The sequence below is a fragment of the Phyllostomus discolor genome, chromosome 4 (assembly GCF_004126475.2).
Source record: "Phyllostomus discolor isolate MPI-MPIP mPhyDis1 chromosome 4, mPhyDis1.pri.v3, whole genome shotgun sequence".
Lineage (NCBI taxonomy): Eukaryota > Metazoa > Chordata > Mammalia > Chiroptera > Phyllostomidae > Phyllostomus > Phyllostomus discolor.
Genome location: NC_040906.2, coordinates 121,448,121 through 121,520,209, shown reverse-complemented (window position 1 = coordinate 121,520,209; position 72,089 = coordinate 121,448,121). Strand labels below are relative to the sequence as shown.

At 38.5% G+C, this 72,089-nt stretch overlaps 1 protein-coding gene and 1 long non-coding RNA gene across 2 annotated transcripts; both read left to right on the top strand.

Moving 5' to 3' along the window:
- The first annotated feature begins 12,456 nt into the window (after positions 1–12,456).
- Positions 12,457–36,204, top strand: RHAG (Rh associated glycoprotein). The gene is made up of 10 exons (XM_028510325.2): positions 12,457–12,613; positions 22,611–22,794; positions 23,391–23,541; positions 26,011–26,158; positions 27,484–27,650; positions 29,584–29,721; positions 30,279–30,400; positions 33,620–33,693; positions 33,937–34,010; positions 34,721–36,204. Exons 1-10 carry the CDS (start codon positions 12,457–12,459, stop codon positions 34,793–34,795), a joined length of 1,290 nt encoding a protein of 429 aa, XP_028366126.1. The 3' UTR covers positions 34,796–36,204.
- Positions 36,205–50,602: 14,398 nt separating this feature from the next.
- Positions 50,603–52,800, top strand: LOC118499895. The gene is made up of 3 exons (XR_004902438.1): positions 50,603–50,683; positions 51,021–51,115; positions 52,708–52,800. It is a non-coding gene; the product is annotated as an uncharacterized LOC118499895 (long non-coding RNA).
- The last annotated feature ends 19,289 nt before the right edge of the window (positions 52,801–72,089 follow it).

The following is a 72,089-nucleotide window of genomic DNA, read 5'->3' as shown; positions in this document are numbered from 1 at the left end:
AGAGGACTACAGGGAGAAATAACAGTGGGATCAAAGTGGAGATGTCTCTTCCCAGAGACGGAGTGTGGAAATAGGGGAGGGGGGCCAGGAAATGCCGTGACCTCTACTCCCTCTCACCTTCCGTTGTATCAGTACCTCTCTGTGGCTCATTCCACCCAGAAAGCACAAGAAAGGGAGCCCAGGTGGACAGGCCAGAGGGTCAGCTTCAGGCCAGAGGCTGGGTGGAAAAGGGTGGACAGAGAAGGGTCAGTGGTGTAGCCAAAAGAGAAGAACCAGAAGAGCATTTACTAAATGATTTCTGGGGTTCCTTTCAGCATAATCTTTTCATGAATAATTTTTCCACTCCAAAATATACTACTTTCTAATTATTTTCTTATTAAGACAGAAAAGGATAATTTTTGAGGTTGGCTTAAACATAAGTATGCACATAACTTATAATCTTTATATGATACTGAATGTACTTGGCAGACACACTGCATATTTTTTCATCTCAATAATATCTAGATATACTGCAGTATATATATATACACACACATATATACACACACATATATTCACATAAAATTTTCTATACTTAGAGTAACTATTTTTGCTGAATATCATATACCTCAAAATCTATTTTTGCAGAATTCTGGATACTATTTTTTGTTCTACTGGAACTTTCTGGTACTAATTAGGCTGCTGATGAGAGTTTAAATTTTTTTCATACAATCATATAATCATGTGTCAGCAGGTCTTATGGATCAAATTAATCTATTGTTAAAGGCAAAAAATGGTCTCATTCAGAAGGGCATGCCCAAGTTCCCCACAACAATTCTGTGACTTAGGCTTGGATTCTCAAAGCATGATCTCTGAGAACTTGTCGGAAATGCAGATTCTCCAGCCCCACCTAATCTTCCTGAATCAAAAACTCTGAGGGGTAGAGCCCAGCTATCTGCATGTTGGCAAGCCCTATGGGGGAGTTTGATGCTACAGTTGAAGAACAGAACTAAGCATTTTTATTAACCACCATATTGAAATAAATCAGTTGTTTTGCTACTTTGATTTTCAATATTGTAACATTGTCCTTCCTTTTACCTCATTTTAAAGTCAAATACCTCAGTTTTCTCTTTATTGACCCAACATCCATGAATCTAAATGGAGATTATTAATAAGCACAATGACCTCAGAAGGATGGCAAATCCCAGTACCAACAGCAGGCTTAAAATGGTAAGTCATGTCTTATTGATAGATCATTATCAATTAGTATCTAACCATTTAACAATAGACATTAAAGTAGGACCTGTGTGTGTAAAATGCTCTATTTATTTCACTGGAAAAGTTGTCATATTGGCTGGTAGTTAAATGTAATAAGAACTGCATTTGAACTGGAAAACATACTGACTTTCTCAATATAGGATGAAGCTATAATTAATAGACAGTGGAACAAACCTTGAAATTAGACTATTGGAATAATTAAATGCTAAACAGACTTAAACTGCATAATAAAATATGGCATCTAGATCCAAACACTTAAGAGTCCCACTGTTCGGCTATGGTCAGATCGTATGTTGTAGAATGTGTATGGATTTGGACAATGCGTTAGTAAAGGAGCATATGCAGAAGATGTGGATTCACATGGTGGGGAAACCATATGACGATGCAGTAGGAGATATTTAGGCTAGAGAGTATCCCATGAAAACATGGTCCTTTAGTCCAGACTAATTACTTAATCTGGAAGAACCTCAGTTTTACTGGCTATTTGGGGGGAAAGATGATCAAACTTGGCTACATCTTTGTGAGGATTAATAGAGAAATACTAATGTAAATAAAATGCCAGGAACATATGGGTTGTTCAATAAAAACTAGTAACTGTTTCTTTTCCTAATTCAAGTATTTAAAGTGTTATCATATGACAAGTGGATTAAATTTGCTCTGAATTATCTGAAAAAGCTGAGTTAAAATCAACAAATCATATGTACTTGGAAGTTATACCATTCCTTAAAAGATTAAAAAGAAAAAAAGTATTTAGCAATTAGTACTAACATTAGTGTCTTAGGAAGTCCTGAATATATACTTCAACTGCAAGCAAAAACTTTATTTTTGGATGAATTCCCTATAATAAAAGAGAAATAGAATCTTTCTGGTTCATTCCATTTCTGAAGCTCTGTCAAAGTTGTTCTTTAATCTAGGCTATAGGAAGGAATTTTTCTAGTGACCTTTATGTTTAGCTTCATTTTTGAGGAAGTCTGTCAGGCCAGATGTACAGGACAACTACCTCATTACCATAACAAGTAATTGACATTGCTCTCTCAAAGACACAATGTGTCTGTTTTATACTGAGCATCTCTTCTCATCTTAGGTTGAAACTTATTTTTTTCTTTGTAGAAAGTAGAGTCTAGGAATATTGGTTTAATTTGTCTGAATTATGATAATACTAAATTCTAATATTTGCATTGATTTGCCTGTATCTTTCCTATTTTTTGCATGTGAAATAAGGGTAGGCATGTATCTTTCCATTGTTATATTTCATTTAGTACAACACAAACTAGCTAATGCTTGCTATAGCATCTGGCAGTATATTGATATATACGAAGACTGCTGAAAATTCAATAGACATTTGGGGAAAAACAGAACAGACTAGCTCTCATTTCTAGTTAAATAGCCACAGCCCCAAGCTGTGATTAAAAGAGCATGGCTTGTTTTTGTAATGTTTGTTTTGCTGCTGAGAAGCCAAATGGCTATTTTTCCCCCGAAAACATTTCATCTGTGACCCTGCATAGGAAGACACTTCTTATATTTCAGTCATTTAGGAAAATGAAAATAATAGCTTTTGGTAGAACAATGGAAAGTGAGACATTCTAGAAATCAAGTCGTCAAATAGGCATTTGTTTTCAATGAAATTGTGCATATCATGATTATCTCATGAAAACATTACATTTATTTGCAAATGTTTGTCAATTATTTTAAGATATGGATGATGAAGATGGGGAGAATTCTGAAAAGTAGGCAAACAAGTATACCTTGTTTCACAGTCCTTCAAGTGAGCAACAAATTAGCTGTAAGGCAGACTTTTCCCATGAATATTGTGTCATTTAATAAAAACCAAAAATTAAATAAAAAATCGCTGCAGTGGTTAAGACATGGCAGCTTGGGAATGAGTATCCGGGTTTTGCTGGTTGGTTTTCTGACCTGTCCCCACACGCTCACTTTGCTTCCTTTCGTGTCTTTTAAACTCTCGCCCTACAATGTCATTCATTACTCCTGCTACTCCAAGTGAAAAATATAAAATGGGTCTTAGTGGTCCAAAGCAAAAACTATAAGGGAGGAAAACTGCAACAAAAATGATTTTAAATATTTTTTTGAACTTTAGTTCATTTGGATACTCATCATCCTTATTTAGCCACAAGCCAAGTTTATTCTTGAAATCTAAAAAAACCTCCCACTTAATACATTGTAGTCAAAGTTATCAGACCATGAATTCCTGGTGAAAATAATTAATCTTTTAATATAAGTCCCCAGGACACATAAGTATAAACTATGTTAATGAAGAAGGTACTCTGTATCTCACCTTCAGGGTTTTCAGTTGCTCCACTCTGCAAGCCCACTGCACTCCAACCTGTCTTACTCATTTTTTGCTAAAATGTGGTCGCCCTCCTTGGCACAACTCTGGCAACCATGGCTTTGATTTCATTTTCCCACTGGATATATCATCTTAGGTCTCATCATCTGCTGTCTCCTTTACACGTGGCTCTTCTTATTTTGCTGGCTGAGGAGCCAAAAGTGAAAAACATGTCTGTAACTTTAATACCCTCTATATGTATACTCTGAAGGCATGACAGATGATAAATACTTGCTGATTGTTAATCAGTTTACCAGTATTGCCAAACTGATGAGTGTGACTGTGTTGCTACAAAATCAGTTTGAAAAGGAATCATTATTCACATTTTAAAAAGAGCCATCTAGCCCTGACTGGTGGAGCTCAGTAGGTTGGGTGCCATCCTGCAACCCTAAAGGTCACAATGCCTGGGTTGTGGGCCAGGTCCCCAGTTGGGGGGCACGTGAGAGGCAACCAGTCACGTTTCTCTCAAATATCAGTGTTTCTCACCCCTTTTTCCCCCTCTCTTCCACTCTCTCTAAATATAAATAAATAAAATCTTTAAAAAACAAAAAGCTATTCATATGTAGGGGCAGGGAGTGATTCCAATTCACAGAGCAGAACTTTGGAAATTGAAAGTAGATTCCTCCAGTAGATTAGTCAGTGAAACATTTGGGAGGTAATACTGATCTCAAAAACTAAAACATAGTATTCTAATAGCTTTTTATGAGAACTCTTTGCAACTACTGGCTTGACCATTCATTATCTTTTCTACTTTTCAGTCACTAGCTATGGAGACAATTTGTTCATTTCCGATAGTCCCAAAACATGGTCAGACACAATCCATTCTCTTTGTGATGAAGTTAAAGATTTCAAATATTGATTTGGAAGTACTTAAGCAAATGCTCAAATTTTCCATTACACCCAGATAAAAATGAAATTACAAAAATTTAATGATTTTTGTCCACTACCATCCCAGAATTACTTTTCTCCTCAGTTTATTCTGGAGATGCTAACCACACATTTTGGCTATGCGATCTACATGCATGTATGAAAGCTGCCCTACTTTATAAAAGTATAAAGTTACTGTTAATATAATAAGCATCAACCCTTTATCTCTTGGATACCCACAAACACTCAACTGGTTATTATGATCTTGATTTACTGTAACAGACTTTTTAAATGACAACTCTGGGAACAAAGTGATAGAATGACCTTAATTATATTTAAACAACACTAAATGACCTTTGAACAAGTCTTGAGGTACTTTTACTAGGCTAGTCACAGGATGAAATGTTTAAAAGAAAATTTGTCAAAAATATTAACTCATATATCCAAATTATTTTAAATTGTTGAATAAGTATTTTTGTATTTCATAGAATCCAAAGAAAAGTTGCATTAGAGATCCTAAGATTATCTGTGCGTGCATACACACACACGTAAGCAAAAACACAACACGATAAGATCAACAATGTTTTTTCTTTTTCCCTGCAAAAATCAAATTGCTCCTAAGTCATTATCCTCTTATTGCCCAGCACACAATTGTCTACATATTTATGAATCTGGAGATGATTCATTGTTATAACAGTCTAGAATTCAAGTCTGAGGCACTAAGCTCCAACCTATGCTACATGCCCCAAAATGCTTCTAAACACCTCCTTTTCCTGCTTGTCATAATGTCCAAAGTTTCAGAGTTGAGTTATCTGTTAGGTTGTAATGAGAATCTTTAGTGCTTCTCTATTAAATTATCAAAACTTGTCCTGGCCAGGGGAGTCAGGTGGAGTCAGGTGGAGTCAGGTGGGGTCAGGTGGAGTCAGGGGGATAGAGTATCATCCCATGCACCAAAAGGTTGTGGGTTCAATTCCCAGTCAGGGCATATACCTTAGTTGCAGGTTGAATCTCCAGTTAAGGTGCATAGGGGAGACGACTGATCAATGTTGCAGTCTCACATCGATGTTTTGCTCTCTCTTTCCCTTGTCCTCTCTAAAATCAACACACATATCCTCAAGTGAGGATTAAAAAAGAAAAAGGTGGTAAAATGATTCATACTATAGATGAACCATAGATTTTGATTTTTTAAAAAATCATCACCTGTGAAAAACACCAATCAGTTGCCTCTCCTACCCTCCCTGACTGGGAATAGAACCCACAACCTAGGTACGTGAATCAAACCTGAAACCTTTTAGTGTACAATGCTCCAACTAACTGAGCAAACTGGCCAGGACATAACATTTTACCATCTTTAATAATCAAGAGGCAAACTGATATTTCAGGACATATGGTTAAACTGTAATTGAAAAATAAAAAAAAATATTTAAAGACAAATAAATAGATAAGATATATGGCTACATTTTAAATAAAAGGGTATTATACTATGATGTTATTGATATTAAAAATAAGCCCTGGCAGCTGTGGCTCAGTGGATTGAGCACCAGCCTGCAAACCAAAGGGTCACCAGTTCAATTCCCAGTCAGGGCACATGTCTGAGTTGCAGGCCAGGTCCCCGCTAGGGGGCGCACCAGAGGCAACCACACATTGATGCTTCTCTCCCTCTCTTTCTCTTTCCCTTCACCTCTCTCTAACAATAAATAAATAAAACCTTTAAAAAGTAAGATACATGTATTTATAAGAACATATTTATATGTCAATGTATAGAGAGGGACTGGAAAGATGAATACCAAATTATTGATATGGGAGTGGGAATGAATGGATAGAAAGTCCCCTATAGGTATGAATCATTTAAAAATGACAGATTTGTTTATAGTTTTCATAATTTAAAAACAAACTAAATATAAATACGCATACCCATATATATATATACATACACAATTGTTGTCATTCCTATGAATGGGAGCACTTTTCCTACGCTGTACCATATTTTTCAGACTATAAGACACACCCCCCAAATTTGAGAGGAAAATGAGGGTGTATCTTGTAGTCTGAATGTAGCTTACCTGGCTCTCTGTGAGGAGTGGGTGTTAGCCTATGCTATTTATGTTATTAAATATTTTACCACTTTTTTTGCTTTAAATTTTTTTTTCCTATTTTCCTCCTCAAAAACCTAGGTGTGTCTTATAGTCTTAAAAATATAATAATACCTGAACAACTTAGTAGAAGAGCTCCAAAAACCAATTAGTCACATAAAAAGAACAAGAGTCTCAGGGTCAGATAGAGTTGCATTTTACTTTGGGTCCTGAAATTTCCTAAATGGTATTAGCCTTTGGAAGTCATTCAGTTTCTTCCTTTTTTCATTTGTAATGTGACAATAAGAAAGAAACCCCGCTTGCTGGGCTTTTTCAGGATCTAATGAGCACAAGTGAAGAGCCTGGCAGATACCAGGTGCCAGGGGATGGTAAAAAGGCCACCAAACTTTCTCTAAAGACACATCGTTGCCTAAGGCTCAGCAAGCTGAGGCACGGTGATAAAATGCAGTGGAGAAAGAGAGCAAGTTCTGGAAAGAAAAAAAATAATAAAGATCTGTCATATTTTCTGGGAGGCCCACAGTTCCTACCTTATCTTTGAAAAGCAGCTTGCCTGGCTTATGTGACTTCCCTTTCATTTAAGCCATATACTCCCTTGGGTGCAACTGCCACTCCACTAATCGGGCGGGATCTCTCTGGAACTGACGTGCGAGTTTCTGTCCTTTGCCCTCCTGCTCTACCATCTCCTCTTTCTCTTTTGTTCTTTATTTAATTATATACAGTGGGATCGCAGCTACTGCATATATTTTTATTAGTAGTACAGCAAGGGAAACATGTTTGGAACATCCTTTCTTTGAAAAACTGGGGAGAGTGAATTTTTTTTCAGTTACAGTTGACATCCAATATTGTATTATTTTCAGGTATAGAGCATAGTGGTTAGACAATTATACTTTTTTATAATTATATATAATTATGAATTATATGTGTGTAAATATCTATAATTATATATGTGTATATGTGTACATTTACATATATGTAAATTATATATAATTGTCTATATATGTAAATTATACATAATTTACAAAGTGATATACCCGCTAAGTCTAATACCCACTTGGCACCATACATAGTTATTACAATATTATTAATTATATACCCTATGCTGTACTTTGCACCCCCATGATTATTTTGTAACCACCAATTTGTACTGCTTAGTCCCTTCACCTTTCTCCTCCAGCCCCCAAACCCCGCTCCTGGCAACCCTCAGTTTGTTCTTTGTATCTGTGAGTCTGTTTTTCATTTTGTTTGTTCATTTATTTGTTTATTTTATTCTTTAGATTGCACATATAATTGCAATCATATGGTAAATTTCTTTCTCTATCTGACATATTTTACTTAGCATAATGCCCTCTAGGTTCACCCATGTTGTTGTGACGAATGGTAAGATTTCATTCATTTTTGTGGCCAAGTAATGTTCCATTGTACCACTTCTTCTTTATTCAGTCATCTACTGATGGGCACTTAGGTTACTTCCACATCTTGACTATTGTAAATAACACTTCAGGGAACATAGGGGTGCATATATTTCTTCAAATTAGTGCTCTGAATTTCTTTGGCTGTATTCCCAGGAGTGGAATTACTAGGTCATGAGGCAGTTTCACTTTTAATTTTTTGAGGAAACTCCATTGTGTTTTCTTTAGTGGCTACTCCAATCTGCATTCTCAGCATCAGTGCACAAGAAAATTGAGAAAGAGAGAATTTAAAATGAGTAGTGGTTCATATTTCAATCAGCCATTGCTAACAAAAATAAGCAACTCCAATAGAAGTTTCTGATAATGACCATTAGCCAATGTTACATGTATTCAGAAACTGAGATAAAGAAATTAATATCACTCTCCTAAAACGACACAGCAAGTTAAGGATCAGTGTAGGATGAGTAAATGGCTTTGTCATTCACGATAATTTCATATTTACCTCACCTAGTAGAAGTCCATGAAGGCATTCAGAACTCCCCTGCTTTCCAGCCTGTTCCTCTTGTGGCTGAGAACTGTCAGGACAGAGGCCTCTTTAAAGGCTCTTAGAACTGTCAAGATCACACTACCCTTTCCTGTACACCGGATCTTTGGTTCCAAGTTTCATAATTTGAGCTTGATTTCCAGCTTGCTCAAGCCAAAGAGATCCTGATGATAAGACTCACTGACTGAAGTAATGAGAGAGTAAACTGCCATATTAAAGTTATTGGGATCCCACATATTTATAATGTAAGTTCAACTTGCCACAGTGAGGCTGTCCCTATTTCGCTTCATGACAGGATTTGGACTGCTTTCTGAGTTTTTTTCTCTCTTCAACACTGCCATTAATTTAATGTACTCAAATAATATTTACCAATTGTGTGCTAGGCATGGTATTGACTCTAGAAAACAAATGATATATGAATGAAAATGGTGAAGGGATTAAGAAGCACAAATTGGCAGTTACAGAACAGTCATGGGGGTGTAAAGTGCAGTCTAGGGAACATAGTCAATAATATTGTAATAACTATGTATGGTGTCAGGTCAGTGCCAGATTTATCAGGGGCTCCCTTCATAAGTTATATAAAAGTCTAACCATTGTACTGTACACCTGAAATTAATATAATATTGAATATGTCAACTGTAATTAAAATATTTTTAAAAATAATGTGCAAAAGAGACACAGTTTTGTTCTCAGGGAACAACAGGCCAGTGAGGAAAATAGCCATTTTTAAAGTGTCATGTAAATTGTAAACACCAGATAAACACACACAGGAAACCAACTATGGGAAGTGGTATGAAAGAAAAGGTTACTATTCCATGAAAGATGATGGGAAGAAGCTGGGTTAAAATGGGGGTTCAAGCAAAGCTTTGCTGAGGAAGTAACCTTTTATCCAAGAGCTGATGGATGATGTGGGGTGGGGGTCTGGGGAGGGAATGTGTGGAAAGAATGCTCTATTTAGAGAGAACAGCTTGAGTGAAGAGCTGAAAGAGAGAAATCATTATTTCCCAGATTATGCACGACTCAGCTTATTTCAATAGGAGAGAGTATGCTCAAAAGAAGGGCAAGCAATCTGAACTATTCAACAAGTCTAATACTCCTTATATTCAACGGTGTAAACCACATTTATGTATGATATTGTTTAGAACTTCTCTCAATGTATAATTTGTTACTCATTGTTTTATAAGCTTAGTGTATAGTGATTAACATGCTTTGTGTTTCTGATTTGTTGGCAGTCTTGGGAGTGCTAAGACCAGGTATCAAAGTGTGGACTATGCACACGTATTCCCATAATTAGCATGGAGACCCACTTCTGTGGGGCCCTCCTGTAAGGAACACTGAAAATAGCCATTCTCAAAATATTTGAGTTGTAGATGTATAAAACATCAGAGATCATTTAGCCCTAATGTCTTATGTTCTCCTGTGGAAAAATATACCAGAAGACAAAATAAGGCAAAACAAACTTGCTTCTTTCTTTTATAAACATTGGTTTTGATGTAGAATTTGGCCCGGCAGCCATTTTTGCTTTCTCCCTCCTTTATATTCTGAATAAAATCTTTTGAAAAATGGAGTTTAGGGATAATGTTATTTTGTTGCTAGCTATGATTTCTCAAACATAGGTCTGCCCTGCTACAGGGCAACTCCAGGCTGGAGGCAAATCATCATAGTGGTTTTGAATCATTTTGCATAGTCACTCGTGACTATTTGTGAAGAGAGAGGATTGGCCATGTCCACATGTAAATTCACGCTCCTGGCTTTTTAAAACTAAAAAATATATTTGTGTAAACCTATATTTACATTTGTGTAAAACAGAATAAGTATTCAAGAAAAAACCCCACATTATCCTAAACAAGCAAAACCGCTTTTTATAGTGCTTTAAATTCCCCACTGCTCATTGGCTAATAATCCGGCATCTGTCATATTGAATGCAAGGCCTTTTACAAACCATCCCAACTATGGTCAAAGCTATCCTCCTCATCTCTCCTGTAATCCAACTTTATGTAACTAATTGCTATTCCTCAAACATGCCATGTCCTACTAGGCCTCATGCTGTTTTCTCTATGTGTTTTAGTGGTAAAGCCTATTTTTTAAAAAATTTTATTTCTTAATTTGAGGGAGGGAGGAACAGAGAGAGAGAGAGAGAGAAAGAGAGAGAGAGAGAGTTGTCTTTCCACTTATTTATGCCTCTCTACGTGCCCTGACGAAATCAAACCCACAGTCTTGGCATATAGGGACACCATTCTGACCAGCTGAGCTACCTGGTCAGGGAAAGCCAATTTTATTTTTGTGTATTTATTTTTTATTGTTGACATTATTACATATATCCCCCATATTCTTCCCATTTGCCCACCTCCTCCCAGCCTCCACCCATCCCTCCCCTGGCCTTTACACAAAGAACATATATGTTCTTTGGCTAATCCATTCACATTGGTTTATCTAGGCCACCCCTCTGCGATCTGTCAGTCTGTTCCACATATTAATGCCCCATCCATATCATTTCATATGCTGGTGTCTTTGGCCCAAGACAAAGTAAATTGCTGCTTTATTTTTGTTCCCTAACACTTCTAGAACCACTATTCTATTACCCTGTTTTATAAAATCATTTGCTTATATTATTGTTTTCCTAACTAGGTTAACTTTTTTAAGAAAGTTAATTATAGACAGATTCTATATTTTGTTTTGTGTTGCCTATAGAGCCTAGCAGTGCCTGTCATATAAGCACTCAAGAAGTGTCTGTAGATGACCAACAGATATATAAAAAGATGCTCAACATCACTAATTGCCAGAAAAATAAAAATTAAAGCCACAATGAAGTATAACCTCACCCCTCTCAGAATGGCTATCATCAAGAAATCCCCAAGTGTCAAGTGTTGGCACGAATGTGGAAAAAGGGAAGGCTCCTGCACTGTTGGTGGGAATGTGGGAATGCAGACTTGTGCAGCAACTTTGGAAAACAGTATGGAGTTTCCTCCAAAAATTAAAAATGGAACTGCCTTATCACCCAGTGATTCCACTTCTGGGAATATATCCAAAGGAACCCACAACACTAATTTGAAAGAATATATGCACCCCTATGTTCATTGCAGCAGTATTTAAAATACCAAACTAAGTGCCCATCAATAGATGATTGAATAAAGAAGTGGTACAATAGAATATTACTTGGCTATAAAAATGAGTGGAATCTTACTATTTGTGACAGTATAGGTGGACCTAGGGGGCACTGTGCTCAGTGAAATAAGTCAGTCAGAGAAAAATGAATCCCAACTGATTTCACTTATATGTGGAATCTAAAGAACAGAATAAATGAACAAACTTTAAACACACTCATAGATACAGAGAGTGGACTGGTGGTTGCTAGAGAAGAGAGGCATTGTGGGGTCTGGATAGAAGAAGTGAAGGGATTAAGAGTGCAAATTGATGGTTACAAAATAGTCAAGGGACATAAAGTATAGCCTAGGGAATATAGTCAATAATGTTGTAATAAATATGTGTGACGCCAGGTAGGTACTGGAAATATTGGGGGGAACACTTTAGAAAGTATATGATTATGTAACTTCTATACTATAAAACTGAAACCAATACAAAATAATATTGAAAGTAAACTATAATTGAAAATTAAAAATTAAAATTAAAAAAGAAATGTCTATTAAATTAACTTCAATAGAATCCAAGGCACTTTTATACAATAGATGATTTCCATTCCCTGGCCTCTTCCCATCTAACCTGAATACACTTCAAACCAGCATTTAGGGCAATTTGATTACAGAGCATAATTCTCCACAATGGGTGGGACATTTTAACTAGACTTGCCCATTTTTTTCTTGCAGTATCATTGGAGCGTCTTTAACATGCAGTCTAATTCCACACACAGAGCAATCCCTCTGTGTTTATCAACCTCCCACAGCCTGTGAAGCACTCAGTGTGCCTCTGGCCTTTGCCACAAACATGAGGTTCAAATTCCCTCTCCTGGCCATTGGCCTGGAGGTTGGCATGATTGTTTTATTTGCATCATTTGTTCAGTATGAAATGCATCAGGACACTCACCAGCGATCCAACAGCACCACGGCACCAGATGTGGACAGATTCATTGAGTTATACCCCCGTGAGTAGGCAATCTATTTCTTATATATTTTAACTTCTTCAGGTTCTTAGAATGTAAAGTTTCTAGTAGTATAACTACTAGAGCTCTGCATTAGAGCTTTTTATAGAGTTATGTGATAGTTACGAGTACTAAGGATATTATAAGTTTATGCTGTGGCATCTGGTGTCTAAAATTAATGTGTTTGGATAGAATATGTGTTTATTAAAATATAAGAACAAGAAGCCAAAAATTAAAATAATTGATCAATTTTTTGTGTTGCCTACCTGCTGCTAAATGACCTTATTTTTTCCTTGAATTATTCATTAGCTTTTCAAGGTATAAAAATATAATTTCCTACAATAAAAAAAAATGTACAAACATAACTTTGGAGGAGAGAGAGAGAGTAGAATCAAAATGGAATATTTAGAAGAGGTCCCAGGATTTCATGTGGGGTGCTAAGGTATAAGGAGTATTTAGGGTGATCAAAGATATAAATAGAATTTTCATCAGAAAGTGTGCTCATGGTTTTGTAATATTCTGAAAGGAACATAATCTGTTCCTTAGAGATGAGAAGTGTAAGCACTGAACATTTTAAAAGTAAAATACTTCCCTGGGAATGGTGACAGAGGAAAGAAGGGATTTGATTTCCAGTTGGGAAGAGTGAGCTATGACATAGTTAACGTAGCAGGAATTACTACTGTGCTTGCACCAGTTGCCTATGATGGAGCAGGCATGTTTGTTACCTCATTAACTGTGGATGGAGATGGTAATATATTTCTATTATATAGATCGTTTATTTTTGAATGAGGCTGAAATAGTTTTAAGCAGTTAAAATTACCTAAAATGGTAGCAATATCTACCATGGTTTTATAACAAATGTGTAAACTGTTAAAAAACAATTTGACATTTGTTTCTCATTCCTGTACAGTGTGAGGGTGTTTATGAAGTGGACAGTATTCACATGTAGATATGACCTAGAGGTAAATGACTCAGCAGAAATGCTCAATTGCAAGCTAAGAGTTATAACCATAAGTTGGAGAGTCAAGGCTCCAGGCCCTTATGAAGTTCTCCGTATACTACTTAGATGTCCAAGAAGGTTCTTAATCAGTAACTAATGTTATAATTTTCAAGCTAGAGAAAACCAAAACAGAATTCTGTTTAACTCTATATGCTTTTGTATATTCCATTTATTCATATAATGAATATTTTCATTCTATACAAAGCTTATGCTGCAGCAAACTTATTCAAAGAAAACAAATATGATCTCTTAATTCTAAGACTCTATTGTCTAGTCCACATGTAAACAAAGTGCTATGACACAATATAAGAAACAAAATTCCAAAATACAATGTAAGATGAGTGCTATTGAAATAAAATTATCTTAAGAGCTTCATAATTTGCATAATTCAAGCTAAATTCTCTAAGTTCTAGTTTCAAATTTCCTAGGTAAAACTTCAATTCAGAATTTGATGTCGGGGGGCTAGAGAAAAGAATTTCTAAATATTGCTATTTTTTCAATTGCCTAGCAATCATATTACCCTTAAACTCTGCTTGCAAGAAACATGAAAATTTATTCATATCATGATTCATTAAGAGAATATTTATTAAGCTTGAAATTCTTATAAAGCAATCTTCTAGGTCCTAGGCTCTAGATAGTGAATAAAACAAAACAGAATAAGGTAGGCAAAATCCATGTCCTTATAAAATTTGCATTCCAATGAGGAAGACAGACTATAAATATACAAACATATATGTATATATATTTAATATTTTTATTTATAAAAATAATTATATTTAAGTTATATATGCATACACACATACACTGACACGTGGCAATCAAATGCTAAAGCAATAAATGAAGTGATATTAAGGAAACAGGTATATCTGTACAAGGGAGAATGTCTTTTCAACCTGTTGCAACCAGGGCAATGTGAAAGCATTAAGTCTTAATAGCCCAAGGTATCCATTGCATGCAATTAATTAATTTCTATCATATGCTAGAAGGCAACAAAAGCTGTATTGTCTTTGAGAGAAATGTAAAATAGTTACTTAATTTGTTTTATTGTTCTGTGCTTTAAATGAGAAATCTGGTTGAGACTGGCAGTATGGTCTAGATCAGTGACTTTCAACCAGTGTGCTGCAAGAACTTCTAAAACATGCATTATCTGACTACTTAGTCAGGAGCACTGACCTCTTTCCTTAGAGTGTCAAATAAAAAAGGACAACATACAATACAATGATAACCATGTAGTGTGAGTACCCTAACTTCAACCATAAATATATAGGTCATATAACACAGTTTCAGCTTATTGTTTATGTAGCATAATAAGTTTGCACCTAACTGGGCAATTCTCCCTACCAGAAATCTTTATTGTGTTACATAAGTATAGACACCTGTTGTTTTTAAAAAGTCACTTTGGAACAAAAAGGGTAAGTCATTATTATTTTTTGTAACTAATCAAAATCATACCTATTTTTGTCATATTGGCAAAATTATAATTTTTGGTGTGCCACTGAATTTTAGTAATTAGTTTATGTGTGTCATGAGATTAAAAATGTTGAAAATTGTTGGTCTAGATTGTTCTTTCTGTTATGAAATCACAGAAAATAGCACTAAAAGAAGCAAGAATAAACCATATGGATATTGGGATAAAGAACATTTTATGTGGAAGAAATAGCAAGTGCAAAGGCACTGGGGTATTTAATGTGTGTAGTGTACAAGTAGAGAGAACAAAGTTGGACAGGTGAGAGCCTACATGCTGCAGAGCCTTGTCGAACATTGTAAGTACGTTGTTTTTATACTGAGTGAGTTGGGAGGCCATTGGAGGACTTTGAGAGGAGGAACTGATGTAACTTAGGTTTTAAAAGCATCCTTCTGTCTGTGAAGTAGAGAATAGGCTGTAGAAGGTGAAGGGGATGAGTAGAAAGAAACATTAGAAAGACAATGCATTCATCCAGTAGAGAAGTGATAGCAGGCTGCACTGAGGCAGTTTCAGAGGAAGTACTGGGAGACAGTCAAATGCTGGCTGTAATCAGAAGTGTCGCCCTGGCTGGCGTAGCTCAGTGGATTGAGCACAGGCTGCGAACCCAAGTGTCGCAGGTTCGATTCCCAGTCAGGGTACATTCCTGGGTTGCAGGTCATGACCCCCCAGCAACTGCACATTGATGTCTCTCTCTCTCTCTCTCTCTTTCTCCCTCCCTTCCCTCTCTAAAAATAAATAAATAAAATCTTAAAAAAGAAAAAGAAAGTGTAGCTGACAGGATTTCCTGATATATAGTTATGTCAAACATCAGAAAGATAAAAAAAAAGAGTGGAGTCGTGTAAACAACAAGTGTTGGAGAGGATGTGGAGAAAGGGGGTCCCTAGTGCACTGCTGGTGGGACTGCAGACTGGTACAACCATTATGGAAAGCAGTTTGGAACTTCCTCAGAAAACTAAAAATGGATCTGCCTTTTGACCCAGCAATTCCATTGCTGGGACTCTATCCTAAGAACACTAAAACACCAATACAAAAGAACCTTTGCACCCCGATGTTCATAGCAGCACAATTTACAATAGCTAGGTGCTGGAAGCAACCTAGATGCCCATCAGTAAATGAATGGATCAAAAAACTATGGTACATTTACACAATGGAATTCTATGCAGCAGAAAGAAAGAAGGAGCTCATACCCTTTGCAACAGCATGGATGGAGCTGGAAAGCATTATGCTAAGTGAAACAAGCCAGGCAGTGAAAGACAAATACCACATGATATCACCTTTAACAGGAATCTAAACAACAAAGCAAAACAAAACAAAAAACTAGCAAAATATAACCAAAGATACTGAAATAGGGGATAGTCTGACAGTGGCCAGAGGGGAGAGAAGAGGGAATTTCAGGGGGGAATGGGTAGGGATTACAGGAACAAATTTGGAGGACACATGGACAAAAACTAGGGGTGGGGGGTAATGGGGGGAAGGGGGGAGGGTTGGGTGGAGGGGCTGGAATGGGAGTAGGGGGGAGAAAACTGTACTTGAACAATGATTGAAATAAAAAAAAAACAAATGATAATATATATAAAAAAAGAAAGATAAAAAAAAGAGGAATCAAACAGAATATCAAAGGCAGGACTCTTTTTTTCTAAAGAAAAATATCAAATTATAGTTGCCAGTAATCATGATGACTAGCTAACAATGTGTGTTGCACATGAAACCAACAAAAGTTCCTTATAAACAGCCAAACTACACATCCCACTGTGACCGCTTCTCCACCTGTAAGAGCGGTTAGGCCAGGACTTGAGCAGGGGGTAGGGGAAGGGAGGGGGACTTCAATCAATAGAGGCCCCTGGGGACCCAGAAGGGCATTAACTGGAACACGTAGAGAAATTTCACAGGCAAGGCAGTCTTCATTCATTCAAAATGCTGTCCATACCCCAGTCTATATACAATTAAAAATTCTCTGTTCCAGGAGGTGGCTCTCAAGACCCAGAATTACAGCTAATATTAATCTTCCAGGTCAGCTATATTATCTCTAGTAATTTTACAGAATGACCCTGGAAATTACATGATTGTGATTATACATGTACATTTTTCCTACATTTTAGACAACTGATTCACACAAAACTTATAAACAGCAGAAGTCATTGGAGGGAAAATGATTCAATATTAGGTTATTAAAAAGTAATATTCAAGTCCACAGACATTTTGGGGTGCCTTCCTAGTGCCATACACTGTGCCAAGGGAAGGCACTGAGCCTTCTAGAGAAGGCTCAGTACCTGCCTAAGAAGCTCAGAGTGTGTTATAAGAATTCTCAATTGTAGTGTCATAGAAGTTATGAGTTTTTCATAAATAAGTAGGATATTAATTTGTATTTTAAATAAATTTAATCAGATATACATTTAGCCATCCCTCTAATTTCCTTGCATGCTGCTATGCTTTTTTGAACAGAGAATGATGCTACTTATACAGCCCTGGGATTACTACCCACCCCAGGGCATAACTGTGTAAGTGTGTGGCACCCCTGAATGTCATAGTTCCTGTGGCATCTAGCAAACGGTTGGTCAGTCTGTTGAGGCAAATAATTGGACAAGGAATAAAGCTTGACCATGACCGTCAGCTAATCTTTGCTAACATGTAAGACAGACTGGAGAAAAGTAAAGTTTAAGAGGAAAGCCCTCTGAGGGCTGTTAACATTTTATTAGAGATTCTACAAACACAAGGTCTTTAGTATATAAGAGAATTTAAAACTGCATTAATGATCTCTTTGTACTCTATTACATTAAAACCCACTAGTCGATCTTGCACTTGGAGGGATCTGTTACCCATATGTGATCTTATAATATTGTACATTGTTCATATGCAAAACATTAATTCAAAGCTATGCAGATATCCCAAACATTGACATATTTCATCATATAATCATTTTTAAAAGATACATGGTAATACCACCAACAATATCACTAGGAAACCCTTGAGATGTGTTAGCGAGCTGATAAGCTTATAATGGCAGACATGAAATTTCCAAACTTCTAAGTTTTTCAAAACTCTAAGTGCACCCTGAGTGACAAATACTGTCAGTTCTTTTAAATGCAATAATGACCTTACTTTATTCATTTCTTCAGGAGACATTAATATCTATCTGAAAAACTGTATGTATGTCAGTTGTTGTTCCAAGTAAAAATGGAGTCCCATGAGAAAAGTTGCTCATGTGGTTTGCAACCCCAATAGTAACCAAAGGGCCTTTTTCCTGAGAAAACCAGTTTGTGTGAAACTGCATCTCAGCAAACTGATTCAGAGATGACATTAAAAAGACATGTATAAGAGAGTCAATAATTAAAATGAACAATTTTACTGCTTTACTGAAGAATTGTTAAGAAAAATTGGATTTGTTTTTGCAAGGGTGTGGTGATGTAAAACCATGACTAGTTGCCCAGTTTGGTGCCAATTCTTTCATTCATGCTAAAATGCTACTAGTTTTACATGCCATTATTTTTCACCATCTGTAGAAATACCAAGACACTAAAAAATGCAAATAACATCTTAGAGAATTACCATGAAATAATTTTGAATTCTCAGACTTCCTAAAAGTGTTTCTAAGACCCCCAAATATCTGTAAATTACATTTTTGGAACCATTTTAAATATAGTTAAACTGACAAAAGATATACATAGCAATAGAAATTATTTTATGAATTTTACTATTAACAATGGATTAAGTCCAATGATTTATTTTTAAATTTATATTTAAGAATTTGTTCCCATATTTATTCAGATAATATTCAATTCATTTATTACCAAAAAAACTTAGCAATGAAGATATAAGCAAAGGGTAACTCCTTTGTGCAGTACTAACAATTCCTAAGAAATTGCTTGCTGCTGTTCTAAGTGTTACCTAGAATCGTTACAATGCCTGAATTAACATGCTGTGTGTGGTTTATGACCTTACAATAAGATGCCAGCCTCCAGTGGAACCCTATGCATGGCCTTTGAATTGAATAGTTTTGTCTCCTTAAAAAAAGTTGGAAGCAATAGGCACAAATAGAACCCAAATCTTGGTTCCTGAATCCCATTCCCCACTTTGGGGCTCATTGGAGAAATTGTTGGTTCCAAGTCAGGGCAAGGAAAGCACAAGGTAAGCCAAGTAAATAAAAGCTGGTGGGATGAGGAGATGGCAAAAGAACACAAGATCCTGCTTGAATGAGCACCAGCTAAACAAATTCAGAAAAGAAAACAGAGCATTAAAAATAATAATGATGTGATGGTAACATATTATGACACATTAAAATAAACAACAAAAGAAATAAGTGAGCTCATAGAAATGTTCCTCAAAGGGAAGCAATGGGAATAGCAGGAAGTTCTTCTTTACAGAAGAATGCCAACTAATTAACATAAAACAAGTACTAGATAGAGAAAATTATCGTTTTAAATTAAAAATGTAATAATTGATTCCAGCACAGTTTATTAATGGATGCTAAAAATATTAGTTGGAAAGTTATTGGAGAACACACAGTCTGAAAGAAATGTAATGGAGTACAGAGCAGGGGTACCCTGAAAGTAGGGGGACCACCCCCACAATCTTGCCTTCAGGCAAGGATGGATGCCGGGGAGGGGGCCACAGAGTGGGAGTATAGCAGTGAAGACGCATTGCACAACAATGGCAAGTTAGCAGTCATGTCTTCCTGTAAGGAAGAAGGCGGCTGCCCCAGGCCTGTTGTATAGTGACTGTGAGAATGGGCATTGACTCATGATGAGTAGGGGGTGGGGTCAGATGCCCTCCCTGGATGCTCATGCATCATCACTGGGTACTTTTGCCCTGACTAAAGATGGCAGATAAAACAAAAATGGTCAAAGGGACTATGGAGTTGATAAAATGGTGGACACTAATACACCATAGGAAGAGCCAGGTATAAGGTCACATAGGAAGTTCCAAGCTGAGCATTTAAATTAGGGCAAGCTGAAGGTCAGTGAGGGAGACACAAGGTCAGAGGAGGTCTGCCAGGAGGTCTGCCTATGGGTCTGCCATGAGGAAGGGAGCAATGAGGAGAGGAGGTGTGCCTGGAGAAGATGGCAGCAGAGCTGATGGAGCTGCGGGGACCCACCAGACCAAGCACCCAGGCCTGTGAGACATGCTTGGAGCCAAGCCGTGACTGGGAATGCTGAGCTGTAGACTTCTGATTCTCTGAAGGGTGTTTGGAGAAGTTACTCACTTGGTATGGGACTTTTGGTACAGGACACTAGAGCTTGGTGTAAGCTCTCTCTCCACTCTGGGCTTTTGGCATTTGGATATTCTGGGCTTCTGGCCCTGTTCCCTGCATGGACAGGAACACTTGTAGAGCCAGGAAATGCAGAGCCCACCAGGAGCTTAGACCCCACAGAGGATGGGAACCCACTCTGGAGGCAGGGTCCCATGCAGGGATGGTGCCTCACTGGGCTCCACCCTCTGAAACAATGTAAAATAGCACATGGTTTCCTGAATCACTGCATGGAGGCTGAGAATAGCACACCCCAGATACTGAAGAAGGGAGCAGCTGTGAGAGGATGGCAACTCTGAAACCTACAGGGCACATTCCAGAGAGGATGGAGACTTGTTTGCATGACCGGCTGTTGGACAGATAATGATATGGGGAACTTGTGGTTATGGTTTTGGCTTGTAGTCTTTTAGGGAGCAAGGGATGTTCTGGGTCTTGTGAGAGAGGAGGGCTCTCAGCAGGGTTGCTCTCAGACCCCCAAGGTTGAAACCTTGTTAACAAAAACCTGTTTCTTTCAACACTAATTGTTGGATCATGTGTAAAGGCACCAAGTGGCCAAGCTCCAGTTTGCACGGTTACAGAATCACTCTAGAGATTACTTATTTCTTACAGGGAAGAAAGTACATTTATAAGGAAAGATCTGGCAGAGCAATCTTTCTTTTAAAATTTTTTTCACATTTTTTTATTGCTGTTCAAATACAGTTGTCTCCATTTTCCTGCCACCACTACCCCCCTACTTCCCACCCTTGATCCTACCACCCTTTGGTTTTGTCCATGTGTCCTTTATACATGCAATCTTAACCAAGTAATCAAACTTACCATCACCAGTAACAGGACAAAAGAAGTATGTGTCACCTGGTATGAATAAGTTGGAAGTACACAACACCACTTGTATAACATTCTTGCTAAAATATTCTGTCAAATCCTAATTACAGTAAAAACAATTAAACAAATGCAACTTGTGGGACATTCTACATAAAAAAAATACCATGACCCCTAAAAAACATGTGGGAGAACTTGCTCTGTATTAAAAGTCTAAAAATACTTTGCAAAGGAAATGTATGAAATGTGGATAATGGGTCAAAAATCCTATAAAAGGAAAATTTGGGAACAGCTAGAGAAATTTAAATATAGATCCTATAGTAGATAATATAATTGTATCAATGTTGGTCTCAACTTCCTTTGTGTATCTATTAGGTTGAACTATAAGAAATTGCCAATATTTGAGCCATTTCCATTGGCAATTCCAATGCAAAAATAGTTTCATATGGTTCTGTCAGATATATGTCTCACCAAATAAGCTGTAAATTTCTTGAGGGAAAGGCCTCTGTTTTCACAATCTCCAATTTGGTAGTGTAGTTTATTTATACAATGCATTGCTGATACTCCTTCCCTCAGAGGGTTATCCCACTCAGAATCACTCTGTGAAATAGGGTCTTTTCAGTATTGCAGATGAGAACACTGAAGCACACAAAAGATAAGTGACTTGCCCAAGGTCACACAATCTGTGGTACGATCAGGGGAACTGAGCCTAGGCCTCCAGACGTCAAGTCAAGTATTTGCTCCCTGAAATAATGCAGTCTTCTTTACATTGGTTTAGAACAAAGACATTATCCCATTTGACTTGAGTTATATTTTGGTAAGATCTAGGACTGGTACTATTATACACATTTGATAAATGGAGACTGTAGCTCATTCATTTAGCCATTATTGCCTCTTTTATCATATGCAGGATTTATGCCTAATTCTGCTTAGCAATGCATGAATGTGTCCTAATCTCTTCAACATGGAAACTCACTACCTAGTGCAGAGAAGGACACCTCATGGACTATTACAATGTGATAGTATGCTAAACCAATGCCAGTACAATGTGGCAGCTGTGAACGCTGAGGTATATGCAGAAAGCTCTGTGAAAGACAAGAGGAAATATTACTTTTCCCTGAAATACTGGGAAAGTCTACAAGAAGATGTGAAGCTTGCACTATGATTTGTAAAGACTTCCTCAAGTGTAAAGTAAAGGGCGACTCACAGGGAGAGGATGACAGACACACTGGTATAGATAGCACATTGTGTTCCAAGAAAAGGTTCACATATTGAATAACTTGTCCACAATCTCATAGCATGTCTATAGCCAGGCTGGCATTGGAACCCAGCCTTTGGATGTCCAGTTAATGTTATGCCTTTGCAGTGTCCTATGCAAAGGCCATAGCAGTTAATAAATGGGATATAGCCTGATACAATGCTCTCTTAGCACTCCCTAAATGAAAATATTTCACCTTTTGCTCTTTTGCAGTCTTCCAAGATGTGCATGTTATGATATTTGTTGGGTTTGGCTTCCTCATGACCTTCCTGAAGAAATATGGCTTCAGTAGTGTGGGCATCAACCTGTTGATTGCTGCTCTGGGCCTCCAGTGGGGCACTCTGGTACAAGGGATCCTGCACAGCCTTGGACAGAAAATTCACATTGGGATCAAAAAGTAAGTGTCCCTTACTTTCCAAGCATTGTGTTTTCAGAGCAACTGTTTCTCTGCTTAATCTTTTGTCAGTCAGGTTCTGAACTAGCTGGTAAATTGTCTTCCTTAAGCAATAGAAGATTGCTGGGCTCCAAGGATGCAAATCTATGCCTTGCTCTGCTGAGCTGGATCATACCTGAATGTCTGTGTCATCTCTGGTCTGACTTTAGGGTATAAGAAATCCTCTTGCATAAAATTATTCTTTTCATCTCAGGTACAAATATATCATTAGCCATTTTTCTAAGATTATTTTTGAAATGTGAACACTCTAGAAAATGTCATTTATCAGATCAACAAAAATAAATTAAAACCCTAAGTGAGATAGATAACAAACAGGTAGGTTAAAGTAAAGAAAATGTTAGAGCAACTAAAGAGCATATAATGAATGGAGGGGTAAGGAAGTGGGAGAAGACAAAAACAGGTCTGGGACAGGTGACTGATGGGGACTGTCAGGGGTAAGGGTCTCGTATTCTGGGTAAGGAGATGCTATGGTTTATTACAAGTCTCAGTTTTGTTTTGGTTTTGCATTTTCCTTAATGCATTCTTTATTGTACTCTCAGCATGATAAATGCAGACTTCAGTACAGCCACAGTTCTGATTTCTTTTGGAGCTGTCCTGGGAAAAATAAGTCCAGTCCAAATGCTGATCATGACGATCATAGAAATTACTATCTTTGCTGGCAATGAGCATCTGGTTGCTGAGGTGTTTAAGGTAAGTGTCAGAAGATTTATGCGTACCTAACTATGGACATCAGTTGTGGACACAACACGTAATGGAAGCCCTCTAGGCAGGGACAAATGTGACAGGAGGGATACCACAGCAAACAACAATAATAGTCCCCATTTAACTGAGTGCCTAATGTAAACCAGAAGGTTTATAAACATTATTTCATTTCATTATCACAATAGTGTTCTAAGGTAGGTGTTATTGTTGTTACTATTTATACCAAAAACAAACAAATAAACAAACAAACAAACCCCTGATGACCACAGATGCTAAATGATTTGCTGGAATCTAGATTCAGACCCAGTTTCTAACTTCAGAACACTTTTTATTACACTTTATTTCCTATCAATGATCAATTCCTATTTCAACTTCAACTACTAGGTGAATAGTCTTTCCTAAGGCTTTTGTCAAAGCCTTAGTCAAATTTCTTCTTTTCTGTGGAAATCTCATTGAGTACCCCAAGAATTATAAATAGAATATTTTAGGCACTCTTCAATATGTTGTATGTGCTTCTATTGAACGTTTAATCCAACAGCAATTATTTTGAAAACTTTCTAGGTGTCATGTGTTGGTGATTCTATAACAAACAAAATAATTAAGGTCCCTGCCATTATCAAATTGACAATCTAGTGCAGGAGACAGACATCAAACAAATAATCACATATCCTGCCCAAAGGCATGTGCACGTGTGTATGTGAGCACACACACACACAAATATTACTATAAATTATAATACATACTGTGAAAAATAAGCAGAGGGGGCTGTGAGAGAATGTAAGTAGAAGATCTAATTTAGGTTGTGTAAACCAGGAAAGTCTTTCTGAGGAGATAACATGACTCAGATACCGGCCAGCAGTATCTGCGGCGCTGTGGATGAATGAGACATGAGACAAATTCACATGGACTACCGAGTCCTGTGGAGGACTCGGCTCCTGTGGAGGGACGGCACAGCTACCCTCCAAGGGGAGGATTCCTTGGAGAGGCCTGGCCACTCTCTCCAGAGGAGAGCGCCCCAAGCCCCTGCCTGAACATGCTTTTATTAGGTTTTTTAGATAGGAATATAGATACAGCTTATTAACCATTGTCAGGCAGTTAGGATCAAATGATAGATAATGTTCAAAGAACTATTAGGGTTCACACTGAGTCAGGGTCTATCACCTAAAAAGCTACAAAACCTGAGACTAAACTCATTTCCTTCATGGGCCTTTTAAGAGCATTCTCAGCACAGCAGGTTTCACAGGATTTTACATATCCTTTCTCAGGCCTGATCACCCTGGGGAGCCACTGTTTCTAGCTCAGGGCTGTACCACCCTTTGTATTGTTTCAGGCTTAAATCAGGCAGAAGATTCAAGGCAGCCAAGAGATTAGGAGACTTCTCACAGGCAGAATGAGGACTCAGGCTTTGTCAAAGCTGAGGAGTGAGGGTCCATCACCCCCTCAAGTCCTTCCCTGAGGGCCTTTCCACATGATCATGCCTGTCTTAGGTGGCCCCTCCCATGAGGGATCTTACCCGTCATTGGCTAACTGACCAAGCAATGGGGGCCAGGAAAGGAGCAGAAGAGGCACACCTGCCAGGGAGATAAACTTTGTCTCCTTAGTGGATTCTGGTCCGAAGGTCTCTCACTCAGCCTTAGCCATGGGGTGGGGGGGGGGGGGTTGCAGCTCCTGAAACCAGGCAGGATGGTTCCCAACAATAACAGTTAAGCTGGGCCTGAAAGGTCCATAGGAGTTTATTCAGTATGGAAATCTTAAATAAATTAACAAAGTTGTGTAATTTTCCTACCTTAATACAAACAGAGCAATGCCTTGGGTTTGGTACTCTGAACTTTCCCTCTAAAGTCAGGAAGTATAGATAATAGGGTCAAATCCATACGGTATGCTAAAGAGGGACCTAAAATATATTTCTTCAAATGGATCTGGGACCTCAGGCTGGTTTTCATGCTATCATATAGCAGAGTGAAAAAATACAGGAAAGATAAAGGCTTTTTGAAGCTTCATATCTTTGAGCTGTAATTAAATGAACCTCACCTGCAATGTCAAGTAAATACAAAAATCATCTTTCTTTTGTATCAAGTGCAAGAACAGCATTTCACAGAGAATCTCCCTAACCTGGAGATGTAACCCACAATGTACTGAGTGCCCACGAAGGACCTGGCACTTTACAAACATGGTTTCATTTATGCTAGCTAGATAATATTTTCCCATTTTACAGAACCTGAGATTCAGAGAAGTATAGTAATTTGTCTAAAGTCACATCAGAAGGAAGTACCTGACCTAGGATTAAAAGTCCATTCTGTGTGCCTATCTTGTTTTATCACCCTTTGTCTGACATATTCTTTCTCTCTTGATCTACTTTTTTAAGTTGCTAAACCAATAAAGCATTCCTTTTATTGACTTTCCTCCTGCAATGAGATTCAGTTTCACCTCTTTTACATGAATGTTTTGCCCCATCAGGCCTCTGACATTGGAGCATCGATGACAATTCATGCCTTCGGGGCCTACTTTGGCTTGGCTGTAGCAGGTGTGCTGTATCGGCCAGGCCTGAGAAGGGGGCATGACAATGAGGAGTCTGTGTACCACTCAGACTTGTTTGCAATGATTGGTGAGTAGGGATGCAACTGGTCCACTCCTTGTCTATTTGGTTAGGCACAAGGGAAGGTTAACTCCAACATAGCAGTCAAAATCTTCAGTCTTCCAGGGAATTGAGATTTTTTCCATTAAGAGAATTTTGTAAAGACTGAAATAAATGGAAATCTGAAAGTACAATGTCTGATGAACACAGTGGATGAATCAGAACTTCCCAGCCAAACTATGAGAGTTTTTGCCTGGTCATCAAAGAAACATGTGGTCTTGCATTTTCCTGATGGAAAATGTGTTTTCTGTTGACTAGTTTTGGATGCTTTTTGTTGAGTGCTGCTTTCATTTGGTCTAATTGGGAGCAGTAGTTGTTGGAATTAATCATTTGGTTTTCTGGAAGGAGCTCAGAATAGAGAACTCCCCTCCAGTCCCACCATATACACAACATCACCTTCTTTGGATGAAACCCAACCTTTGGTGTGGTTGGTGGTGGTTCATTTCACTTGCCCCAGGATCTCTTCCATTCTACATTATTCTGAAGTATCCACTTTTCATCACCCATCACTATTTGTTTTGAAAATGGGACATTTTTGTTACATTTAAGTAAAGAATTGCATGTGGAAATATGGTGAAGAAGGTTTTTTTAGCTTAACTTATGTGGAACCCAAACATCAAAGTGATTAACACAACCAAACTGGTGCAAGTGATTTGCAATGAATGATTTGGGTATTTTGCATATGTCAGCTATCTCCCACATGGTATAATGTTGATTGTTTTCAATTAATGTCCTAATTTGATCACTATCAATGTCTACTGGTTGACCTCTACTAGCAGACCATGGAACATCATCCAATGAGAAATCTCCAGCATGAAACCTTGCAAACTGCTTTTGACACATTACATCAATCACAGAACCTTCTCTATACACTGCACAAATTGTTTTTTCATTTTAGGTGCATTTTTACCTTTCTTGAAATAATAAAGCATAATATGCTGAAAGTATTGTATATTTTCATCCATCTTCAACATTAAAATGGCTACACAAAAGTTCACCAATTTTGATAATTTTTTAATACATGCTGATGTGACAGTTGCCCCAATACAATCTAAAAAAATTGTTTTGAATGAAGTTAAAGACAACTAAGTACTACTATAACCATGTTATGGAAAAAGCCAAATGAGTTTTTTGGCCAGTCTAATACTTTTGTTTCTTTTGTTTATGCTGGCCTTCCCCCTCTCAGATAATTGAACCTACAAGCAGAGACACTGTCAGTGTCCAAGGCAAACTGTTTCTCCTGTGTCTTTCATATTAAGAACTAATATCCATTTTTTGTGTGTGATTTACTGCAGGGACTCTTTTCCTATGGATATTTTGGCCCAGCTTTAATTCAGCCATTGCTGATGCTGGAGAAAAACAGTACAAGGCTGTCGTCAACACATATTTCTCCCTCGCTGCCTGTGTACTCACAGCCTATGCCTTCTCCAGCCTCATGGGGCACCGAGGCAAGCTGGACATGGTAAGAGCATAGTAACCCTTGGGGGAGGGGAAACTTTTTCTTCTTTCCCTCTTAATTCTTCTGGCTGACCTAATAACTAAATTGACATAAGACACAATAAGAGGGGGACATAACTAAATTTTATTGTGCATGCACACACAGGGATCCATAAAAATATGGGACCTGAGGATGAATGGGAGAGTTGAGGCTTACATAGCATCTTGAACTAAAGGAGAAGGGGGTGGTGGTTTGGACTTCAAAGGGGGAGAAGCAATGGACATGGAGCTGGAGAAGCAAATGCTTGGTAAACAAATGTCTGTTGGGTCATCTTTAACAATAGGACACAGAAAGGACTTTGATCAAAAGGGACTTGCTAGGTTTCTCTCTGTCCATAACAGCTCATTCATACTAAAATGTAGTTATCTATGGTCATGGTTTTCTCCCTGGAGCAGATTTTCTATCTAAATTCTTTAGGTAGTTGGAAGGAAGGTTAAAGGTTCTTCCTGAGCCTTTTGTTTCTAAAAAAGTAAGCCAACTTAAAATAATCAATATCCCAAAATAAGACATATTTTGGAGTGGCACAGTGCTCTTTCTTATTACCCCCATTGAAGTCTCACTGAGCAATATGGATGGCTGCTGAGGCACGTAGTTCATTTCTGCAGCCCTGCTGAGCTGCCAGAACAGATCACGGCACTGCAGGCCTTGAAGGACACTTTGAAGAAATCACTACTATTCTTTCCTTTCTTCTTCTTCCAGTTTGCACCCTGGAAAATCACAAAGTGTTATCCAGAAACTGTCTAGTAAGGAATATAATCATGCAAAAATCAAGGGTATGAGACAGTTTTCTTTAATAATAAAGCTGTCTCCAAGTTCTTAGAAAATCTGAAGTAGGACATGTCAAGAGTAGAAAAAGAGAGTAGAGAATGAAAGTTGAATCTATTTTCTAAGTATAACTATTCCTTTCAAAGAAATAAAAATTAAATGTAATGTGAAATCCTGAATAAAATGCCAAAAAAGAAAAAGAACATTAGTGGGAAAACCAGTGAAATTCTAATAAGGCCCTTAAGAGTGTTAAATCAGTGCAAATTTACTGGTGCTCTGATTATGTAAGATGTTAACATTGGGGAAATTGGTGAGAGATATATGGAAACCGTCTGCAATATTTTTGCAATTTTTATATAGTCTAAAGTTATTTCAAAATAAAACAACTTTTTCAAATCCCCCAAGTTGGTCCTTTTCATTCCTTGCCTCTGAGCTAGAGCAATGGCAGCGAAAGAGGTGTCCTCGGAGCAGCCACTCTCTTCTTCCAACCTGAGCAAGGAGAAGATGCTGTCATTTGATCAGACATAGCTAGAGACATGCATTTCAATTCTTGGCAAACTGATTCATGCAGGAAAACTGAAAAAAAATGAAAAGGAAAAAACCATGTGGACAACTCTGTGGTTCTCTCTTAAAAGTTTTGGTGACCTTTCCTCCTCAGCCAAGCAGCCAGAATATGATTTTTCTGAGGAATTCTGGTAAACACAAATGGATAACTTTCTTCCAACCTCCAGTGTTCTCAGTATAGTGACATTTGTGCAAGCTGTCATCTTCCTGCGTGCATTTCAATGTCTCCACATTCCTACACAGCATCAACAGGCAAAACACTGCCAGAAAGATTGATCTGCACACTCCCACCCTTCCACTACAACTTCTATTTCTGCACATCCCTCCCCTCACTGGCCTCACTACCTGATTGCTCATATAGCACCAAGAAACCCTGGCAAGAAAGATAACATATCTCAACTGCTTGGAAGAAAGGCTTTCTCTAATTACAAAGGACACCTTTTTGAAAAGAATTAGTAGTCCTTTGAAATGAAGAATGTGCTGTGGGGTCCACGAATCCTGAATTCTTTCAGTCCTTCTGGACTCTGCCCGTTCAGTGCACTTCCCTCTGTTCCTGTGCTCCACACAGGTACATATTCAGAATGCAACCCTTGCTGGAGGAGTTGCTGTGGGCACTTGTGCGGACATGGAGATCCACCCATGCATCGCTATGATCATTGGGAGCGTGGCAGGAATGGTCTCTGTGATTGGATTTAAGTTTCTGACGGTAAGTATGACAGATGCTGAGTCACTCTTAGAAGTGCACCATCATCTTCTAACATCCCACCAGAAGACAAAAGCTATGAAAATGCCTTTCATAAACATTTCTCTTTGTTTGGGGATCATTTACCTTCAAAAGTATGATCACATTTCAGTGTGCAATGTTTCTGCTCTTTCCTGACTTCTTCTGGGTGGCAGGAAAGCATCCGATATCAGCTGTTTGTTACCTGGTATGATTGAATACTAAGTACTGTGTTCCTTTCCTCGAGGCAGTTCCATTAAAGTTTTTGGTGATATTTGTTTGCTTTGTATAGTCAGAAACTCTGTGCCCTTTTAAGGGGATGTAGGATTTCTTTAGTAGATAAGGACTGGGACTTGAAATAACTTGTTTGCAAGAGCATTTACTAAAGACTAAAAAGAACAAGTTTGCCACCAATATATTCAGGTTCTTTGACTTTAAGTGGTCTTAGATGTGGATAGAAAAGTGGACCGTAGATAAAATGTTTCTTTAGAGTCCTGTATACCTAACAAGATAATGAACCTTCCTCTTTTGTACAATTTTAGCCAATTTTTGCTACTAAACTGAGGATCCAAGACACATGTGGGGTCCATAACCTTCATGGTTTACCTGGTGTGATAGGAGGCCTCACGGGCATTGTGGCAGTGGCCTTGGGGGCATCTGACAGGTGAGTGAAAGAATGGGTTCTCCTGCCTCCCCCGCCCCATCTGATAATGTTTTCTCTCACTCTGTGAATCCAGTGATGAGAGATCTTTTTCCATAGCAGCCAGGCCAAAGTTTGTAAGTATTGTCCTTAATGAAGAGAATAGAATTGATTGGAAGATGCGTCTTAACTAATATTATCAGGGTTTTGTGTGTGTGTGTGTGTGTGTGTGTGTAAAGTAACAGTGTTAAATTTCTCTACCATAAGCACCTGTCTTCTAGCAAATAGGATAATTTGATAATCACAATCAGATTACAGTAGGCTTACTCTCTTACTTGATCCCCACAAAGTGGGGCATATAAAGCATATGTGATGAGCTGAGCAGGCATTTTCATCTGATCCACACACAAAAAGAAGGAGTTACTGTATCACAGAAAGCACTTGGATCTGGAGAATCAGAAAGACTGGCATTTGGGTCCAACTTTACTACTAACTAGTTATGTGGTCCCTGACAAGTCACTCAATCTCTCTGGCTCTGTTTCCTCTTCTGTAAAATGGGAGAATGGTACTATGTATTCTTTAAAATCCCTAGCAAACTTAGATTCTTCCCGAAGGGGTCGTAAATATTATTTAAATAGCCAGAGGAAGAATGGCTGTTAATCAAATCCAGGAAAATGAAAGTGATGTTATAAGCCATCAGTTGTCACTTTTAGGCAATGAGACTGAAGCAATTTTATAGGGGTATCATCCATGCAAAACAGCTTGGAAGATCATAGTAAGTGAAACAAAAGCAAAATGGTCAATTTCTAAAACTGATTGAAAGCATGAAGAAATGATGAATGTGTGTTTGAAAATGCCTCTAGCTAGGGTTGCATAATTTGAAAGAAAAATCTTTTCAATTTTAGCCAATTAAATTTTAACCCTATTAAAACCAGTAATGATACATACTTGAAAAACTTGCTTAATCACATTTTTACTGAATAGAAAGTTTGCTTCTTTCATGTATATAGTTGACCTTTTTTTTTTCTCTCTGTGTTTTATTTTTGTACTCCTTTTGCTAATTTGGCAGACAACTCCAGAAATAGTACATTTTCTTTCAGTTCCTTCCACCACTTAACAGGATGTTAAGACCAAACACTAGTGTTTTAAGGCAAATCATGTGTGATAAAAGCATGTGTCAATGAGCTCAGCTCCTAAGTGTTGATACAATGTATAAACACTGCAAACACTCTGAAGAGGTGCCCACTGATTCGGAATATAGGAATTCTTGCCCATCAGTCCTGGACCAGTTCCACAGATGCGATAAAACAAGTCTATCTGGCTTGCAGGCTTGGTTTGACTGGGCAGCCACATTTGGGGTAGGTTTCATGGTTGGGAGTCTAGTCCTTGGGCATGTGTTTAGTAAAAACTTCTTAATTTACTAAGGGGGAGTTAGAGTGGGGGGAGAGTCTTAGAAGGTCCATTCAACTGGGTGAGGTTCACACATTCCATGCACCATGTAATATACTCCAAGAGCAAAAACTATTAACTCAGACATGTCTATTTAGAATTCTTAAATGTAAACCAGGTTTCTCAGTAAGCATAGGATAATGAGAAGTTAATATTCTTAAGGGACATTTTTTTTCAAATAATGCAGCCTAACTTTAAAAATGTCATTGATTTTGTTTAAACAAGTGCTTTTCAAGCCTATGTCATCATGGATCACTTTTAATAAAAAAATGTGTTTTAATACCTTGTAAAAAATCTTGGTAAATTCTGGTGAAATTAACAGTAATTTTATATCAGAAGAAAATCTAGCAAATATGGGTATATTAAATATTAAATCTCACTAGTAATCAAAGAAATACAAATAAAAATAAGTTATCAGTTTTCAGTTATTAAACTGATAAAGATTAAATGAATAATAATATCAAATGGTAGGTAAAATAGAGAAATGGGGATATAGATTGTATATTTTCAATTTGGAATAACCCTTAGTGGTTTATCACCTTCAACCAATAATCTCATTTCTAGATAGGTTTCATTATTGGGGAAGTTTACAGTGTTCATAAGAAGATATATTCTCACAATCATTTTTTAAAAATATACAGCATTGGGAGCAACCTAAATATCCAACGTGTAGTGGGATAATTATAGTACATTTATATAATACAATATTCTGTAGCAACTAATATTATAATGCAAATCTACATTTATTGACAAAAAATACATTACAAATTAATGGGAGCATTAGTATTATAACATGATTTCATTGTTATAAAAGTACATGTTTTATATTTTACATTTTATATTAATAGGATTTGAGGGAAATTAAATTATTTCCTTTCTTTTTTATATTAGCAGTTTCTAAAATTTTCACAATGATTATGTGTTACTTCTATAATTGTTTATATAGTAGAAAAGTTTTAAACCTTTTAAATAAAGGGGGAAAAAGAAATCTGAATTTAGTGCATTTTTTTCCTTGAATGATGAGGATGAAACACCAATACACTCATGTTTCCAATTGTTTCTTTTTCTGTAATCACTCCTTCAGTCTTTCAACAGCTGGTTATTAATTGTCTGCTAAGAGAGAGGCATGCTAAGGAGACTCCTGCATTCCTAGTGCATTTGCCACTCATGTAATACCCTTATGCATTTCAATAACTTATTATTACGTTCTTCCATTCCAAAAATTTAAGTATTTCTTATTCATTTCATTTTAAGGTGACTACTTCTAAGAAGACATATAGCAATATACTTTAGTATCTTCAATGAGCTCTCCCTACAATAAATGCTAAAATGAGCTTTTCTGACCTTACTGACTTTTGAATTTCATTATAGTTCCTTTTAGGATGGGGTAAAGACAGATAGAAACTCATGGTTGTTTTGTATATTACTGTATCCTCAGTGCCTAGAAGAGAAACTGCATGGACAAATGCTCAATAAATATTTGTTGAATGAACCAGGTCATGGATCAAACCTGGCACAACATTTTTAGAAAATACCAAACCCTTTCTAAGGAAAACCTTTCCATCATTCTGAAGAAAAGGGTTGTTCTAGTTCAAGTGCTTATGAGAAATTTTTTATGTTAAGAATTTCAAAGAAAATAAATATGTGATTTAAAAAATGTGAGGCATGTTTGTGCGCTGATCTGTAATGCCATGTTCTGGCCTGAAGATGGCAGGCATGCACGCCCTCAAGAGATGAGTTTTGCTTGCTGATGTCTTGCTGCAAAAACAAGATTCTTTCCTTTTGGCTTCTTAGGTCTACCCCTGCCATGCAAGCAGCCGCTCTAGGTTCTTCCATCGGAACAGCAGCTGTTGGAGGGCTGGTCACAGGTCAGCATAAAAGTAAACACTCCCCTGTACACATGCTTTCAGCATAATAGATTATTTACAAACATTGGTTGGTAAATTTGAAAATGTGCTAATCTAACAATAATCGTGTAAGCTCAAGGGGATGATTTTATAACACTAGTCATTAACTGAAAGTTTTTTTTAAATAAAGTCTTTAATTACTTACACAAGTAAGCATTCCTTTTCAGCATCATAACATGATGTATTTTCTCCCCACCTTCACAGGTTTAATTCTAAAGATTCCTATCTGGGGACAGCCATCTGATGAGAACTGCTATGATGATTCTGTGTTTTGGGAGGTACTGTGCAGTGTTCTAAATAAGGATGTAAATTATGATTTCACCTGTGAAAGCTTTGCTCACCTCAAGCCTACATGTGCATGTGTGTGCATTCATGTGATGAAATTGGATGAAATCAGTATTTATAGAGAAACATTAAGACAATGTATCCATACAGATAAAATCAGAAGGTATGGTATTTTTCAAGGTAGATGTTAGATGAAGAAAAGACTGAAGCAACTGCCCTTTCTCTCCTCTGAGAATTATTTAAAAATTCACTCATAAAAATAGTAGGGACCCTGAGCATGAAATTTTATACCATACAGAATAGTAGGTGAAAACTGGTGGAACATGGAAGGTGGAAGAAACTCAGTGAGTACACAGAAGTTCTGTGAATAACAAAATATGAGCCTCTTTCTATCCTCCAGTTTCTACCTCTTTGCTCCATTGACATTTTCTCCCAAATTATTTCCTGCAAAGCCTAAGAGTGTGAGATGCTTGAGTGTGTTCAATGAGGTTTTCAGGTGAACAGGCCGGAAAGAAGGAATGTAGTCATGGAGGGAGTGGTAAACATTTTTGTTCTTTTCTTTTTCACCAACTCAAGCAATTTTTATACTGTGTTCTTTCTAAGCATGGATAATAATTATGGAAAGTGCCTTTGTTTTGGTACTAAGCTCTGACCAGCCCATTAAAAGAAACTATAAAGTACATTAATCTTGTTTTCTTTCAAGGTCCCTAGGTGGAGAGAACACGGCAATCATTTCCACGAGCATAGCGGCCACAACCAGTTGGAACCTGACCTCTAATACCATTCTTCTGCCTCAACTTCCTTTCTCTTTATCTACAATAGACTCAAGTTTAAACAGACAAAAAGCATCCAATGAGAGTATAGATGGGAGTGGAAGATCCTGAGCCCCAAATGTTTAGTGTAAAAATGTCTTATAATCTGGTGTTGTCTCTTGGTATTCATTGATTGTTTAGTTGAGGAACTATATGACTCATAAAACAGATGGTCAAGACTAAGTTTGGCCAGTGGGTAGGTACAGGGTTAACGTTTGATGTATTCGTGTAATTTTTCCCCATGGAGGTAGATTTATATAGAATCAACACTTTCTACACATGTCAGTTTCTTAAATGTAGTTACTGTGTCTTCAGTTCCAAAAATGATAAAACTGGAGCCAAAGAAACAATGATGTATATAAGAATTATGTATAGAAAGACTAGCCTTAGTTGCAAATGTTTTTATCTCATCAAGAAAGGACATCAAAAAAGGAAAACTACCAACTGTTATCATTTCTTAAAAGAAAAAGATGAGTCCAACATCACAAAAATGGAAAGGACATAGATTCAGAATAAAAGACAATCATTTCAACTGAATAAAATTTAACCCTCATAATAACAAAATGAAATAAAAACAATAAAGTATCAACACTTGTACTTAAAAAAAAAAAGACTGCAAGGAAACTCCACCTACTTTACTTTCTGAGTCGGGGTTTACATGCCAAGCTAATTAGTTGTCTCTAACCTTTCTCCCCCGAATTTCCAGAGAAGCATGCACATACATTCACATGCATCAATACATACAATGTATTCATCACTGTACCTGTACATAGCACAGGTTCAGAAAAAGATATATAAAAAATGTATGTTTGTAAACCAATAATACAATTGTTTTTGGTAATGCTTTTTTGATTTAAAAAATGGTTGGGTTAGTAATATTATGTTTTTGCTTGAATAATTCTTATGCTTAATTTCTTTTGTATGTATACTATTTGCATAAACAGCTCAAATGCTGTCTGACTGAAGTCTATTTTGTATAAAATTCCAAAGGATTAAATGTTATTATAAAATAAAGTATTAGTCTTTGGCTCTCCTTTCTTTGGAGGTTAAAACTCATTTTATCAATAGCAACATAGTATTATCTTTTAATGAAAGTTATGAAGGAGAAATAAAAACAATGTATCCTAGAAATCATCCTCCAGCTTTCTGTCTGGGGAAATCTGTTAAGTGACTCCTCCTCCCCTAATAATGGGGTAGGGGGAGTTTCCAGCAGATTTCGGGCTGTTCTTAAAGTTTTGGCAGGCCATTCTCTCACTAGCACATGAAATCAAGATGGTCGTGGGTTCGGAAGTGCATTTAAAGTATTTGCTTATGAACTTCCTCAGTCAGAATAGAAAAGTAATTAAAGTACTGTCTCAATTTTTCCGCCTTGGACCAAAAAGTAAAGAAAACCAAACGAGCTCATATTCTAAGGGAAACTGATTACTTTAGTATTTTCAGTTGTTCTGGATATGGAAATTTTATTACTTCCTGTTCATAAAGTTTATAACACAAATTGGTATGTAATATAGCCTTTACCTGAGGGTTAAATCTTTCTTATTTTTTATGAGTAAGCATAAATGGCGAACCAGAGGTGAATACCACAGAATCAGTCATCGCTAAATTATTTGTGAATGTATTGTTCAGCTTTCTTATTTTTGAAACGCACAGCATTACTAATTTTCCTAATTGTATTTCAATATTAGTGGTGTGTGTTTGTGTGTTTGTGATCACAAAGCTTCTTTACAAAATTTAATTCTGAAATGTCTTTAGAAAATTTAAGGCTGAAGATAGGAAGAGAAAGTAGGCCAGAAATAATAGATGGTTCTTTTGTGTACGGTTCTGACTGTGATCACAGGGTAAAAAAACAAAGCAGTGCTCTCTAGATTTGTCACTAAACATTGTTTTGCTTTCATTTAAACTTCAAATGTATGAACAGAATGAGACAATCAGTTAAAACCAGAAATAAGAAGTGTCACAAACTTAATGGCCTTATTTTGCTATAGCGCAAAAATGACCAAGAATCATCTTATAAAAGTTGCTGGTATGAATATTTTTAGCCATAAAAATTTACCTTTGTTTTCACCTGACCTGTCTTCTGTAATTACAACATAATATAATTGGTGTTGTGGTATGCTAACAATCCAAGGTGGGTAGGAAAATTTTTATATATTTTACCAGAAAGGCAAAACTCCCTGACTTGTTTACAGGTGCTGTAAAAAAGCATGCTTCTCTTTCAAAAAGAAAAATTAATAATAAAGAATACTATTGCCAGTTGTACCAGCCTCTGGTTATTTTTCATTATCTTCAGCATATGCTCATTGCAGAGTACATGAAAATTATTTTATGTTTTCCAGTTTTGTAAATAAAAGAAACAGTGCAAATAGTAAAAAGAAAGCATTAAAAGTTCTAGACCCCTGTGATGTCTACTAGACATTTGTGAGTCTGTTTTTTCACTGAGAAATGTGAGATGGTATTTTCTATGTCACAGGAATATGGGGAGAATTTGAAATGACTTATATAAAGTACCTCACAGAGTACTTGTCATGGAGTAGATTATTTAAAATATAGAAGCTTCTCTTTCCTCTTCCCAAAAGTATTTTGCAGTGATGGATATGGTTGAGAGAAAAGAGGCCTCTGTACTTCCTTTCTTTGGGGGAGACACCCCTGTTCATTTGTATTATATTCACAATGGAGCTGCTACCATCTTACAAATTCTACCTCCCTGGACACCCAGTGACTGGCAGAAGGGAAAGTACTTTGCCCAAATTTTGCTACTGACTTAGAGACTGAGATTTTAAAATTTTAAAACACAAAGAGCTAGTCTCAGCATGGGAGCTCTCTGCAGTTATATACTTCTGTCATCTGGAAAAAGTTAATTTGAAAGAACCAACTTAATGAAGTGTAAAAAGATGAAAACAGCATGGATGGAACTGGAGAGCATTATGCTAAGTGAAATAAGCCAGGCAGTGAAAGACAAATACCAAATGATCTCACCTATAAATGCACCCTAATAAAAAGAAAAACAAACGAGCAGAAAAAGAACCAGAGACATGGAAATAAAGAACAAACTGACAGGGATCATAGGGGAGAGGGTATGGGGATAATGGGGAAAGAAGGGGAAGAGTCAAGTCAAGGGACATGTACAAAGGACCCAGGGACAAGGACAATGGGGTGGGATATGTCTTTGAGAGCTGGGGTTGGTCGGGGCAGGGGAGAGCAAGGTGGGTAAAAATGGGGACAGCTGTAACTGAACAACAATTAGAAAAAAAAAAGAAATGTGCCACCTAAAAATAAATCAGCCCTGGCTGGTCTGTGAACCACAGAGTCACTGGTTGGATTTCTAGTCAGGGCACATGCCTGGGTTCCCAGCCAGGCCCCAAGAGGGGGCACAGGAGAGGCAAGCACACATTGACGTTTCTCTCCCTCTTCTTCTCCCTCCCTTACTCTTTCTCTAAAAATAAACAAATACAAATTAAGAAAACACAAATCAGGTATTATTTATACTAAAAAAAAAAGATGAAAACAATCCATAAGGATTTTAAAACTGATCGCAAATCACTTCTGAGCCCCTTCCATTGCTTGGTTTCTTAAGCATAACCTTGCTCTTATATACTTCAAGTCACTGCGGGGGGAAAAAAACATCCAGCAGATTGGAAAGGGGATGGTGGCTGCCGAGGCTGGATGGTGGTGGGTGGAAGCACCAGTACCACGAGTGCTGAGCGCTGAGCACGTGCCAGGTGGCGGGGCTGTGCCTCCTCTGGTAAGTGCTCATTGCTGTCAGCAACAGTGTCAACAAGGTGATCATGGGTGCCTTCTATGTTCCCAGTGACCCTGCCTCTCTGCCACATCCTGGCGCAATGAGCAGGGGCTCCCACCAGTGTTTGGCACCTGGCACGTGCCTTGTGTCTCCCGTCACCCCACCCCCGACACCCAGGCCCTCAGGCTGCCAGTCTGGGGCACCTGCAGGCCGCATCCGTTGCCTGACCATTGGTGTACTTGTCATTCAACCTCAACATCAACGGCTTCCTGCTGGCCACTGTTTCTGAGTTGTAATTTGATATTACTCTGGCAGCCACATTGTGCCTCTCACTTCAGAATATTTTCTCCATAAAGCTATTGAGAGAGTTGTAGATCTACCATCTTCAGCTGCTAAACATCTTGGGTTGCCACACTGTCTTCTTTATGTACCCCACCTGGGTCCTAGTGGACTTCCTGGCTTTCCTGGTTAGCAATGACCTGACCCGAGTGCCCTGGAGGCCCTGGACACTGCTGCTCCTGGCTCTCAGCACCTTCTCCCCATGAAGACAGAGGCCAGGAGCAGTCAGGAGCACCATCAGAGTTCCCTGGAGAAGCCCCACCTGCAGTACCCTCTTCCCCTAGCAGGGGGACTCTCCAAGTGGCCACAGAAACATCTTAACAGCCCACTTCCAGTACAGCCCACAGAGCTCCCCAAACTCAGACAACTTGAACCACTCTGACTTGTAGAGCTTAAAGGATAGAGTGGGCCATTCTGTGACTCCTCCCTAACCCCAGCAGGACCAGAAACTTCTGACAACCAGCGAATGTAAGCCCAGGCTAGGGGTCAGTGCACAACCTTCAAAGGACCCTGGGGTTCCTGGCCCCAAGACAGCAGGAGGCCCTGCCTGCAGTGAGGACCACTGCTCTGGAGCTCCAGTGTTTCCTGCCCTTCCTTCCTGCAGAGTGTCATCTGAGAGCAACCACGCTATAAAGAGCTTGGCTAGATTTCACCTTTCTGTGGGGACTTACTCCCCTACTGTGGATTTCAGAGTTTCTGTTCTGCTTCCCAAATAGCATTTCCAGAAAACCCTCTGAAAAGGCTAGGTTGCTAGAAATACAGACCCCGGAGAGGGTAAGAGATGGACTCAGTTTCCCCATCAGCCCCATAGCCATTTGCAGTTACTAGCAAGTATTCCCAGGCAAACAGTTATTGCAAGTAGCATAGTATTCTTGGAGGCTGACCCTTTGACCTTCAAGTCAGAGTCCTGTGTTTGGATTCAGAGGGAAGGGCGGAGCCGGCCAATGCTCCTCTGGGAGCTGGAAGGAGGAGGTGACTGCAGGGCTGGGAGAGAGATCATTAGGGATCATGTTCAGTGTTTCAGGCTCATTTCTGTTTTTTTTTTTTTTTTGTCTTTTTTGGTGAGACTTCACTGCCATGATGACTTAGAGAGCTGTTGATATTATGAGAATCTCTCAGTTTTTAGGGAATATTTTATACTCGTGTGTATTTATGCCTTGGCCTCCAGGAGTGGATACATGAAAACTCGCTTATAGATTAAAAATCCTCTTGCTTTTAACTGTAATAAGAAATGTTCCCACTGGTGATGTCTGTAGTGATACATTTCAGCATTTGGTAGGAAGCAATGAGGGACTGAGGAGCGCCTCCCAAAAGACCATAATCACTGAAAGCAGGATGAATCAAGAATATCATCTCCATGGTTTGTGAGAGACAAGGGCACTGTGCTCTGATTCCATGGCCTGTTCTTGTGGTTTTCTATGGGACCTCAAGAGCTTGTTTGCAGGTTCTGGCAGGGAGCACAGCTACTTGTTTGTACAGCAGTGCTCTGCTCCATTGGGAAGGTCATCCTCTTTGACCTAGAGCACATGTGGAGAGGGCTCAGATGCCTTCTGGTCTGTCTGTGCAAAAACCATCAGCCTCAGGAATCTCTGTTTGTTGTCTGTTCTCTTGCCCTCTGATTAATTTGGCCCCAAGTTTCGACATTGCTGTGCAAAACCTGAAAAGGCAAACCTGCAGGGCACCAGGGGTGACAGGAGCTGGCTGAGGGCCCTCAGCAGAGGCAGCTGAGTCTACAGTAAGTTCTTCCCGCTGCTGAATTACAAATGGGGTTTTTGTTCTGCAGAGATATTATGGTGGTTATCACCATGATTCAAGTAGCTGACTCTTTCAACGTATAATTGAACTCCAAAATGAATCAGGCATCCATTCAGGTTTAATGAAATTTCTGATGTTGCTGAAAGTTGTACATTAGTTTGTTCTCCTTTTCTAATGCAAGATCTGCTGGTGACAGGAAAGAACTGATTTTATCACAGTTCAGAAATATAAAAATGAGATATTTGATTCTGTAAAATACATCAAATTAAGATCCATGTGCTTAAGACTCAGTTAAGGGCATTTATTATTAGAGGCACTCAACTCAAATGCATCTCCATCCATGGCAGCCTGTGGTACACAGGCCCTGAGAGGGGAGCTGTGGCAGGACTCCACTGAATTTTATATCTAATGTGCTTACCAGAAGGAAACACCACCTATCTATAATGTTCTACAAAGAGCATTTTGATATGTGTGATATACCACTTCAGTCTGAACCTAAAAATAATCTTGACCTCTTAAGGGGCAGTAAACAATATTCTTTATTTATAACACCACCAGAAACAGACTTGGCCAAATGTTAAACATGTGATAACATAAAATTAATCACTATGCATATATATCAGGCAACTGGCTTCTGCTAGTTACTAGGAAGATATATATATATATATATATATATATGTGTTATTTTTCAAATTTATATTTTGACAGTTATTAGTTGAATAGTTACTATGCATAATAATGAGGTGTATTATGCAGGGACTTAGAAAATGAACAGAATGCGTTGACTAGAAAGGCAAAGGTGATTTCACAGAAAGAGACTATGGAAAGGATGAGAAAAAGCGTGGCATATTCAGGAAACCTTGGAGGAATTTTGAGAAACTAAGCTAGAAAGGTAGCTTGGTACAATTGTTCTTAATCCTGGTGGCATATAGAATTACCTGGTGTCTAACAAATATATTAATGCCTAGAATCTTCTATGGAATTTTTATAGGGTAGGACTCTATATTTAATTACACCATCTTGTTCAGCTCTTTTTATTATTTTCTAATTGTCGCTCTACAGCAAGAGCCTTCGTTGTCACTGCAACATACTCTAATTCTTTCTCTTCTTTGTCACTGCAACATACTCTAATTCTTTCCCTTTCCACATCATGAAAAGTCATAGATTTGTCTCTAGTACTGCTTGATTTTGTTTCTTCTTCCCTCGATGTTCCTATTAATTTTTCATTTTTCTGTTTTAGTTTCCATATGTTGCCTTCAAAATTCAATAATCTCCCTTTCAGGTTGGTTACTGCCTGCCTCAAAAGTTCATTTTGCTCACTTTATTAGTGAAATTTTCACTTAAAGAGAGGAATTCATCACTTTTTGCTTTAAGAGCTGTGTTTTCCATAAGTAGCTTTTGTAAAACATCTTGTTTCTCCTTCAGCTGCTTGATTTTGAGTCAGTTTGTTCATGCTGTTTTCTTTCTAGCTCAGAGGTGGCAGCAATTTAATCTGACGATCTCTGGTGATTTTTCTCGAGAGTTCTAATTGTCGCCTCTTTTTCCTGCATTGATTTTTCTCAGCTCTTGAAGCTCTTCTTGGAGCAATTTAGAAGACTCATTGAGTTCATTAGATTTCATTACCTTCAGAGAGAGTGTGCATTCTGAGGTCATTGATCCGGTGGAGGGCTGTGGTGAAAGAAGCTCAGACTGACCTAAAGGACTGTCATGGGCATTGCAAAGCTGCCCTATGCTGAGTTTGTGCTGATTTCTTCTCCAAATTTTGATCATTGTCAAAGAAGTAAGTAGTTTGTTATAGTTTAAGCTATTCCATCTCATTATTTTATTTTCAGCATAAAACTGTGCTTGTTGAACTCTCATCACTTCTTCCATGGATATACTTTGTTCAAGGCCAGCTCCAGGATTCCCTGACTGAGTGGCTGACTGCAGCTTCTGCCACTTACTCTGTAGTGCTACCTGTCTTCCTTTCAGAAGTTTGATTTCTAAGTCCTTCTGCTGTAGTTGATGTTGTAAGCAGCAGAAGCATGATGTTTGGTGTTACAACCCAAGGACGGTGAGGCAGGGGTTGATGGTACAAGGCCAGCTCCAGAATTCGCTGACTGAATGGCTGACCGCAGCTTCTGCAACTTACTGTTTAGCACAATCTGCCTTCCTTCTGGAAGTTTATTTTTTCAGTATTTCTGTTGTGCTTGACGTCAGGCAATAGTTTGCTGCTTCATTTGAAGCTCTGATCTTCATCCTTCTGTTTTAGATGACTATAAAGTGTTCTAAGTCTCTCATTCTCTACTCTTAAAATTGCCTGAGTGGCTTCCACCTCCTTCTTCTTAGAGTCAGGTGCCTGTTTCTCTTTTTGGGATTCCTTCATCAGCACCTCCTTTGTGAAGCTGGAGAGGTATCTTGTGAAGGAAACCACACTGCTGCCTTTTTGCCACAGAGCCAAGGTGACAAGATGAATAGATAGCAGCTTGACAATAGCTGTCAATCAAAAAGAGTCCTGTTTGAGACCAATTCCAACCTCATTGTAGGCCCCATCTCCTGAGATGATCAGCCCTGCATTACCAGCAGTGTTTCATCTAGAAACTTGGTCTACAAGGCCAATCTCTAAGGTCTTTTGCCAGTTTAAGACTCTATCATAAAGTTTTCTTGTAAGCTCAACTCTCATGAAACAACAGTTCAGAATTCCTTTATCAAGGCATCCAATATTGGATGCTCAAAAGTTGTATCTTAAGTAGAGAGGTGGTCATTGAAGAAAAGATCCAGACAGCATACATATCCATTCATAAAATATCATTTACCTACTGTATTCCAAGAAAGGCAGTCCGTTAGGTTTGAGGGAAATAAAAATCCATAAAACCTGGGTCTCTGGCCTACAGGAGCTCACAATCTGTTATGAGACAGAGAAGAAACAGAGGGTTGTCACCAGAGGTATTCAATCCTCTCGGCACTTGTGGAGCACACTCCTACCTATTGAGCTCCTACAAAATGCCAGGCACTGTTCTAGGCCCTGGAAATATAGCACTAATAAAATTGACTAGATTCCTACCTCCATAATCCTTGGGAAACAAAACTAATCTATAATATTCCCAAGCATGATCATTTTGATGAGTTACAAAGATAAAAAATAAGTGGACTATGAGAGAGAATGATTAAAGTGCTACTTTTAACAAGGTGTTAGGAGTATCAGTTAAGCTACTTGGCCACAAGTAATAGAAGACCTAACAGTGGCACAGGTCTTAGGGACATTAATATTTTATTTTATTTTATTTTATTTTATTTTATTTTATTTTTTAAAGATTTTATATATTTATTTTTAGAGAGAGGGGAAGGAAAAGAGAAAGATAGGGAGAGAAACATCAACATGTGCTGTATCTCATGCGCCTCCCTCCTACTGGCGACCTGGCCTACAACCCAGGCATGTGCCCTGACTGGGGATTGAATTAGCAGCCTTTTGGTTTGCAGCCTGCTCTCAATCCATAATTTTTTATTTTAAAAGCCCAGAGGTTATTGATCCCAGGGTGGGTTTAGTAATTTGGTCATGTCATTAATTACCAAGGCATTTCCATCCTTCTCTTCTCCTATGCTAAACATTTTGGCATCTTCCTCAGGCTTGTGGCTTCGTGGTGGCAAGATGGCTGCCACAGCTGCAGATATTACCTTCTCTTACCGGTTTGACAGCCAGAAGGGAGAAAGAAGTAGGGGAAGAGGGGAAGGATAGCCTCTGTTCTAGTGTTGCTCTCTCACTTTATCAGGAAAAAGTCCTTCCTACAAACTCAATCCTTTCCCAGCTGCCTTCTCCCTAAAACTGACTGAACACAAATGGTCACCTGTCCACATCCAATTCCGTGACCAGAAAAGTGGCCACACTTGGTGCAAAACCATTATGAGTGGTCAAATATAGGTGTTTGGCAAGAGAGAGAGAATGACCTTGGGTGGGTAAAAGGAGGTGACATTTGAACTCAGATCTAAACAATGAGCTGATGGTTGCCAAAAGATTGAGGATGGGTGAATGAGAATAAAAAAATGACGAGGTGGTGTCAGTCCCATGCACTGTGCACCATGGTGGCGCTGGGACAGGGTAGTTGGTTGTGGAAGGTGAGACAGCAGAGGAGACACTTGAGGGCAAGGATGAGTGAGCCCAGTGAAGCTCTGAGTAGAGATGTGTGATGGCCAGTCAGGCTGCAGTAGAGGCCAACAGAAAAAAAGAGAGATGTGACCAAATTTCACATTAGGCTACAGTGAGATGAACAAGACAAGGTAGATCTCAACCCTGGTGAGGATGACTTCAGAGAGGAAGATTCAGATTCCAGCATCACAAAATGAATGAGTAGGCAAACATGTGCAAAAGAAGTGTACTCGGTTTCACCTCAGGCCTCAGAGGAGACTTTGTTAACAAAAAGACTGTGGGTTGAATCATGACCGAGGACAAGGAGTTTGCCGGCAAACAGAGGTAGGAAGATTGTCCAAGTTATAGGGGCACAGCACGCACAGAGGCCTGGAGACTCTAGGGACACAAGGAAACCAGTCAATAAGGCATTGCCTGCCTATAATGTGTGACTCAGGGAGGGACTGGTGACCAGGCTGGAGCCGTGCTCGCGAGCTCTGCTTATTGGGTTAGGGAAGTGCTTTCCTTATCTTTTAATTTTATTTTTAAAATCACAGTTGACATTCAATATTATTTTATATTAGTATCAGGTTTATAGCATAGTGATTAAACAATTATATAATTGACAGTGTGATCCTCTAATAGTTCAAGTATCCACCTGGCACCTCACAGTAATTACAGTATTATTGACGATTTTCCCTATGCTGTACCTTACGTCTCTGTGACTTCTTTGTAACCATGAACTTGTACTTCTCAATCCCTTCATTCTTTTCACCCATCCTCCAAATTCCCTTTTCCTCTGCCTACTATCAGTCTGTCCTCTGCATCTATGAGTCTTATTTCCCTTTTGTTTTTTTTAAATTTTATTATTTAGACTCCACATATGAGTAAAACCATATGAAATCATTTTTCACCTTAAACTAATATAAAAGAATATTGAATCTCAACTCTAATATAACATAAAAAGACTGGCTTTAGAGTCATTTAGAATTCAATTCAAATGTTGGCTTTGTTAGTTACAGCCTGTATAGACTTGGGAAAGTTCTTAACTACTGTTTGCCTAGTTTACTTATTTAAAAAGGAGGAGTAGTGCTGCTTAATGGTAAGCCTGTGGGTGGCTAAGTAAATTAGATATGATTCATGTGCAGTGCTTAGCAAGTGCCCCAAATAAATGGTAACTACCATGTTTGAATATTTGGGGAACAGTTTAATAAACTGCCACATGACACAGCAGGGTGTCATACAGCCATGATGTTAAAGATCATGCTTTTGGATTTCTGAATAATTCATAATGTTAATATTGGAACTGTAATCATAATGCCTATATACAGGTATGCATTATGACCTCCTTGAGTCTAGTCAATAGGTGCTTCTGGTAGCTGAAAGTTGTAACTTCTGAAAACTTTATATATTTCGATATATTCTTGTCAATATTTTTAAATAGGAAGTGCAGAGTAAATGAGAAAGAACCACCTGTCCTCACTCAGTGCGGCATCCTAGGGAAGACTGTCCAGACTTGGTGGGATTCTATTTCCATCCCCTGGACCTGCACCCCAATAAATATTTTTAGGTTTTTGTTTGTTCATTTGTTTTGATAACAATCATCATTTCCTCAAGCCCAGAATCCATGCAGGGCCTGGCATTGTGGGCAGAGAAAAGGCAGAGCAGGCCCTGAGGCAGGGCTGTGGGAGAAATGAAGCCAGGTGTCCAAAGTCAGCCCAGGCCTGCTCTGTGACCTCGAGGACAGGGAGACAGGAGTGTGTCAGAGGAGTTAAGGGCCATCTAGCCCAGCTGGGGCAGGCAGAGCAAGAACTGAGAACAAAGGCATGGAGACTGAAGAGAGTTGGCATGTTCCCAGACTACAGGGCGCGCGCGTGTGTGTGTGTGTGTGTGTGTGTGTGTGTGTATGGAGGCGGGTGGCAAGGTGCGGCATAAAGAGCAACAAGATAGGAAGGAGATCAGAGGGGCCCAGGAGCTTTGGCTCCACCCTGTGGACAAACGAAGCCTTTGGAGCTACACAGGGGCCCTGGGGCAGGCAGGGTGCAGCAGTACCAAGAATGCTCCTGCCCCTCCACTGACAAAAACACAGAGGCCCACAGGAAAAGGTTCCAGGGCATCGTCCAGCGAATCCTACTTGGGAAGACCCAGGACATGGTCACGCGGGGCCAGAAGGTGAGAGAGGACAGGCGCTGACTGGACTGGACTCCACACAGGCCACAACTGCCCTGCCCCCGGGACATGTTGCTCCCTGGCCACGAGGAGCAGGAAGACAAGAGTGATGTTCATCCAGCATGTGAGCAAAACGGACTCCTGCTCCCAGGACCCTTAGCCTTCTACGCCTGTTCCACTTCCAGGCACCGATGAAGGCCACCATCTTAGGGCCTGGGGACCAGGAGGAGACTTAGCCCCCAGCTTCGGGGCCATCAGGGGCCCCAGGCCTCCACAGACTCCGGCACAGGACAGGCCACTCATAGCGGCCACATCCCAAAGTCGACCCAGCTCCTGGTCACTGAGCTGCCTCTGTGACAGGGACAGGTGCTGTCCTGATCTTCCCAGAGCAGCGAGCCCCCTTCCAGAAGAGCGCCTTGCATTGATGTCAATTGACCACTCCAGCAACAGCGCCAGGGTGCATAGCCCGGATCCCGCACAGAGGACCTCATCCACTGCCCCGCGCTGGCCGGGGCTGTGGTGACCTCATCAGGAGCAGCCCAGCCACCCGGAGCCTGCCGCTGCCATTTGGGACAGTCACTGTTATCACCAGGTACTATTCTAACTGCAAAACTTCAACAGACTCAGTTCAATGAGCTGATACCACGTGTTTTCCCGACCCCTTGCCCCCCACTCTGAAATGGGTCTGGAATTTTCATGGATGATTTGCTCAAGAACTTTATTTCTCAGATTACAAGGCCCTTTAAATATCTGATAGCAGCTGTGCTACTTTTACCCAGAAAAATGAACTTAAAAAATAACCCACACTCTTTTCCACGGGGTCATTGACTGACTCATTGAGACCTCTATAGAAAAGCATTTGCTACTGATCAGAAGTGTAGAAACAACTTTCTTACCCAGATAATGTTTAACTTTTAAAAATACTTTTTAGTGTTTTAATTTAAAATTTTCATGGATTGCTTCAAATTTAGACTTATGTTACTTCATCCATGAGTTAAAATGGCAGGTTTGTGAACTGTTGACTTTTTAAAATAAAAATTTGCTAATATTACCAGGTTTTGTACTTGGAAACTCACCCTAACATTGATCAGGTTAAATTATAAAACTTTTAAAAATTATTAACTTTATTTCTTTAATGCTTCAGTTTTACATTTCATGTCATGTTTTTATAAAGCTGTAAATCTGACATATTGTTATAAGTATCTTGTATGTTTATTTGGATTTCTTAATTAGCATTTCAGTAATTAAAACACCTATATTGCTATTGTTTTAATTACCCAATATCCAGAAAAACATCAATATAAAGCACATCTTACTCTTTTGGATGTGTTAGTACTGAGTCACGGGATTTATTATTTCTATCCAACCATTTTTTTAGGTGGTATAGAATGTGAACACCATGAAAAGGGTATATCAAGATATTTAGGATACTAGGTGTCATTCTTCAAAAACAGATGATTCTTTCAGAAACTGTTTGGACTGGGACTACCTTGTCTTTCCCGTCTCTGGGGAGTGGGAATGAAAGTGCACCTGGATCGGTTATGCAGCCAAAGAAAATTAGAGGAGTTGGATTTGGAGACATTTTTAAAGAGGGCTCTGTGAAACTTAGGACAAGAACACCCAGCAGTGAAATAGAAGAGAAGAAATCAGAAAGGGTATATGGGTAAAACTTTACTTAGATTAACTCCACTATTTCTCTTATTAAGCATTTTTTAAATGAAAAAGTTACTTTGCAGCTTTTGCAACTTATTCTTTAGCACTATCTCTCTGTTTTTTTAGAGTCTGATTTCTAAGCCTGATGTAGCTAATATCATTAGGCAGCAATTTGCTGCTTCATTTGAAACTCTGATCTTCAGTTTCTGTACTAGATCACTATAAAGAGTTTTAAGTCTCTCATTCTGTACTCTTAAAATTGCCTGAGTGGCTTCTTCCATCTCCTTCTTCTTAGAGTCAGGTGTCTGTTCCTCTTTTGGGGATTCCTTCATCAGCACCTCCTTTGTGAAGATGGAGAGGTATCCTGTGAAGGAAGACACACTGCTGTCCACTGGCCACAGGCTGGAGCCAAGGCCACCCAACCGGGAAGCCATCACTGGGGTCATAGGACTGACCTGGTCCAGTGACATTGAACAACCCTGCCAATTGTCCGGGAACTGCACTGTGGATGCAACCACGCACCATATGCTAGGACTAAGCACCTGTTGCTAGGCAACACCTGGGTTGGGGGTGGTGCTTCCAGGTGGGGAACTTGAGAATGAGGAAGCTTGGCCTGGACCTGATGAGGGGCCTTTCCCCAGTGACACCTGCCCCATGGGCCTCCTGTGTTTCCTGTCTCAGAAAATACACATTTCCTTTGACTTTCTTGTCACACAGCTCATGTTGTCCAGCAGCGTGTGGTTTCCATGCCACATTTTTTTTACATTTGAAGTTGAATTCACACAATGACACACATCATCTTAAGAGCACAAGTGGGTGCATTGGGGCAAATGTCCATGCATGTGCAACACACCTACACTGGTAATCTTTCCATTGCTGCTTATGATGCCCACTCCTCCAGAGCTGGCATTAGCGAGAGTTGCCTCAGCCCCATCCTACAGGATGGCCTTGTGAGGCCTGCTCTGATCACTGGTCTAGGAGTTGATATAGCAGGGAACACATTTGCTGTGTTTGTAGGTGACACCAGATTGGAAGACATGGTGGTTAGAACTGGCAGAAATTAAAGTGGATATCTTAAAAGATACACAGAGTGCACAGTGATAGGTAAGTTAGCAGTATGTTCAGGTTTTTAACTAACAAAATCTAAGGTCAAATAGAGTTGTTATTTCTGGGGAGAGGATTCAAGGAAACAGTAGTGCAAGATGGTGAAGGATTTAACTGTAGCAAATTACATTGGAGAACTGTCTACTAGACTATAGTTGTAATAAGGATTATAACATCACCTAAATGTTTTTATTTAATACCAGCAATGCAGTATCAAGACTTTCTTTTCTCCTCCATCTTATTGTAAGAAAGTTTAGTGTTGTTGAAGCGCTCACATTCTGGAGTTGTACTTTCTAGGTTTCAATCTGGGTTCTAGTAAATTATTGTTATCCTGGGCAGATATGAAACTGTTTACTGATTTCTAAAAGGAGTAATGATAGTGTCTACCTGGTGCAGAGTGTTCTACAGATGAAGTTATAATGAATGGAAAGTGCTTAGCTCAGGGATTGGTCCACAGTAAATTTTCAAATGCTATCATTACTTATTTTAAAGGTTCTAAAATGAGAGTACTGTGTTATGGGTATCAGAATTTTTTTTATTCTTAAATGAGAGAGTTTTAAAAGTTAGAAGTCTTGGGCTATATTTAAGTAGCTTTTAAGGTCTTTCTCTTTTTCATGTCAGAGTTTTTGGTCACGTTACTCATCTAGTTCTAAGTACCATTAGGGAAAGCTGGATAACTGTAAATGGAATTTTTATTTATCTTTATTTTAACTTAAAATAGTTGATCTCCCTGGTTGGGTGGTTCAATTGGTTGGAGTATCATCCTGTACACCAAAAGATTGTGAATTTGATCCCCAGTTGAGGTGCTTATGGGAGGCAATATTGATATTCTCTCTCTCTCATCAATCAATAAATAACATTCTCAAATGAGGATTAAAAAATAAAATAGTTTATCTTATCATTCTCTATTCTAGCCCTTAATCATACAATCACTAGGATCCAGATCTCAGAGCATGGAGATAACAAAAACAGACACTAGAAGTAAAATTAAAGGTGTTTTAATAAAATTGTGTACTAGGGATGAAACATATTCAAACATATTATTAGCTTTGTTGAAGACATTGTCAACACTGTACTACCTGATCAGAGTATTAAATCCTGCTGGATGTAAGCACCATGAGGCTCCACCCCAGTTAGAGCTGTGCCTAGAGCATGTGGTTGAATGAATGATGAATAAAATTGTTACTTAACTCAATATATTGTATTGGCTGAAATTATTAAATTCATTTTAATAGCTTCTAGTGTATATTTCTTTGCACAAAATACTTAACGGGCACTTGTTGAAAAAATCAGCTTATATAAACTGCATTATTTACATTGTTTACTTTAGCTAAGGAATATTGTAGAACATTATTTGCCTATGAAGGTGCTAATGAAGATGAACTTACTTTTAAAGAGGGAGAAATGATCCATTTGATAAGTAAGGTTAGATCTTTCTCAGCTTTTCACTGAATCATGTAACTTATTCATAGAAATAATTCTCAATATATTCACATTCCCCCTAGCATGTGAGCTCTGGAAGAGCTGGGACTTTGGTTCAGTCCTGTGTTCTGAGAACCTGCCTGACACATGGTGAGTGCTCAGAAAGGTTTTTTGTTTGTTTGTTTGTTTTTTAACATTTATTATTGGTCTTTGTTATAACTGGTACCTGGCTGGAAATTATTCTTACCATTTTACCATCATGTATTGGTTTTTCTCTAACCCTTACTCCCTTCCATATTTCTCTTCTTAAATTCTTTTCCACCTCATTTAATTTTCCCCCACTTAATGTTTTCTGTATTTTATAATATAAAAAACAAATAAAAATAAGGAAAAACAATTTAAATGTTCTTCAACATGTAATGGCTATGAATCTTTATACTGTGAAAAATGGTGCAGTTATTTAAAAGAATGAGGTAGTTGTATTAACTTGAATTAAAGAAAAAGAAAAAGAAAACTCAGTAGTGCTGGGGTGTGGGAAGAATCCTGTGATTATTTTTGTAATAGAACAACATTATTAATATTTAGTTTTTGGTGGAATCCTGTGAATAATTTTTAAAATCTCTTCCCATTGTTTTTTTCTCCCCAAGCAAGGATATGTTTATTGATTTTAGAGAGAGAGAGGAGGGGAGAGAAAGAGGGGAAAACATCGATGTGAGAGAAACATCAATTGGCTGCCTCCCATATGTACCCTAACTGGGAACTGAGCTTGCAACATTTAGGTGTACAAGACAACACTCCCACCCACTGAGCCACCTTGCCAGGGTTTTTCCCATTGTTTTAAATTAATGATGAGATGTGTAGTGTATGTAATTTTTAATATTCACACCATTTGAACTAATTTCTTATAGAAGGATAGCATTTGGAAAGAATTGAACAAGATCCTGTTAATTTATGGACAGTGAATAATGCAATTAATATTTCATATGTAAGATGTTGGGAAGAATGGTAAGTGAGATATAGTTTGGAAATTCATATTCTCTCTTCACCCTCTTCTCTCACTTCCTTTTTGTTTTTTTTTCTTTTCTCTCTGAGTTTTTTGTAAATTGAAATTTATATTATTTGACTTATATAAAGATATTAAACTGAATTTTGTAACTACTGTTATAAGTAATATATGAGGACTATTTTCTTGTTTTTTATTTATTGATTTTAGAAAAAGAGAGAGAGGAAGTGTGGGGGGAGGGGTCAAAGAGAGTGGGGGAGAGAGCAAGAGAGAAAGAGAGAGAGGGAGGGAGAGAAAAACATCAATTTGTTGTTCCACTTATTCATGCACTCATTGGTTGCTTCTTGTATGTGCCCTGATCAGAGATTGAACCCACAACCTTGGCATATTGGGACAACGCTCTAACCAACTGAGCGATCTGGCCAGGACTATTAGAAATATTTTCTGTTACAAGGACCTCAAGATATGCTTAGGTCACTGTTTTTTTTCCCCTTGTAAAAGTAGTGGAATCCAGTTGTTTCCTATTTTGTATTTTTTATCTTATTTAAATATAACCTCTATTATCTTACTTATTCTTCATTTTGCATTTTAGGAGACTGGAGAAGCTAGCTGGTGGAAGGGTGAACTTAATGGTAAAGAAGCAGTATTTCCAGACAATTTTTCTGTTCAGATAAATGAACTGGGTAAGGACTTTCCAGTGAGCTTTTGTTTTTCGAAGATGTGAATAGTTTAAAGAACCCTTTGCTAGTATTTCCTTAAAAACAGGATTTTTCTATTGTTACTGAATAATTTCACGAGGGTTTTAGAGTCATATCTTCTGGTAACTTGCTTTAATTATTGTAAAAAATCCAATATTTTAGTTCTGTATTTTATTCCGTTATCTTTCCCCACTGATTATATTGGAGACTAACCTGAGACTCATTACTTTATACAATTAAAAGAAAAAGAAAGCTGACCTTACTAGTTAGACAACTTAGCACTTGCTTGGGGTAAATATTTTTTATTTAATTTTGTTGAAAATAAAGCAATGCTGATCTTACTATTATTCTGTCAGTACATTTTTGGGAAGGTAAGAAGCAGTCTTTGCCTCTTTAGGATTTAATATATCTATTTACTTCTTGTGGTGAATAAAGTGAGTGATGGATGTAATTGGGTTTAAAAATATGCAGGGGGAAGGGGAGTTAGAGAGCAGACGCACAGCAAGACAGTCTACCGTATTTGATTTAGGCCAGAGCAGAAATCTGTAATCTTTTCCATCTTTCTTTTCGTTAAGCAAATTACTGCAGCTCACTCTGTGGAGGCCTACACCATCTGTGGCCCTTCCTTTGCTGGATCTGATTCACTATTGATTCAGCCTTCGGTGTGCTTTATTTTTATACTTTACTGATTGAACACATTCTGTTTTGTCTTTTATTAGATGTTCATACAGTATTGATTATCAATTATTTTTAATTTGGGAAACTCAAATTCTCATACTTAAAATGTGTCTCAACTTTTTTAAGACATTAAATAAAGTCTTAAAAATAAGTGAATGCTTAAAAAGCTAACAGAATTTGAATAAACTGAGAAACATAAACTTTTGCCTTTAATCTGTTTGAGAGTTCTGAAGTGTCAATAATGAAAGCTACATGTATTTGTTAGTTACTCCTAAAAAAAACAACAACAAAAATAAAGTCTCTTTCCCTTCCTTTCCCTGCTACCCCTCCCTCCTCACCCAACTCAGCCTTTAAGGGTGGTAAAATGGTGCATAAGAATTTTGAACTATGGGATGTGAAACAGAACATTTTTGTTCATCATTAAGATTTGTAGATTAGCTGTGATAATTTTTGAAATATTTGAATTTTGAATAAGGAGGAATTTATTAAAATAGAATATATTTTTTGTCAGTGACCGTTAGTGGAGTTGTCAGGATTTATTTATTTATTTTATTTTATTTATTATTATTATTTTTTAAGATTTTATTTATTTATTTTTAGAGAGGGAAGGAAGGGGGAGAGAGAGAGAGAGAGAGAAACATCGATGTGCGGTTGCTGGGAGTTATGGCCTGCAACCCAGGAATGTACCCTGGCTGGGAATCGAACCTGGGACACTTTGGTTCCCAGCCCGCACTCAATCCACTGAGCTAAGCCAGCCAGGGCAGGATTTATTTTTATAATTATTTTCAGGGATGAAATGAGATAGTCATAAAACTTTAATTAATAAGCTCAGAATTTATTTGAACTATATTTAATACATAAGTTGTTTAACTGTTTTATTATTAACTATTTATTAATAATTAACCATTATTATTTTTTTTAAAGATTTTATTTATTTATTTTTAGAGAGGGAAGGGAGGGAGATAGAGAGAGAGAGAAACATCAGTGTGTGGTTGCTGGGGGTCATGGCCTGCAACCCAGGCATGTACCCTGACTGGGAATCGAACCTGTGACACTTTGGTTCACAGCCCGCGCTCAATCCACTGAGCTATGCCAGCCAGGGCTGCAACCATTATTATTTTAATAGAAACAAAAAAAACCACCACCTTCTGCTAAGGGTCCAGGTATGTAAGGAAAACATTATTCAGTTTGCTGTTTTTCACATTTTTAAGTTCTAAAGTGGTAAAGTTAGGTCTTAGATAAACCATTTATTTTAATAATTTTATATTTATTATGTTATTTTTTTCCATGAGAGAGAGGAAGGGATAAAGCCTTAAAAAAGAGAAAGAGAGAGAGAAAAACATCACCTGGTTGCCTGTAATACGCACCCAGAACCTGGATGGAACTGGAAACCCAGGTATGTGCCCTGACCAGTAATCGAACCTGCAACCTCTTGTTTAATGGGTGACAGATGATGCTCCAGCCAACTGAGCCACTGCCAGGGCTAAACCATTTATTTTGTTAGCCAATAATTAAATACATGTGCTATATAAAAATTTAGATGCATATAAAAATTGAGTGTTCACATGCATTAACATCTGTCATTATTTTTATGTACAAACTGTATATATATGTATAAAAAGGGATCTTGAAAATTTGTATACTTTAATTCTATGTAATTTTGAGATAAGACAATTAACTAAGTTTAAATCTGCTAACAAAATGAAATATACTGATCTGAAAAATTATTGTAACTTTTCAAATGAAACCCATTTGTCAACATGTCAAATGAATTCTGATTATTCATGTACTCTTTTTTTTTTGTTTTGAGAGACAGTATGTTAGGGATTAAACAAAGTAGAAGGGTTTATTTTATTAAACAGTTGAATTAAACAAACATGTGTTTGCTGAGGTAATTGTTTTATAACCTCTTGGTCTATTTCTAAAAATGCCAGTCTCCAATTTCTGATTTTTGCAATTGCAGTACAATTATTTTCCTTGAAAGTTTTGCTTTTTTTAAAAAAAAGAAAAAGAGCTCCTCCCTTCCTTCATAGTTTTAGCTTTGTACTTGTTCACCTCATCCCAGACCAAAGAAAGCACAAAGTGAAAGTAATTTTTATAGAAGATGGTGTTGAATGCTTTTTAGGTACTAGTTAAATGGGGCTTTTAAAACTAATTAAAATTAAAAAAGTATTTTTGCATTGAAAGTTGCCACCCGTAGAGCAGAATTTCTTCTACTTCCTTTCCAAAATTTTTGACTCTAGAAACTCCTTTTCATTTCATTTACTATGTTCCTTCAGCTCAAAGTTCTCTTTGTGTATGTTTACATTATATTTTTGTGACCAATTTAGATGATCTACTGAATCTCCTGTTTTATCCTCAAGTGTCTTCCTGGTTAAATACAAATCATTAACAGTCAATTCACTGTGAATTAACCTTTCTTTCTGCACCCCAGACTCCTCAGTGATTTATATTTTATCATCTTCAAGTTGAGGAACTCTTTTTTCATCATCTAGATTCTAGAGCTTGTTTTAGTTTACTAATGATGCTATCTCCTTCATTGTCTTGTTTTGATAGCTGACCTTTCATCCAAACCATGTGCTTTGCAGATTCTTGTTTCTATTGGGCCAACTCTCTGAACTCAGTTACTTTCTGATTGAGTTTTTGTCCTTAGCCTCCAAGTCACATCTTAAATGATTTACTTCTGATCTGAATTCGTGTCTCCTATAGTTGTACTTTTAATTCCTTTATGCCCAGTGTTCGATTTTAAAAGCCATAGCTGCCCTGGCTGGCATAGCTCAGTGGATTGAGCCCGGGCTGGGAACCAAAGTGTCCCAGGTTCGATTCCCAGCCAGGGTACATTCCTGGGTTGCAGGCCATAACCCCCAGCAACCGCACATTGATGTCTCTCTCTCTATCTATCTCTATCTCTATCTCTCTATCTCCCTCCCTTCCGTCTCTAAAAATAAATATAAATAAATAAAATATTTTTAAAAAAATAAAAATAAAAGCCATAGCTGAGGTTCTTCCTTTTCTTGACTTAATAATAAACTTTGTTTTTCTAAAACTTGAACTCATTCTTTAAGTCTCAGGTTGAGTTAAGATTGTTTACCCGGTAGACTACACCATCCCATTCTTTCCTTTTCAGCATCAGACAGTGCTTTTGCTCTCTGAACGCTTCTTCCACAGATGTCCTCTGTGGAAAAAATCTGTCCTCTTCGGTCACAGGGTCACTTTGCTTCAATTCACATTCTCCAAGTACATCTTTCTTTTCTTCATTTATCTGGTTTTGTTTTATCCTTAAAACACCTCTATCATTTTATGCAGAAGATAATCTTATATGGATGTGTTTAATTCTAACCTCAAGTTCTTCATTCTTTTTCTTAGCCTCTTCTTTTTCAATTTATAGAACTTAAAATGGTTTTTTGCATATCATGGATGTTAGAGCTTTCAGTTACAGATTCCCGAATCACTTTACTGTAAGAGAGTTTCCAGTTCTTCATATATTTTTTCTTATTCACCTATTTTTTTCTTGATGCCTGTGATTTATTTCTGCTAGTTTCTATTAATGAACAATCTGCAATGCTGTCATTTTAAGTTGATGATAATTCATTTCTTTATTTTGATTCTGTTGAAATTCCTTGATGGCATTTTACAATTTGTAGATTTCTTTATGAACAAAGTTGTTTGCTCCTCGTGCTGTGGAAATCTGAGCAAAATAGTTTGATTTATGGGGACACACCAACAGCTCTACCTCTGTTGCATTTACACACAAGTGCAAATGTCAATAGTGAAAAGAGTAACTAACATCTTAGTATTATTATGAAAGAAGTTTTGACCTAGTAGATCATGCTTTAAAAACCGCTGATCTAAAATAATCCAGTATGGTTTCTAGGATAATGAAGACAATCAGTAAATGGTAAGAGGATGAATCAGTCAGTGAATAAAAGAGATGATGTGGCCCCTCTTCTTTATCCTTTGCCTTTACCTTCTTCTCCTGCCTGTTTTTTCTTCTTCATTCAAGGATTCAAGTTGAAATAGCTTCTCAGGGCTAACCACCATCATGTCAATTGTTATAAAATAGCCACGCTTCCAGAGGCTCTGCACTAGTCTCTTAAAATGAACTGAGCACATTTATTACACTTGGCTTTCAAGTGACTGTAATTACCATAAGGTTTATGATAAACTTATCTTTACTCAAAAAATAGGCACCATGTTAAATACTAACAGCTAATATTTGTATTTTGCTTGCCATGTACTAAACACTGTTGCAAGTAATCTCTAAATTTAACAACTGTCTGTCTATCATCTGTTAATCTATGTGTCTACTTAATTATCTCAATAATCATATGTGACTCATACTACATGGCTGGTACTATGAGGGAGCAGGCTCAGAAAGTAAGCAATTGGCCCAAGCTCCTGAGTTAATAAAAAGGGTAGAGCTACCCCAGACACTCTGGTTTTGAAGCCTCTACTTTGATTATTATCCCTACACAGATAATGTAGAGGAAAGAAGGAGCCTGAATTGGGATATTCTTCTAGTCTTCGTTCTTCTTTGTAATTCTTTATTACCAATTTGTAATTCTGTATTATCTCTGAGTATCAAAGTTTTTCATTGGCAAGGGAGTTGGACTAAATAATTTACAGTCATCTAATGGTTTATTTATATTTCTCTGTGTGACACGGTGATATGAAAATTAAGATTTTAAGGAACATTCTTTGTTTCTTAGTGTACATCTATTTGCAACAAAGTGATTTTCTTGTATTTTGAGCAAAGACGTGATAAAAATCCTACTTAGCTTCTGGAAAGAAAATGACCACTAGATGGCAGTCAAATAAAGCTCGGCTTCTTTTCTGTGCTGGGTAAACAAAAACTGGGAGAAACTCCAAGTCACAAAGGGCTCCAACTCATTAAATTCACTGAGAAGAAAGTCACCACCACTGCACTCTCCTAGCCCGGCCACCACTCTGCTGAAGTCCATGTGTTAGAGGGAAAAACCTGAGGTCTTACAGTCTGATTGATTTGGCTTCGGAATCTGTCTCTAAAATATTAGTAGCTGTGTGAACTTGGAAAATCACTGACATCTTGTCACTTTATCTATAAGAGATCTAAGAAAAAATTATTGCTACAATTTAAAGTCTTCCTTTCCTGTCATGTACTTAGAAAGGAGACAGAAAGGAGACTGGAGCACTTCACATGTATTTCCCCCTAGGACAACAATTAGGTCACAACAGCAGCATCAAAACCAATTTGCTTCTGTTTGTCATCCCAGTTGGAAGCTGATGTCACAAAGGCACCTGTGACCCAGGTTGGTGAGTCTTCTGCTCTCCTCACTCCCTGAGTGGTCACTGCCTGCCTTTGGCTCTGTCTGCGAGCTGCTCCTGTTTCTGCATTGGTCCTGCACTGTGTTCCTGCACCAACCAACCCAAAGAAAACCAACTCCCTCCATGGTCATTTGTGTGACCACCTCACTATTTTTGGAATTCTTAAAGAGATTCTGGTGGAACATGTCTCATTTTGCCCCTTGTGTTGCCCCCCCCCCCAGGGCCCAGTATGAGTCACATAGGACTGGAGTCTGACGTGACAGCCCAGAGCAGGTGGTCAGTGCAGAGTCCATAGAGCCACGACCGTGCCTGAAAAGACAAATCCATTTTCAGTGCAAGTCCTATGCAGAACATGACTTTTCTCTCCAACAGCGGGTGAACATGTCTATCTCATGGTGGTGACAGACTACAGGGTCACAGAAACAGAGAACAATACTACCCCAGAAAGACATGGGTCATCTGAATGGCTTTAGACAGGGAATGGGCAATGTAGGATGACAGAATAAGACAACATCACACAGCTCTTCCCACTAACCAATAAAACCACAGCCAGCTACCCACAGGGCTCTCTGGGGAGAAGGGAATCCTTGCTGGAATATCAGCTGGTAGAGTCTCCAGGCTCAGTCAGTCATCTTGTGCAAGTGACAGAACTGGTGATTATCTGTGATATTTTTGAAAAATCTCCACCTGAGGATTTATTTTCATTGCTTTTTTTAGAGAGAAAGGAAGGGAGAAATGAAGAAAAAGAGAAATCGATACAAAAGAGAAGTATCAAATGGTTACCTCCCCTACATGCCCGGACTAGGGGTCATACGTTCTAGTACCAGGGACTTAACCCACAACCTATGTATGTGCCCTAATTGGGAATCAATCCTGCAACCCTGCAGTTACTGAACAATGCTCCAACCAACTCGCCACCTTGGCCAGAGCTATCTATGGGTGTCAGTAGGAATAAAGGTCCTAGAGTATGGGAAAAACATCAAAGGACACAGAAAAGTATTCAGTTGTAAAAGGGATCATTTTCTTAATCTCACCAAGACTGTCACCTGTCTCATAGGGAGAGAGAAGGAAATGGAGAATGAAATAAAATAATGTATGTTCACTTCAACCCATGCATATGGCAATGTATATGTAGTTCAAAATGCTTTATGCCTATTCATTTTATCTTAATCTAAAGCCCTTGTCCCCACTGACGGCAGGAAAAAAGACAAAATTTGTCATTCAAAGACAATCATCTCATCTGTTGTAAATTAGTATTATATGTAAAGTAAGCATCAAGACAAAGTTCTTCTCAGGCTATTACTCTTCACTTAGGTGTCTTTTTTCTTATTGTGCCCCTGCAGCATGGAATCAAATTCATCATCTTGGCAGCAGGAAAAGGCGAGACCTCAGGTCTGTGTGTGTCCCTTAAGCCTTTATTGGCTCTCAAGACAATAACTTCACTGATCAGCTCTGGGCCCCCTGTCTTGTGTCGACAGAGGCACTGTTGGTCCTGACTCATCTTTCATGGCATCACACTCAGGATGCACGCGGTTCCCACCAAAACCTCCAATAAGAGGACTCTGAATGTAGCACCCCTCACCCCATCCCAACTCTCCCAACAGTTTCTGAAGCTTCCTCTAACTAAAGCATCCAGGGATGTGTGGGTCAGATTTTGCTCGACCAGGAGAAGAGAGATTATTATCTAACACCTGCAGAATTTAATTGCACTCTTTCCTTTGCTTGGTTGAATGTTAAATAACTTATTGGGCTTTTTATGAGTTCTCTCCAGGAAGTTTGAAACCCACCATGACATGTCATGGGAAATAGAGCATTTGTTCCTTTCCTTGGATTTCCTCAAGATTGCTGTGTATCTGTTACCCCTTGCTTCCTGCCACCCTTTTTCCTCTATGGTTGACTATTCACTTGAGAAGATTCATGTCTTTTATCTCCCGCTCTTGCTCTTGCTCTCTCTTCTGCTCCCCTCCTGACCTGGAGCCAGAAAGGCCCTGTATTTGTTTCCTATTGCTTCTGTAACCGCCACAGATTGAGCGGCCTGAAACAACAGAAATGTATTATCTTGCAGAAATGTATTATCTGAAACAACAGAAGTCTGGCATGGGTCTCACTGAGCTAAATCAAAAATTGGCAGGGTGAGTTCCTTTCTGTAAGTCCTTTTTCCCATTTTTAGAGGCCACCCACATTTCTTGGCTCAAGACTTTCATTATCTTCAAAGCCAGCATTAGTGGGTACATTCCTTTCCATATTGCATCCCTCCACATTTTCATGCAGTCACATCACTCTCTGCCTCTGTCTCTGACTCTTCTGCCTCCTTCTTCCTTTCAAGAATCCTTTGGAGTATGCTGTACTGGACAAATCCTTTGTAATCTTCATAATCTCTGGGCAAAAAAAAAAAAATAAAAGAGTACAGAGCGAAGCAAAGACCCTTTACATCTTGTTTCCTATGCAGTAGTAGCTGGATTGGCTGGGCATAACTCTTCTAGAGTTCCTCAATAGTCCCCTAGGAGAACCCCAAGATGCTGGTGCCCCAAATGGGAAGTTGTAGGCAAGTAGAGATTTTCATAGTATTATCACTTTTGAAATTGTGTTGTCTACCTGGCATTGCCACCACAGCAGTTGTGGGTAAATGGTGGCGGACCACAGTCAGAGAGGTGTCAGAGCTGGTCAGGGGCAGCTTTGAGAGAAACGCTTCTTTCCTTTGTTTCCCTTGATCCTTTGTTTCCCACGAGTGTAGCTGTGTCTTCCTAAGCACTTAGTTTTCCTCCTTCTCCTTTCCTCCCTGTGGCATCCTGAGAGTTGGCAGGGCTTCCTGTAAGTTCTGTCATTTCTAGTAAGCGCTTGGCAACTGCCTATTTGGAACTGCAAGTTGAGATGTTTGGTGACAAATTCCTGCTGTTGCTCCAAAGCCCTTCCAGCTGACATGCAAACCTCTAATTCCCTAGGTTAGGGTGGTGATTGTGTTTTGGGGGTAGGTGGAAGTGGGAAGAGGGTACAGGGGATAAATGGTAATGGAAAAATATAATTAAAAGAACTAAAAAATCTAAATAAATAAATAAATACTGTAAAAAACTTTTCATACTTGGAGCACAGAGTTGCTTCTCATTTCGGAATTGCATCCTGATGGTTTTTGTTTTGTACCTTTGTATTCTAGAAAATAGTTTCATCATAAAAACTTGGAAAATATCACAGTATAAATATTTTTAACCAGACCAGTAACCACAGAAGAGATTACTACTACAAATATTTTAATTTGCTTTTTTGAAATTTGCCTATGTTGTGTGTACATATATATATTAAATATTTTATAACTTGACATTTTATTGTCTTTTTTTCACAAAGTTAAATAATCAAAACATGAATTTACATGCTGTATAATATTCCATTGATGGTTATACTATAATGAACTAATTTCATTATTGTTTGATTTTTGGACATTTACATGAATTTCAGATTTTTTACTATTATAAACGACACCATAGTAAACATTCTTTTACATGAATATTTGGATACATCTCATATCCTTAACATAAAGACCCAGAAGTTGCTGAGTTAATGGTATGAATATTTTTAGTGCTTTTGATAGATGTGTCTCAAATCCTGTACAGAAGTTGTATCAATTTATACTCCCCACATCTCTCTTAATAAGGCTATGTCAGTCTGCATGGTCTAGAGCAGGGGTCCTCACCCTCTGGGCCACAGACCAGTATCAGTCTGGGCCTGTTAGGAACTGGGCTTTATAGCAAGAGGTGAGCTTGAATGTAATGCACTTGAATCATCCCAAAACAATCCCACCCCCCCACACTGCCCCGGTCTGTGGAAAAATTGTGTTCCATGAGACTGGTCCTTGGTGCCGAAAAGGTTGGGGACTACTGGGCTAGAGTACACTGACCCTAAATCCCAGGTGACTCTGAACAGTTGGTTTATCCTGGATGATAAATTCTATTGTAACTCTCTATATAGATGACATTAAAAAAAAGACATGATTAGACAGAAGAAGGTGAGATTAAAGGCCCCTTAATAAGCTAATTCCCTACTCTACTAAAAAATGCCGTCTGACTCTGATGCATTATCCCTGACTAAGCTTTTCCATCTCACCTTGATTTTTTTCTCCCAAAAGGATTCATTCTTTAGCTCTAAGAACTAATAGTCTGCTAGAAATCCTACCTCATTAGTCTTCTTGACCCATCTGAAGGCAAATAAGATTCACAAGCTGCTACATAGCACTTTAAAGCCTGAGCTTTAAAGCACATCCCAGTGTGATCTGTACCTACTTTACCAGATTTTTTTCTTCTGTTTCACTCATTTTCTACAAGGCATACATGCTCTGAGCATGTCTACCTCTGGGTCCACCAACTCTGCAAAGGCAGCGGAACAGGTGCACCCAGAGGCTTTCATCTGAGACCAAGGCCTGCAGGGCCCCAGCACAAAACAGCAGCATGCACACTGAATGAAGGTGCTGGGAAGTGCACCTGGAAGTGAAATTCAATACAACTATTAAACAACACAGGAGATCAGCAGAAAAGACCATTTATGGGGAAAAAAAAAGAGCGATCAAGGAGGGGGCTTGAGTTGAATTGATGAACACAATGAAAAGGAAATGTCTCACCCCTGGGAGCAATTCACCATCACAATCCCTTTCAGCATTCAGACTCTTGAAGTCAGCCAGTTGGCTAATTTTGTGATAGACAATAGCACTGTAAGAGAAATATAATAAGATCCTCTGCTGATTAAGGTGAGAAATAGGTTTACTGACTTATTAAACAATGGAGTCAGAAAGAGGTAAGGGGAGGGCAAAGCAGGAGGAACGTTGTTAGAGTGAGCTGTAGAACTTTACAGAAGTTTTCCCAATGTCCAAGAATTCAAACCTGGGTTAAACAATGTGGGAACTGAGTGTTATTTCCTGTCTCAATGTGAAATAACACAAAAACTTAGCAAAAAGAACTTAGGTACTTGCTCTCCAGGAAATTCTGAGTCCTGGAAGATAAGCTCTGACCCATGCAAAACAGCTCATTACCATGAGTAACAGCATGTTCATCAAGACTTCAAGGAGAACTTTTTGGGGTTATGCTCACCTCGCTAAGCCATTATGCCATAAACTCTGCCCAATCCCAACCAGTTTGCCAATTTTCAAGGCCTGAAGACCCTATTAGCATCACCCTACCCCTCCTTGACTTCCTTCCTCTAGAAGTTACTAAGACTGTCAAAGTGCAGGTCTAATATACTTGGCTTTGCTTGATCAGTAGATTTTTCTGGTGTTTTTTTGTTTTTTGTTTTTGTGGGGGGAGGGCAGTTGATGTGTCAAAAGTTAAGTGTTGTTCTTATGTGTGAAATGAAAGTTTTATTGTATTTTGTCAGAAATGAGTCCACTGTATTATCTCAAGTTGCCTTTACATATTGAATATTGGATTAAGTGCCACAGTTTCTTTGGATCTTCCAAAGAATCTTGGGTTTAGTAATCCTTCAAATCTTTTCATCCTTGGAAATTCAAAAGCTTATAACTTTTTTTCCCACATCAATCCTGTAGCATCTCTTACACTCCTTCCTTCTCTCCTCCCCTTTACCCCCAGAGTTCAGAAGAAGGTGACTAGAGACTGATAGAATTTGAAGTCATGTTCTTCCAGGGATAGTTGAAGGAATTGTGAATATAAAACCAAATGTTTACTCTGTGTGTACAGTTCTAGTTTTCCTGAGGCTGGGTGGATAAACATAATCTTGTAATAAATAAATATGAAGATAATTATAAGTTTGAATAAATGAACCAAGATAAACAAAGAGGTTGCAGTCATTTAGGATTATCAGGTGGGAGAAGGATGGAGGCACTATTTAGAGACAATGGACAAAAAACTCCTCCTGTGAGCGATACTGGAGCTAAAAATGAAGAGGAGCCAGGCCAGACTAAGAGGAGCAGGAGGGGGTTCACAAACTTTAAGGAGACACTTCCAGTGTCATTCAAGTGTTGGTTCAGGATTTTCTTGATCCTGACAGTGAGGGCCTCCTGCATGTTTGTTCCCATGTTCTTCTCTTTCTTCTTCTTGGTCTTCTTGGTACATTGGAGAGAAGAAACAGCCAGTCCTGCAGAGTGTGAGTGTTTATGTGTATGTGCTGAAGAAGACAGTGGGATGAGGGACTGGGGAGACGGAGGCATGGCACCGTGATCCTAGGTAGTAGAAATGGTACACAATGATGCAGAGGTGGAAAAGAGCTGGGTATGTCTCCAAAGCTGAAAGAAGGAACTCACATCTGTATCCCAGTGGACAGAGGCTGAGAAACCCAAGGTGAGGCTGGAGAGGCAGGCAGGTCCCCAGTTAGTTGGACCTAGTAGTCTGTATAAAGCATGCAGACCTTAATCTAAGTGCAGTGATGATAGGTTCTATTCTGGGAAATTATATCATTGAATATATGTTTGAACTTTCTGAAACACAGATTGAAAGAGGGGGTAAGTGTAAAATAAGATAACAAAAAAGTGTTCATATTAGTGCAGACAAAATAAAATGATGACCTAGACTGGATGAAAATGGAAAGCAATGAGCAGATTTAAGATACATTTTGAGGAAGAAATCATAGGACTTGCTGACATGTAAATGTGGAGCTTAGAAATGTGGCCTGGAGAGCTAAACCTTGGATGTGGATGAGCTACTCTATGGAAAGAGAAAGGATATATGATAGGAGAGGAACATAAAGCAGAGGAATAAGGAGAGGGCTTGGGAAACTCCACACTCAAAAGTCCAGTAGAGAAGATACCAGAGAGAAAATCAGCACATGAGGAACACATGCATATGGAAACGTGTGTCAGACACCCAAATGTCTACTGACAGATGAATGAATAAGCATTATACATGCACACAATGGAATGTTATGCAGTCTTGAAAAGGAAGAAAATTGCATCACATGCTATGGATAAATCATAAGGAATTTTGCTGAATGAAATAAGCTAGTCACCAAAAGACAAATACTGTATGATTCCAATTATATGAGTTATCTAAAAAAAACAAACTCATAGAAAAACAAAGTAGAATGGTTGTTAGCAGGTTGGGGGAAAGGTTAATGCAGTATTATTGTTGAATGGGTATAGAGTTCTAGTTTTGCAAAAAGAAAAAATTGTAAAGATCTAATGCACAAAATATGTTAATATACTTAACACTAAAGAAAGTTTAAAAGGTTAAGACAGTAAACGTTACGTTTTTCACAATTTTTTAAAAAATAAAAATAATAAAAAAAGAAAGGTGTTTCAAAAAAGGGATAAGTGACTAAGTTGAGTGCTGCTAACAGACCAAGCAAGAAGAGAACAGAGAATTAATATACCACTTTTTGAAGATGGTGACCACTGGTGACTTTATACACCTAACTGCAATGGTGTGGAGGAGAAAACCAGACTGCGACAGAACTTAGAGGTTAGGAAGTGGAGATAGCCCAAGTGGACAATTCTCAGGAGAAGGTTAGCAAGAGAAAAGACTGGGGCCAGAGTCAGTAGGAACTAAGGGAGACTTTTGGTTTGATTTTGTTTGGAGAGAGAAGCCATTTAAACATATTTGAACGTTAATAGAATGAGTCATTGTAGAGGGAGAAATTGATGGGGTGGGATATAGAATAAGGAATGCTGTGCTTGAGGAAGTCTGAGAAGGGGGCAGAGCTACTGAGACAGAGCAGGTTTGGACAGGACTATAGACACTTCCTTTCACCTGACAGGAGGGAGGAAGAAGGTGGGAGTGCATGCAGGTCAGTTTGTGGGTTTGGAGGTTTCTATTTATTCTGCAAAATGCCAGGTGATGTTGATAATGTATGGGGTAAGGAGAAGTTTATAAGTGCCTGGAAGAAAGCAAATGTATGTCATTAGCCATTTTGGATCATGGAAAAACAAGCCTGTCAACGAGTCACAACAAGATTGACCAACTACATGGCAGGCTGTGGAACTCTGTATTCAGTATTTTAAAGAGACACCACCATGTTTTATATTGGTCATATATAAGACATTCCTCTGAGAGTAGGATGCATTCTAGTATTATTCCATAGTTTTCTAGCATTGTCAGGGTTTTTTCTTAGTAGTCTGTGAAGCAATGGACATCTGGTAATCAGTAGTACCTTACAGTCAGTGAAATATGGTAATTTTATCCCTGCCAGGGCCAGTTGCCTGTGTGAAGACATGGACAAGCCACCTCTTTCAGGGTTACCTTTCAGAAACAGGATGAATAGATAGCAGCTTGGCAATAGCTATCAATCACAAAGAGGCCTATTTGAGGCCATTCATTTAATGTAATTCCAACCTCACTGTAGGCCCCATCTCCTGAGATGATCAGCCCTGCATTACCAGCAGTGTTTCATCTAGAAACTTGGTCTACAAGGTCAGTCTCTAAGGTCTTTTGTCAGTTTAAGACTCTATCATAAAGTTTTCTTGTAAGCTCAACTCTCACGAAACAACAGTTCAGAATTCCTTTATCAAGGTGTCCAATATTGGATGTTCAGAAGTTGTATCTTAAGTAGAGAGGTGGTCATTGAAGAAAGGATCCAGACAGCATACATATTCATTCATAAAATATCATTTATCTACTATATTGCAAGCAAGGCTGTCTGTTAGTTTTGGGGGAAAATAAAAATAAAACCTGGGTCTCTGGCCTACAGGAGCTCACAGTCTGATATGAGCCAGACAAGGAACAGAGGGTTGTCACCAGAGGTATTCATTCCTCTCAGCACTTGTGGAGCACATGCCTATTGAGCTCACACAGAGTGTAAGGCACTTTCCATGTCCTGGAAATACAGCACCAATAAAATGCCTTCACAGTCCTTGAAGAGTAAAATTAAGGAACAACATTCCCAAATATGATCACTTTTTATGATTTATATAGCTAAAAAGTAAGTGAAATGTGAGATAGAATAATTGGGGTGCTGCTTTTGACAGGGTGTTAGGAGTATCAACTAAGCTATTTCAGCCACAAGTAATAGAAGATCTAACAATGGCACAAGTCTTAGGGACATTAATTGTTTTATTTTAAAAGCCCAGAGGTCACTGATCCCAGGGTGGGTTTAGTAATTCAGTGGTGTCATTAATGACCAAGTTGTTTTCCATCCTTCTCTGCCCCCATGCTAAATATGTTGGCATTTTCTTCAGACTTGTTGCTTCATGGTAACAAGATGGTTGCCATAGCCACAGAGATTATCTTCTTTTACAGGTTTGAAATTCAGAAGGGAGAAAGAGGTAGTCTAGCTCTCTCATTTTATCAGGAAAAAATCCTACCCAGAAGTTTTCTCCTTCCCCAGTGGACTTCTCCCTTAAACTTATTGAACACAAATGGTCCCCTGCCTATACCTAATTCAGAGGACTTACATTGACACAATTGGTTCAGAATAGCTCTGAGTTGTCTAATCAAAAATTTTTGCAAGAAAGAAGACAGAATGGACTTCTTTCTGGGTAGGTAAATGGTGGCTGCCAAATCAGGGAATGCTCTCTGAGGAGGTGATGTTTGAACTGAAACCTAAACAATGAGGTGGTGTCAGGTCATGTACCATGTACCATGGTGGTACCAGGCCAGAGTAGATTGTCATGGAAGGTGAGACAGTGAAGACACTTGAGGACAAGGGTGAGTCAGCCAGGTGAAGCTGTGATTAGAGATGGGTGGAGGCCATTGAGGCTGCAGTAGAGGCCAATGGAAAAGAAGAGGGATGTGACCCAATTTCACATTAGGCTACAACAAGATGAACAAGACAAGGTACATCTCAACCCTGGTGAGGATGACTTCAGAAGGGAAGATTCAGATTCCAGCATCACAAAATGAATGAGTAGGTGACTGTATGCAAAAACAGCATACTCAGTTTCACCCAAGCTTTGGAGTGCACTTTCTCAAGAGACAGTTGGGTTGAATCATGACTGAGGACAAGGAGTTTGCCCACAAACCGAGGTGGGAAGGTTTTCCTAGGCACAGGGCATGGCATGCACAGAGGCCTGAGGACTTGAAACAACGTGATGAAAACAGTAAGGCATTATCAATACGTATAGCACATGTGAGCCAGGGAGCATCTGGTTATCACGCTGAAGTCATGATCAGGAGCTCTGCTTTGTTTGGTTGATGCCAGCACTTCCCTTTTAAAAGGTTAAGAGTCAGATAATAAAAGCCACACTGGTTTACTGATTTGCGCAGTGTGATGTTGGGCTTGGGTGATCTCCAAGGACACTTCCATCTTTTACATTTCTGATCTCTAGTAGATGTTCAATAAAAGTTAATTGAACAAATAAAGTAGGAACAAGCTTTAGTCTTTGCTTCTGCTGAGCATTGCTCATCAGTACGGTTTGGATGTGTCTTTTCAGATGGGCCCGCCTCCATATGCTTGAGGAAGTGGCCCTGGACCACCTGCCTCCATCACCATTTCCCTGCTTTAGACTCACTGCTTCAGCTTTTAGCAGTGAAGGCCTTGCATGTATTTCACCTTTATGTTTCTTCTCTTCTCAATTAAATTGTAACCTCTTAGTAGCCAAGGGTCATATTTTATGTCAATCAATATATCCTCAAATATATAGCACATCAAGGATATGAAAAGTTCAATGAATTTTCCCACCCAGTGATTGAACTTGACTGGATTCCAGCCCCAAAGGTGATTCTCAATTCTCTGGTCACTCCCTAGAAGATCCCAGGCAATCCATGAAGCAAAATCAAGGTGAGGGAGCACTGAGATTAAAAATGAGGGCGCCTCTCCCTATGTTGCAAGAACTTCTTAGGGAAGGTTTTAAAATATGTTGTACCCTAGATAAGCCAGAGTGTGTTTTTTTAAAAAATTGAAATATGGGCTTGGGAGAGATAGAAAGTCCATGAATGCTTAAAAAAAAGGAAAAAAATTTTGAGTGTTCATAAGTTAGAAAGATACATCACTGTCCATGTTGCTTTCCAAGTGCCTTCCTCTTGTGTCAGTAGAGCTTAGGTTAAAAAAAGATCATAAATTTCAGCCACTAAGAAAAACAGAGTGATTTTTACTCATGCCCGACATAGGTCAGCAGGTCCTTGGGCTTACCACAATCACTCAGGGACCCAGGCTGATGGAGTAGCTATTATTTTCAATCGTTGGTCACCACACCAAAACAGCTGACATGACCCTATCGAATCACAAGGAGGTTAGGAATTGCAATGCCCCTTTTTGCCTGGAACTAGGGACAACCAGAAAACAATTAGAGAACCATACTACCATAATCCCTATGGCCAGAAAACCAGACAAAGACAGAACTCCAAACATAAGCTGGGGTGTTTTCCATGTCCCGTTTTCACATCCAGGCAGATTTGTAGGGATGTTAATACCCATGGCTAAGTACCACAGATCTCATGCCACCACCATAGTCCTGGATCCCTTGCCAAAAAAAAAAGGGAAGCCTTTGCTCTTTGTGAGAGTGTGTGTGTCACCCAGTGTGTGACTCATCCATTCTCCCCCACTGTGCCCCTCCCACTGCAGGAGTTTCTTCCACGCAGAACTGGTCTGTCAGGCTGCAGGGCCCCTGCATGTGAGGCTGGCTGCCTCTGCCTGGGAATCTGCCATTCAGGGCTAAATCGACAGCGATACAGGAACCCAAATCTGCTGATTTGTGGCACGATACGATGAAGGAAAGCTACTGACGCCAGCTCTTGTCTCAGCTGCCAGGGATCGGGGCAAACTTGCTGGTGACTTCTTGTTGACTAGCCACAGTGAGTAGTCCCACGTCGTCCTTCTCCTTCAGTGACTTTCTTTGGAGAGGAATTTCAGAAATGAAAAGCCAATTGCGATTCTACAATTTTGAGGCTTTGTAACTTGGGGGTTAAAAAACATATGAAATGAGTAAAGGTTAAAAAACAATTTGCTAACTTAGAGGCACTTTGCATAATTCAATAATAGCACTAATTTAGTATGAAAATATATTTTTTAATCTATTGATGTTGTTCCTCTGACCCCATGCAAATATCAGAGTCCAGGACATTTGAACTTTTGAAGGAATTTTCTTTTGTTGACATTCTAAAATTGATGGGTAAATACTGAGGCTAATTAACTTTTTAAAAATAATTTTCCTCATAAACTTTGTAATGTTTTATCTACAATTTTGACTTATTTACAAGACATAAACAGGTCTAATGTCTCCTTGAAAACAGAGGAATATTTTTACACCTTCACAAAAAAATCCTGCACTTTCAGCAACCTACAGATTAAGAATCCTTGACCCTAGATGTTATTTTTCATAGACCAGCCTTTCTCAAGATAAATGTAAACTTCGGGGAGATTTCTCTTGGTTCATAAGCTTGTCTGTATTGTGTCATTCTTTGTACTTGGGGAGAGAATGGCCAAATGTCTATATTCCCATTGGTTTTCATATAATTCTTTAAAGTATTTTTGTAACTGGTACCTAACTCTATTCCTTCCTTTTTACGAAGGATTCTTTGTCAGTATTTGTTGAGTGTAAATTTTGAAAGTTCAGTTTTGCTTAAAAAAATTTTATCCTTTGGATTTTAACACAATATGTTTTCCTCTCTAAAGTTACAGATAAAGAGTGAGGCTTGAATTAATCTCATATTATTTTTGGTTTATTGAATTTACTCTTTCAACGTTCATTCAGATTCTTAGAGTTTGGGAAAATTGACTTATTTGCAGCTCAGATAAATGATTTCAGTTATTTGTAGCTGGACAAATGATTAGCCTTAAAAGACTGTAAAACTTGTATTTGGTGACTTTAAGGACTGTATCCTAAGATCACCCAGCCCCAAATCTCTTTTCTACAGTATTTGCATAATGCAGAGTTATAGCATCATTGCCTTTATGCAAAATGAATGAAAATTGGTGAACAGAAACCAAAACTTTTATCCAAATATAATGAGAACGGTGGACAGCTCCAAGCCCAATGACAGCTTGGTCTTTTCAAAACTGGACTTGGTTGCAGAGGTACAAGGGTTGGGGGTGGAATTCTTTTGCACTGAGCCTGGCAATAATGGAGTGTAAGGTCTATAGAGCATATTTCTAAATATGGCAAAAAACAGAACCAATTAAAAATCAGTCTGCTTATTATAATCGTCATGTTCTGCTCATTCTAAACCATGTCACTGATAAAAACACTTCTTGCCACTGGGGCAGACCAAGTACAAATTCCCTTCCCTCCCCTTTGGGTACTGCACCTGCATTGTGTAGGATTTGACTTAATTCATCAGTGGAAAATATGGTCTATTTTAGAACACAATAGCTACTTCCACAAAACCATAGCTTAGCATGTTGTCCCATGATCTTTAATTCCATTATCTTGGAAACTTATGGACTCTGTTTGTTTAAAATATATATTTCTCAATATAATCTCCATCTCTCA

Bases quoted from the DNA above. Each gene is read 5' to 3' on its own strand.
- RHAG (XM_028510325.2), top strand. From the start codon at position 12,457: ATGAGGTTCAAATTCCCTCTCCTGGCCATTGGCCTGGAGGTTGGCATG. The intron at 33,694-33,936 runs GTCAGCATAAAA...CCACCTTCACAG, and splicing joins TGTTGGAGGGCTGGTCACAG to GTTTAATTCTAAAGATTCCT. The intron at 34,011-34,720 runs GTACTGTGCAGT...TTTTCTTTCAAG, and splicing joins ATGATTCTGTGTTTTGGGAG to GTCCCTAGGTGGAGAGAACA.